At 38.8% G+C, this 52,969-nt stretch overlaps 1 long non-coding RNA gene across 1 annotated transcript; it reads right to left on the bottom strand.

Moving 5' to 3' along the window:
- Window positions 1-42,688: 42,688 nt before the first annotated feature.
- Window positions 42,689-46,895, bottom strand: LOC119473522. Its single transcript, XR_005202741.1, has 3 exons — window positions 46,694-46,895; window positions 43,192-43,360; window positions 42,689-43,100 (listed from the first exon to the last, which is right to left on the bottom strand). It is a non-coding gene; the product is annotated as an uncharacterized LOC119473522 (long non-coding RNA).
- Between the last annotated feature and the right edge of the window lie 6,074 nt (window positions 46,896-52,969).

The following is a 52,969-nucleotide window of genomic DNA, read 5'->3' on the forward strand; positions in this document are numbered from 1 at the left end:
TTAGAATTGACTTGGCTATGCGGGCTCTCTTTTGGTTCCATATGAAGTTTAAGGTGGTTTTTTCCAGTTCTGTGAAGAAGGTCATTGGTAGCTTGATGGGGATAGCATTGAATCTGTAAATTACTTTGGGCAGTATGGCCATTTTCACGATATTGATTCTTCCTAACGCAGCACAATGATTTATTGAGTGTTTACTGTGTGGCACAGACTCTGATAGGCACTTTAACCTACACTATTTAATTTAATCCTTACAATGACCCAGGAACATAGTATTATTCTCCCTGTTTTCTAGATCGAAAAAAATGTAAAAGACTCAAATGCTTAAGTAGCTCAAACAAGGTCTCATAAGAGTTAAGAAGGAAAATTTTCATCTTAATCGAGTTCTCATAAGTCTAAGTTCCATATTCAATATATTGTCTTCTACGTAAGAGTTGTTAGATATGATGTAACAGTCATGTATAGGCTTTTTTTCATTTATCTTTTAACAACATGATGCCTGTCAAAGAGCTCATAAGTGCTAGGTCAGTGAAACCTTTAAAGTTCATTTGGTCCATCTGTAAGAAATTGGCTCAGTAAATGTTCGTCAAATACATATCAGGGCAGTAATCACTTGAATTATTTTGTTTGTTTATTTTTGAGACAGAGCCTCGCTCTGTCACCCAGGCTGGAGTGCATTGGCGCAATCACGGCTGACTGCAACCTCTGCCTCCTGGGTTTAAGCAATTCTCCTGCCTCAGAACTCCCAACTAGCTGGGATTACAGGTGTCCACTACCATGCCCGGCTATTTTTTTTTTTTTTTTTTTTTTTTTTTTTCAGTAGAGACAGTGTTTTTCTGTGTTGGCCAGCCTGGTCTCCAACTCCCGACCTCAGATGGTCGACTCACCTCCCAAAGTTCTGGGATTACAGGCGTGAGCCACCATGCCGACTACTTCTTGAGCATTTATGATTACTTGTCCAGTAACTTAACCTCCAAAACTTGGGCATCTATCGTAGGTGGACGATAAGAGCAACACCCGCCTATGAGTGAGAACATGTGGTGTTTGATTTTCTGTTCTTGTGTCAGTTTGCTGAGAATGATGGTTTCCAGGTTCATGTCCCTACAAAGGACACGAACTCATCGTTTTTGATGGCTGCATAATATTCCATGGTGTATATGTGCCACATTTTCCCTGTCCAGTCTATCATCGATGGGCATTTGGGTTGGTTCCAGGTCTTTGCTATTGTGAACAGTGCTGCAATGAACATTCGTGTGCATGTGTTCTTATAGTAGAACGATTTATAATCCTTTGGATATATACCCTGTATTATATTTTTAATGGAATATCCTGTAGGTCTAGGAGGACAAGGGCCATGCTTGTCCAATCCCATTCTCAATACTAAGTACATGCCTACCACATAATAGGTGCTCGATAAATATTTGTTGAATAACTGAAACCTTAGATAATTGAAAGGAAGTTGAGAGAAGGAAATAAGAATGACCGAAAAATTATGCCAGTGAATAAAATGGTAGAAGAATTGTTTCTATTTACAAAACTCTGTAAAAGACCAAGTCAACAATGTCAGGTTTTTTTCATTGTAAATCTAATGACAGCAATGCTATCTCTACATCCACATAGCCTACTTATTTTGTCTTTTTTTGTTTTTGTTTTCACTTTAGCACAAGGAACTGCTTCTGCAATAACTAAAGTCAATGAAGAAAGTAAGAGGACTGCAAAGGTTTCCCTGCTGATTCTGCCAACAGAAATGTTTTTATTGTGCTGCTTTGGGTGAGTAGGATGAGTTAGGCTCAAAGCTAAAATCAGATGAATGAAATGTTTTGTGCATGCATATATTCACACACATGTGCACGCACATGCACACACACACACAGTGGCCCTCATTAGTAAATTATTTGAAAAACAAATGAAATAGAGGTAAAATTTGGAACATGAAATAGATAATATGCTCTTTGTGCTGAAGAATGCACCATGGTATATCAGAAAAGCAAACAGGCAAGTCCAGAAAAACTTGGAGCCCTCAGGAAGCCACCAAGATACACAGAGGACTGAAGTTGCATTTTTTCTTCTCTTCCCCAAACGTTCAGTCCAATAGCAACTAATCCTAGGGAACTAAAAATACACAAAGTGTACAGTAACTCCCTTCTTTGGCTCTTTCTATAATGTATACAAATCTGACTGATAAAAGGCCCAATTCACTCAGCAGAGAGCTGGCTTCTGTCTGATGGAATTTCACCGTGGAGTTTTCACAGTGAGAGCAGTTGGAGCCTTTGCATCTCCCATCCTTCTCTGTGGGAGACACAGCCTCATGGATCTGACTGATAGCAATGAGCAGTCTGGGACAAGCCGGTCGCTGTGTCTGTAGGCATCTGACAAGAGGAGGATATGATTGCGGCAATGTGTTAGGGAAGTCTGGCTTTCTTCCTCAAAGCCCTCTTTATTCTAAGGTTACCTGGCATTGCATGAGAGCCAAGCAGGCAAATTAAATTCCTTCTATTCAGCCTTGCAGAGAGGTGAAAAACTCATCTCCTGGCTGGCAGTATTTGTTGCCGGCTCTGCCCTATCTAGTGGCAGGCAGTTGTGCATCCGATAGCCAGATCGGTCAGGAGTACTGTTTTTCATATTTATTTATATCTGGACTTTCTCTAAGTCCTTCAAGATTTTCCAAATTTGTTTTAGGCCCTGTGTTTGTGTGATTAGACTAATTTCCACAGCTGCTTCTCCGTTTATGACCTTGTGTTTCTCTGTCTCCAAAACAACTTGTATCTAGGATGAGCACAGCATCAGGTATTTCTACAGTTTTTGTGCACTTCATTTTTCACTTTCTGCATTTGGAATTAATCAAATGATTGTCTTGTTACTTTTGAAACCATGGGCCTAGTAATCACTTGCGGTATGGGGTAGGTTGGGATTACATTTTCTATGTGCCAGTCTTGGTGGTCGGTATCATTGCCTTGTGTTTTGATTTGTTCTTACAATGGCTAGGCTGAGATTAAAATTTCTCAGAGTGAAATTGTGTTCACAGAAGGACGAAAGATTTTCGAAGTTAGTTCAACTCATTGGTTGACCTGGCAAGCCTATGTTGAACCAGTTATACAAATTTACAGATTCTGCTAATAGCTATAATTTCCTAGGTGAAGAAGCCACAGGATACCTTAAATCTCTAAGTAAATTCATATTCTGAGAGGACTTCCAGGGCAAGTGCTATGGGAACACATGGACACAGGGAGGGGAGCATCACACACTGGGGTCTTTTGGAGAGGGGCAAGGGAGGGACAGTGGGGAGGTGGAGAGGGTGGGAAGGGATAACATGGGGAGAAATGCCAGATGTAGGTGACGGGGGGATGAAGGCAGCAAACCACATTGTCATGTGTGTACCTATGCAACGATCCTGCATGATCGGCACATGTACCCCAGAACCTAAAGTACAGTAAGTAAATAAATAAATAACAGAGCATGGGAGAATAGAGGAGAGACAGGCAGTCAGGCAAATGTAACTCTTCTGAGAGACAGAGAAGAAAGAATAAAAAGGAGGGCAGGGGGAAGGATGAAAGGAAAGAAGGAAGAAGTGGGAAGGGAAGGAAGAAAGAAAAGAAGGTAGGAGAGAGAAAGGAAGAAAAAGTAAAGAGAAAGAAGAAAAGAGGACAGGGCAGGCAGACAGGCAGGAAGGGAGGGAGGGAGGAAAGAAAAAGAAAAAACGAAGAACAGGGAAGAGAAAGAAGGAAAGTGAAGGAGAAGGAAGAAAGGAGGGAAAGAAGGAAGAGAAAGGAAGAAAGAATACAAAGAACAACTATTCATTTGACATTAGCTCAAGAGAAGATTCTAGATTGGATTAATAAAATGATATTTTGTAAGCATTTAAAACATTTAGATGGAAGAGTGTTTCTTAGCTTCAGCAAGACATATGACATTGCCTTTTTCTTATGCTTATTATCATACGGTTATGTACAGTAGTAGATAATGAAACAAAACAAACTCCTCGAATGCTGTGTATTAACGGTGGGATGCCACAGCCTTTCTCCTTGACCTTGTCCTGTTCCACATCTTAATAATCAATTAACTGGATAGGAATAGCAAGGTGGTTAAGAAGACAGATTCTGGGGCAAGAGTGTGTGTACTGAAACCTGACTCAGCCATTTATTATCTCTGTGACCTTAGGCAATCTACTTAACCTTTCTGTATCTCAATTTCTTTATCTGCAAAATGAGAGTAGTCATAATATTCATCTCATAGTTTTATTGTGAATATTGAGTTAAAATGCTTAGAATAAGGACTGGCATATAAGAAGCACTAAGGATTGGCTAATATCAACATCAATAATAATAAAATATCAACATTAATAATACGGAGATGATATGCTTATTAAATTTAATCAAGAGCAGAGATTGGGAGAAACAGTGACATTGTGAGATAGAAACTCACACTAACAAGATGACATTTAAGACAGAGAGATGTGAAGTTCCATCCACAAAAGTTAACTGGATTATAGTTGACTTCCATCTCAAAATGAGCCCTTTGTTCATTGATCCTTTAATACCAACCATGTACTAGCCACAGTGTAAAGCGCTGTTAAGGAGAAAGAGTGAGAGCAAAAGGGAGATTCAATTTGAGGCTGCATCAGTGGGATTAATGGGAATATATGCTCCAAACCAACCACATCTTGAGTATTGGATTCAATTCTAGCTACCACATTGTAAGAGAGACACTGGCAAACTGCCAGGTGTCCACAGAATATCACTCAGCCTGGTGAGGGATTCCTAACCATGACTTGTAAGAAAGTGTCAAAAAGTCAGGGATGTGTGAACTGGAAAGAGTAGAGGTAGAAAGACTAACAAGTTTACTGGAATGGTCTAAGTTTATGGCTGTTGTCTCAGCATAATTACAATTTGTGTTGTATTTCACTCTCAAAAGTGCCCTAGTTTGACAGTAAAAATATGATCTCTCTAATGATGGCTTCCAGACATTCAGAGAGGATGAATTATACTTATTTCTCAGCCAAGTTTCATATTTTTATGTGGCGACAACGTAACTGGAAGTATCATAAGCAAACAAGATGGACTTTGTGGCTCACATAACCAAATAGTGGGAAAGTGAGAACAGGACCAGGGTGTTTCCTTCTCACTCTCTCTGTTTCTCTCTCTCTCTTTCTCCCCACCCCTCACTTTTGTAACAAACTTGATGTTCTCTTACTGCTCTATGTTTCTTTGGACTGCCATTCATCAGGCTTATCAACCAGAGAGAAAAGAAGGCTCTTTACTGTCAGCTAAGCCAAATACTTGCAAAGGACTTTATTTCCCAGGGCTTAGGTCACGCACAAGGTGAAGGGTAGGATGGGGAGGCATGCCAGGCAGACTAAAAGAATAACCACTATAAGCTACTATCCGCCAGGCAAAGGAACAGAAACACAGAGTTCCACCCTCACGCAAACACAGGGGCAGCCTTATGAAGATGAGTTGCTGACAATTAAAGGCATTTATTTAATTAGCCACCGGGTGACATGTAAAGGATTCATATTTTGAATTAAAGGGTTTTTTGAATTTTTAGGCAATACCAAGATGCTTTACTTCCACAAACTTCTCTTATACTTTTTGCATAATTAATTACAAAGAATTCAAGTTCCAAGTGTAAAAACATGAAATAATCACCACTTTAAGAATTGCACTGCATCCCAAGGGACCCAAGGATTGCTACAAAAGTATTCAAATTGGCCCAATTAAGCTGTGTAATGAATTTAGACAGTGTTCAAGAAGGCCACTTTGTGTTTTGCTGTACTGTGATTCTATAAAACCAATCATGGCAAAGGTGGGAGCATTTGCTTCTATGGTGCTGAGCGTAACTCGAACTGTTTGAAAATCACACTGAGTCTCTGAACACGGGAATCTTCTGGACCAGCAATGATAGGAGCTGTTGTCAAGGAGTAAAAATGTTAATTGAAGATTTAATGAGATCTCTCCCCAAAATTTGATTAGTCTGTTCTCAAAAATTGCGAAGCAGGGAGATGCTACAAGAATCTTTAGTTCTGTGGGCTCCAGAGTTGTCCTAACAAAGTGCCACAGAGCGTGTGGTTTAAACATCAGTAATTGATTTCCTCACAGTTCTGGAGGCTGAAAATCTAAGATCAAAGTGTCAGTCAGGCTGGTTTCCTCTGAGGTCTCCCTCTCTGGCTTGTAGATAGGCATCTTCTCTCTGTGTCCTCACTTGATCTTCTCTCTGTGCATGTTTTCGTCCTCATCTCCTCTCATTTATTTATTTTTTCAGATGGATTCTTGCACTGTCACCCAGGCTGAAGTGCAATGGCACAATCTCAGCTCACTGCAACCTCTGCCTCCGAGGTTCACATGATTCTCCTGCCTCAGCCTCCCCAGTAGCTGGGATTATAGGCAGGAGCCACCATGCTGGGCTAATTTTTTTGTATTTTTAGTAGAGACGGTGTTTCACTATGTTGGCCAGACTGGTCTTGAACTCCTGACCTTGTGATCCACCTGCCTTGGCCTCCCAAAGTGCTGAGATTACAGGCGTGAGCCACCGTGCCCAGCCTCATCTCCTCTTCTTAAAGGGACACCAGTCAGATTAAATTAAGGTCAACCCTCATGATCTCGTTTTAACATAATCACCCAATTAACCACTCAGTCTCCAGATACAGTCACATTCTGAGGTACTGGGGGTTAGGACTTCCACATGTCAGCATTGGGGGTGACATAATTCAGCCCAGAGGATATGCTCACCACTTTGTCAGAAGTTCTTCCTCAGCATTCATTTCTGTTTCTTCTACTTTGTTGTGAGTCCATTTTGTTTCTTCTCCCACCTTCAGTAGAGATGGAGAATTGATGACTATACCCCAAACAATAATCTTTCAGCAGTTTGTATGAGATGATTCCCTTCCTTAGCCATCTCTTTTATTCCTTTGCATTTTTTAAAAAATGCATCTCACCTTCCAGTTTAAATAATGATTTTACGGTTCTCAAGTGTTACATTTCTGTTGCCCGTGCCCAAGATCAGGCTTATTTCTAAACTACGTTACAGCCTCCATGCTCATCTCATGGTTCAGTGTGACTCTTATGTCTGTTCCGTTGTTCTCTGTCTCACTGATTTTTGAACTCTTCTGTCTAAAAGGACCTCACTACACTTTGAATGATATATTGTTCTTAAGCTTCTTCTGCAATCAGTCATGGTAATTTTGAATTTTATCTCAGTTGAATGAGGAGATATCCTTTCATCCATAAAACATGAACCACTCAGTGAGGTTGCTGCTGTCACCCAAACTTGACACAAGTGGACATTGAGATGCAGGAGGGCTTATTATTGGGAAGAAATGTGTTCCTGACATTTCCACAGTTTCTGAATATTAGGCACTGGGATAAATAAATTCTCTTTAGATGACAGCCCAAACTTTTTCTAAGAAGGCAGTGCTCACGTTGTTACCATTTAGGCCATAATACTTTAAAGCTATGAGTGCTGCAGAACAGCCAGAAGATTTCAATGAAAGAGAAATCACGACAATGCCGTGAATGACTGACTCAATCAGTAGACACTTGTTGGGCATCAGGGCAAGATATTGCACTAGGTCCCTCAAGGGATACTAATTCGAAGGCATAGTCCCCACAAAAGGTTTACATCCTAGTAAGGACACAGAGAAGACGGCCATCTACACGCCAAAGAGAGAGGCCTCAGAAGAAACCAGCCTGACTGACACTTTGATCTTAGATTTTCAGCCTCCAAAACTGTGAGGAAATCAATTACTGACGTTTAAGCCACACACTCTGTGGCACTTTGTTAGGACAACCCTGGAGCCCACAATACTAAAGATTCTTGCAGCATCTCCCTGCTTTGCAATTTTAAGGTCCCAACGTAGAAGACGACAAACCTTGGGCTTCTAACATAGCGTGTCTGAGCTTAAGTTGAAGACATCATAACCTTTCCACTCCTTCTTTCTGTATCAGTGCCTCCTCCTCACCATTTCTTCTTCTAGCCACTCCCCTAGGCTCTCAGAATTAATAACCTGAAGTCATCTTTCTTCTCTCTCGCTTGCCGTATCTGATGAGTCATCAAGTCTTACTGATTTTCTCTTAACACTTTTATTTTGCATCCTGTTCCATTTACTGCCAACATCAAGTTCAGGTCCTTTCTGTTTTACCTGTATTTGTCTTCCTTCCAATTCGTCTCTTAGTTTGCCCCTCTCTCCGCTAATTCACTTAGGCTTCTAAAACACCTTCTCATCCCGAGGGTCCCCCTCTCCCATCAGTCTCTGCATTCCTATTGCCTGATGAGGCATTAAAGACTGAATTGTGTCCCAACCCAAATTTATGTTGTAGCTGTAATCCCCAATGTGACTATATCTGGAAATATGACCTTTAATGAGGTAATTAAGACTAAATGATGTCATTAGGGTGAGGCCCTAATTTAATATGACTGGTGTCTTTATAAGAAGAAAGAGAAAGACTAGGAGTATGCATGCATAGAGATGTACTGTGAGGGTACAGAGAGAAAGTGGCCATCTTGCAAGCTAAGGAGAGAGGCCACAGGAGAAACCAAGCCTGCTGACACCTTGACTTTGGACTTACAGCCTCCAGAACTGTGAGAAATAAATTTCTATTGCTTAACCCAAGGGCTGTTGTGTTTTGTTATGGTAGTCAGAGCAGACTAATATAAGAAGGAAGTGTAAATTCCTCATCCGGAAAATCCAACCCCTCAGCAATTCCACCCAATTCATAAAAGTACTTCTCATTCCCATGAGACTGCTCAACACTTAGTTCTCTTTCTTTTCCAGGCTTTTGGTTCTTTCTGGGAGGGCCTTCACTCACCTTTTCACTTTTGTAGGTTCTACTTTAGGAATGAGGTCCAATCTCACTCCTGTTTCCTTACTAGGCCAAACCTTTTGTGGGGACTATGCCTTCGAATTTGTATCCCTTGAGGGACCTAGTGCAATATCTTGCCCTGATGCCCTACAAGTGTCTACTGATTGAGTCAGTCATTCACGGCATTGTCGTGATTTCGCTTTCATTGAAATCTTCTGGCTGTTCTGCAGCACTCATAGCTTTAAAGTATTATGGCCTAAATGGTAACAACGTGAGCACTGCCTTCTTAGAAAAAGTGTGGGCTGTCATCTAAAGAGAATTTATTTATCCCAGTGCCTAATATTCAGAAACTGTGGAATTGTCAACACATTTCTTCCCAATAATGAGCCTTTCTGCTATAATGCGTATACATAAGTGTCCGCATGTGCATACATGTTTGCATACACACACACACACACACACACACACACACACACACACACACACGGCTGCCTCTTGCAACACAATGACAGGAGACAATCAACCACAATCCCCTTAAATGACAATTCTAGGGTGGCCTGTGGTACTCTTGCCTCATTTTTTGCTCTCTTGGCACTTAAACATTTAGTTTGTGGAAGAATATTGTTTTGAAAAAGAGGAAAGAAATCTTTTTCTTTTTTTTTCCTTTTCAATTTTAGGGTTAAGGCCAGGCATGGTGGCTCAAGCCTGTAATCCCTAGCACTTTGGGAGGCTGAGGCCGGCGGATCACCTGAGGTCAGGAGTCCGAGACCAGCCTGACCAGCATAGAGAAACCCGTCTCTACTAAAAATACAAAATTAGCCGGGTGTAGTGGCACGTGCCTGTATCCCAGCTGCTTGGGAGGATGAGGCAGGAGAATCCCCTGAATTCGGGAGGAGGTTGCAGTGAGCCGAGGTTGTGTCATTGCACTTCAGCCTGGGCAATAAGAGCGAAACTGTTTCAAAAAAAAGGGGGGGGTGGTTAAATGGGTAAGAACTCTTGTCACTTTGTCTCTCCAGGTTCTTTGATGTTTAAAGGTTGGGAATGAAGGCCCACTTCCTCCTTTCTTTTTCCAGCTAAAACCCTGAAGGTGAACTCCTCAGTGGCTCTGAGGTCTGTGTAGTTAAGGAAGTTGTTTAGGAGCTCGTTAAGTCTTTCCTCAAAGGCAGTGAATAAAATGTACTTTCCACTTCTCAGCTGCAACAAAGAAACCTGCCATTAACATAGGAAAGCCTCTTGTTTGCATTTTTTAACAGCTGACATTTGTACCTTTTGGAGAAAAGTGAAGGGCATCTCATGGCTTCCTTGTTTAAATCAGCCTGGAAATAATCGGGATGATAGGGAAGCAGGACTAATTTCCTTTGTCTCTTATTCAACAGATAATGGTGGTCTGTGTGGGGTGTTAAAGGCCAGGCAACCGCGGTGACCCGGAGATGACTTCATTCTTTCGAGGTTTATCAAAGGCTCCTGTCAGTCAAACTCATGCTGGGAGGCTGGGGAATGGCCATCTGGCTTGCCGTTCTTCAGGAAAGAGAGAGGAGAGTGAGGAGATGAAAAATCTCACTGTCAGCTCTGAGCCAGGTGGAAGGGTGATGCGTTTGGGGTGGGTTTAGCCCCTCCTGTGCACATACGCATAAGACAAATAAACATGAGGCTCTCTGTGAGAGACAGAGACAGAGATACTGGGAAGAGCAGGAGAGGTGGGAAGAGTGAGATGGAGACTTTTGTTTAAGGCAGCGTGATCATCTTGAATCGATTTTAAGTGGAAAGACTGAAGGTCACTCATGCTGCTAACCATGCAGAGAAACCTCTGAATTGTTTCCCTGACTGTGGTGAAGAAGGGGAGTAAGTGGCTCCCAGTAGGGAGCTGATTTAATTTAAAGCACAATGTTTCTGTTCTGAAGCCAGAATTCTTTCATCCTAGCCATGTTGATTACCAGCACTAACAAGGTATTACAAGAGGCACTACCAGGAAATCTTCCCCTCTCCCTTCACTGCTAGTGAACTGGGGCTACACAGCAGGCAGGGTCTCCCCACAAGGCAGCTCAAAAAGCCATCCCTTCTGGGAGGCTGCCTCCTCAAGCCACCCTGATTTGAGTTCCCTTTTAATGTGGGAGTTCCTACCAGTCGTTGCAATTTACACAGCCCTGGGAAACACAACTTTTTTTTTTTTCTTCTTTTCTTACATTTGCCTTTCTTTTTCATTTTTGAAATTGATACATAATATTTGTACGTATTTATGGAGTGATATTTTGTTACATGAATTCAATGTGTAATGATCGAGTCAGGGTATTTGGGATATCTATTACCTTGAATGTTTATCATTGCTATGTGGTGGGTACATTTCGAATCCTCTCGTCGCTAACTGAAAATATGCAAGTTGTCAATGATCAAACATTATACTTATTTTTTCTGTCTAACAGAACATTTATGCCCATTAACCAACCTCTCTTCATCCCACCCCTGGCCTCCCCACACCCTTCCAGAACTAGCTCCATGATACCAACTTTTTAGGCCTCCACATATGAGTGAGAATATGTGACATTTGTCTTTCTGTGCCGGCTTATTTCACTTAACACATTTTTGCCCACTGGACATTGTAAGTATTGAAGCAAGGATGCTTCAACACTTTGAAGATCTGTAAGGACAGAGCCTTCTTTTTCTTCCTTTCTTCTTTTGATTTTGATAAAATATGTATCACATAAAATGTGCCATGTTATCCATTTTTAGGTATACAGTTTAGACCTTTTATTTTTTTTGGAGGAGGGGATGGAGTCTTGCTCTTGTTGCCCAGGCTGGATTGCAATGGCACGATCTTGGATCACTGCAACCTCCACCTCCCAAGTTCAAGCAATTCTCCTGCCTCAGCCTCCCTAGTAGCTGGGATTACAGGCATCCACCATGACGCCCGGCTAATTTTTTTATTTTTAGTAGAGATGGGGTTTTGCCATGCTGGCCAGGCTGGTCTCGAACTCCTGACCTCATGATATGCCCACTTCGGCCTCTCAAAGTGCTGGGATTACAGGCGTGAGCCATTGCGCCTGGCCTTAGTTTAGACCCTACTACATACATTCACATTTTGAGTAACCATTACTACCATTTTCAGAACATTTTTCATCATCCTAAGCTGAAACTCTGTTTCACTAAGTAATACCCACTGAACCCCCAACCCCCATCCTAGCCCGTGGCAATTACCCTTCTACTCTTTGCTTCTATGAATTGGACTCCTCTAGTACCTCATTTAGGAGGGATCATACAGTAACTGTCTTCCTGTGACTGGTTTATTTTACTGTGCATAATGCCCTCCAGGTTCATCTATGTTGTAGGTAGCATGTGCTGGAATTTCCTTCCGTTTTAAGACTGGACAATATTCCATTGCATGTATATGCATGTTTTTGATCCTCTCGTTGCTCAATGGGTGTCTGGGTTGATTCCACAGAAGTTTTCTTTTTAGTTATGCTGTTCTATCTTTTTCTTCCAGGGCCTAACATCAAATGAGGCCAATGCATTGGAAATACTGGTTTCCTGTAGACATTAATAAAGGGAGAAAAAAGGGAATCACTGGGCCAGTAATTTAGTTGCTGTTAACACAAGGTTCTCATCCCATTCTATAGTCCACTGCGCTGTGAGAAAAATAGGGGTATCATTCTGGTTGGTTTTCTGGCTAAAGTGGAGAGAGGCTTTCATTCAAAAAGAGCATGGGAAAAAACTAAGAGATAGGATAAAGAAGGATTATTCTCACTCTATTGAAAAAAAAAAAAAAAAAAAAAAAAAAAAAAAAAAAAAAAAAAAAAAAAAAAAAAAAAANAAAAAAAAAAAAAAAAAAAAAAAAAAAAAAAAAAAAAAAAACTTGTTTTAGTCCATTCTCACCTGGCTATAAAGAACTGCCTGAGACAGGGCAATTTATAATGAAAAGAAATTTAATTGACTCACAGTTCTCCAGGCTGTACAGGAAGCATGGCTGGAAGGCCTTGGGAAACTTATAATCATGGCAGAAGGACAAAGGGGAAGGAAGCTTGTTCTCACATGGCAGCAGGAGAGAGAGAGAGCAAAAGGGGAGGTGCCATATACTTGTGAACCATCTGATCTGGTGAGAACTCGCTCTCTATCATGAGAACAGCAAAAGGGAAATCTGCACCCATGATCCAATCTCCTCCCACCAGGTCCCTCCCCTGACATTGGGAATTACAACTGTAAATGAGATTTGGGTGAGGACACAGAGCAAAACAATACCATCCTTATGGAAGAAACTTCTAAAATGTACAACTATAGAAAGACTAGTTTGATGAACTTCCTATAAACCCCTCAGCCAGCATAATCAGTCATCAACACATGACTAATATTTTGTCATTTGTACCTTACATATATCTCTGCTCCCCTGGCTTATTTTTAATTTCATTTAGTTTTTTATTTTGAAAAGTGTAAACCTATGAAGAGATTGTCCCAAAAAAGTATGAAGAACAACCATATGTCATTCTCTCACCTAGAATATCAACTCTAACAATTTAACACCTTTGTTCTATGTCCATCACCTATCTATTATCTATTTATCTATCATTTATGTTTACATTTTTTTCTTGAACCATTTCAAAGTTGGTTGTCTACATGATGATACTTTATCTATTAAAACTTCAGCATCTAAGAACAAAGACATTCTCATACAACACCAAAATACAGTTATCATACCCAGGACATTCAAAATAGATACAACATCATAATATCTAATAAACAATCAGCTGGGTGTGGTGGCTCATGCCTTTAATCCCAGCACTTTGGGAGGCTGAGGTTGGCAGATCACCTAAGGTCAGAAGTTTGAGACTAGCCTGACCAACATGGCAAAACCCCATCTCCACTAAAAATACAAAAATTAGCTGGGCATGGTGGTGGGTGCCTATAATCCCAGCTACTCAGGAGGCTGAGGCAGGAGAATTGCTTGAACCCGGGAGTCGGAGGTTACAGTGAGCCAAAATGGTGCCATTGCATTCCAGCCTGGGCAACGAGAGTGAAATTCTGTTTCAAAAAACAAACAAAAAAAACAAACAAAAACTAAACAAAACTACATCAACACTCAGTTTTCCCCAGTTGTCCCTATGAAGGCCATTACAGCTTCCTTCTTTTCTTTTCCATCAGCAGACACTATCTGGGATTAAGCATAACATTTAGTGGTCATTTCTCTTTAGTCTCCGTTAGACTCCCAGGCCCTTTTTGTCTTTGAGGCCATCAGTGGTATTGGGATGGAGATTTGGGAAATATTTAGTTTAATTTTTCAGATGGTAAGGAAAAAGATTCTGTTTTTTTCTGAATCTGATGTTAGCATGGACTAATAAATGTTTATTAAATGACCATTCTATTAATGCTTATTAAATATTTGTTAAATGAGCATTCTATTAAAATGTTCATTGTTGTTAGAGAACTAGGAAGTTGAGAATGTCTAAAATGTTCCAACTATTTGACACCCAAAATCTCCTAAGGAATTTGGAAAGAGCAAGAATAAGACATTAACTAGTTCGAATAAATTAGTCATACATTAGAGAAGCATTACACTTCTGCCTTTTGAACTATTCCCAAAAGAAGGGCAGGGTTGCCTTCTGTCCCTGCCACTACATATAATTGGCTCATTCTTGTGTGAGTATAATATATTTATTAATATCCACTAGTTAAACCTTGCAAAACACCAAAAGTCAGAATATTTCTTATTTATATGTGAAGGAACTGAGCACAGGGACATCTAAGGTATAAGATACTCAGAACGTGAGCTGGGCACTGTGACTCATGCCTGTAATCCCAGCACTTTGGGAGGCTGAGGTGGGTGGATCACCTGAGGTCAGGAATTTGAGACCAGCCTGGCCAATGTGGTGAAACCCTGTCTCTACTAAAAATACAAAAATTAGCCAGTCATAGCGGCACATGCCTGTAGTCCCAGCTACTCAGGAGGCTGAGGCAGGAGATTCCCTTGAAACTGGGAAGTGGAGGTTGCAGTGAGCCAAGATGGCACCATTGCACTGGGCAACAAAAGTGAAACTGTGAAACTCTGTCTCAAAAAAAGCAAACAAAAAGATACTCAGATGGTGAAAGTGTCCCTGATTTATTGAAGACACCCCAGGGCCACACAATCTACTTGAGGGTACTTTGGTAGAAAGTATTTATCATTATGTTAATATGCCCAAACTCAAAACAATGAGAATGCAACATGGTTCCCGATTATTTATTCTGGATAGCTAAAGCTAGTTAGCTGTCTGAATGTAGTAGAATCATAGAAAAATGTATTATTTTTGTATATAACATTATATTTACAATTTTTAATAGACCTTATTTTTAGAGGAGTTTTAGGTTCCCAGCAAAATTGAGAGAAAAATGTAGAGATTTCCCTTATACCCCAGCCCCCACACATGCATGGCCTCCCCTGTTACCAGCATCCTTATCAGAGAGGTACATTTGTTACAACTGAGGAACCTACATTGACACATCATGATTACCTGAAGCCCATAGTTTACATAAGGTATGACTCTTGGTGTTGAACATTTTGTGTATGAATGTATGTACCAGTTTACAGTGACATGTATCTACCATGACAGTGTCATGTGGAGAAGTTTCACTTGTCTAAAAATCCTGTGTTCTGCCTATTCAGTATGTTATAATTTTTAAGGGTTAGAAATATCATTCTGTTAAAATGCTCACTTAGGCCTTCATAAAGTCCAAGTAAATTTTTTTTTTTTGAGATGGAGTCCTTGCTCTGTTGCCAGGCAGGAGTGCAGTGGTGTGATCTCGGCTCACTACAACCTCCGCCTCCCAGGATCAAGCGATTCTCCTGCCTCAGCCTCCCAAATAGCTGGGACTACTGGCGCATGCCACCACCCCCAGCTAATTTTTGTATTTTTAGTAGAGACAGGGTTTCACCGTGTTGGCCAGGATGGTTTCAATCTCCTGACCTCATGATCCGCCCGCCTCAGCCTCCCAAAGTGCTGGAATTACAGGTGTGAGTCACTGCGCCTGGCCAGAAATATCATTCTATTAAAACACTCACTTAGGCCTTCGTAGAATCAAGTAAACTTTTTACGAAACTATCTAGAAAGAGAATGAATGGAAGGAAAAATGTACATATCAGTTGGAGCAGAGACTTACCTTCTCTAATGTAATGGGCAATGCCATCTTGATCCTTCATCTTCACAGTTTAATTAATCGAATAATAAGATAAGCCTGTAACACTTTTAAGAAAAAGTCAGACATTTAAAAATTTTATCTGTCCCATTTATATTGATTAGCTTTCGGGGAACCAGAAAGAGAAAATATGTTTTGTTCAAATTGGGTTTTACTTAGTTGATCAGAAAGGTCTTGTTGGGTCTTGTCAGATGAAATATTAAAACAAAGCAAAAAAAAATCCTGTTTTAAAATTCCTTCTATCACATGTGAAGTGTTACCCTAAAGGACTCCTATATGTGGTAGCCAGTGTTTTAGAGAAGGACCTGTGGACTCTTGTCCCCATGACACCTGGACTCAGTGGCTTTAAAAGCAGACAATACATGGCCAGTCTGTGGAACACCAAGGTCACAGAGGCAACATCAGACAGCGCAGGCGAAGAAAACCAGGTGGCCAGAGGCAAGCGCAAGAGGCCACCTTCCCATGAGCCATCAGGATGCCCTGGCTTACAGAAGGGCAGACGCAGGAACGTGCTGGACCAGTGAGAGGATGAGATCAAGAGAGAATATGAACTGAGTTATTTATAAAGAGCATCTACTCGGACATCTTTCTGGGTTTAAAAAAATTATTTATTTTAACAAGATTTGCTTAAATAAGCCATGAATTTGTTTAAAAAAAATCCTTAAAGAAATTAAATTTAACAGAGTTTAATTGAGGAAAGGATGATTTGTGAATTGGGCAGCCCATGACCCCGGTTCGGACTCTGGGGCTGCCCCATGGTCAATGAGGATTTATGGACAGAAAAAGGAAAGTGATATACAGAAAACAGAAGTCAGATACAGAAACAGCTAGGTTGCGTCCAGCTTGGCCTTGGCCTTGGCCTTATTTGAACAGGGTTTGAAAAGTTGGCCACCTTTGGCCAAAACTTGGTGATTAGCACAAGAATAGATGACAGTCTGTTTATACATCCAGGTAGGTTACAGTTCACTGTGTATGAAGAAACCTTTATGCCAAATTTGAAATTTGTAAGGAGACAACTTTAGGCTAAACTTTATTTTATTTTATATGTGCTCTGACTGTACATTGTCAGTGTCTCTGTCCCTGTGCCTCTTAGAAAGCTCATAGAAAAGAGAATAGTTACCTTAGTTCTACTTGAAGTTCCCTGGAAAATCAAAATAGTTTTCCATACTGTTTTCTTTGACTTAACTACATTTTATAGGCTTCTAGGATTAATTTCAAATCACATGGAACAAAATGTCTTCTTGGTTTGGTTGACATATTTCCTAGTAGAAAGTGGGTTAGGATGAGCTGGGTATTTGGGAAATATAGGAAATAGTGGGGAAGGTCAGTTGCCCCAAAGAGCTGGGAGTCCAGTCTCTACATTGACCATTACCGGTTCTGGATTGTTTGGTGCCCAGCAATGCTACAGCTGAGTGAACCCCAGAGACACACCCATATTTCATTAGTCTGTGTAAGCATGTGTCTTCCACTCCCCACCCACAGAAAACCCAAAGGCAAATTTATTTCTTCATGGCTTATTTTTCTTCCACAATAAAAACCTATCTGTCCTGGTCTCATTCTTTCTTATCTAGATATTCCACTTATTACACTTGAAAACAGTAGCAGTAAATAATTATTGAATGACTGATTTCCAATAAGGTTCTGATAGTCTAGCAATGGATTGATGCTTATATCTTCATAAATTTTTAATTGCAATAGAACTGTAAGAGATAACACATCACAATCTAAAGACAGTGTGGTTCCACAATGGGAATAGAGAAGGAAAGTACTGTGTGAGGCAGTCACTTAGACACTGAGGAACTCAAAACATACTAAGTAGCTGCTATAGGGGTCCCAGTTACATGCTTTTCTGGTGCCAGGTTGGATCTTAGAGACTAAGGCCAAGTTCAGCAGAAGGAGGGATGTGTAGGTTGGAGCCATGAAAGTGGAATGTGATGTGAGGGTCATTACCATACTCTTCCCAGGCAGCAGCCACTTTCCAGCTTGTTCCTGAGCATCCTCTCCTTAACATTACTTTGAGGACCATGGCTCATTATCACTAATGGTGGGGATGAGAGGATAATCAGCCTCATTGACCCATTATGATCCTGAGATCATGTCCCAAGGGGGATCTAGGGCTCAATACTCTATTGTAACTGGGGTTTAGTTGTCATATGGATAGATAGCATGGAGCTAGGCAGAGGCTGAGGGTCTAAACATGGCAGCAAATGATGGTAAGAGCAGGCAGGCAGGAAGGTAAGCTTACACCTAAGTCTGAAACATCAAGGCATAGCAAGAAGGCAGGTATCATTGTCCAAGGTCCAATTCAAACCCAAGCTCTTAGAGAAGTCAATCATTCAGCCCTGAGGGAATATCTGGGAGGGCAGATTCCTAAAAGAAGTATCATAAATTCAGTTATTAGGAGACTGGATAAAAATCACTGTTTAAGACCTAGAAAAAAGGCTAGAAACCCAATTTTAGAAAATGTAACATTGGTCATCAGCTGCTCTCCAACACCTCACCCTTTGCTCTCTTTGAGAAAAGATTGGTCCTGTTATTTGGAAGAGGGAGACAAAGAGAGAAAGAGAGAGAGAGAGAGAGAGCATGCGTGCCTGTAACTAAACAATCTCAGTTATTGTGTTAGAAGGAAGGAGGATGGGTATGATAGGGATACAGGCATCTTTTACCAAACCCAGCGGAAATTGTGCCCTGTGTCCAGTTTCGGAGTTACCACCTCGCTTTGCAGTAACTCTGAAGTCATCCCTAATGCATGAGAAAGTCATTCTGTGTTACACTCCTTCTCTAATAAGCGAGGCCCCTGACCTCAGGTCCCCTGAGTCCCTCTTCTGTAATGGATGTTTAAGGGACTTTTTGGAGTCTAATAAAATGGCCTCATCAGATGAATCTGCCTTCTGTAATTCAGGGAAGAGGCTTTTCATTACCCATCTTTTCTGTGAGTTGGTCCTGCCAGCCTCATGAGAGGCAGATCCTGTGAGGCGGAAAGGATCTAGGGAATCAGCAGTTGCCTTGGTTCCCAAGAAATGCCTCCACCCTTCAGTTGGTTCTGAAAGTAACAGTCTGTTTCGCTTGAAAAGGGAATGCATGCTGAGTTCTCTTCTCAGCTTATAAATTATGCTGTATTAACACTGGCAACAGTTTCATTTTTGCTGTGTAAACATGAGGCAGCACAGAATGGAAAGAGAGTTGGAGGGACTGGCTGCCAGGCCACAGCAGAGACTCGTGAGCAGCTCTTTGAATGTCGGATGGTGTTCACGCTAGCTTTGAGGGGAGGGGGGCCTCCCCCAACACCTGTCTCCAGCAGTCAGGCTTTTTTGATTATGAATACCTCTACCGCTGGGGTTGGCTTTGCGTATTAACTACATGGTTAAATAAACGCTCTGATTCCAGTAATGCTGAGAAAGGTGCCTCTTCTCAGAACCAGTCCAAGGAGTGCTCACTGTGTCTGAGATTCTATTGTAGATTCATTTGTGGGTGTTATAATTTGATTTCGACAGTTCTATGATTAATCATAAATACTCTAGAGATAGGTTCATATATTCATTTCCCTAGCCTTTCCGTTGACCAAGCAAAAATAGATGTTCTGTTGTATACAAGGTGTGTTGGTTCCTGCCTAAGGTTTCCATTGCCATTATTGATCATAAAGAACTCAGCATGAACAAATTTATCAGCGATTCCCCCAAGCTTACTTAAGAAGAGCAACTCAGAGTAGCTACATTTCAAGTGAGAATTGGGGTGCAGGGAAGACCACACAGCAGAATATATATTTAGAGTGGACAGGCCCAATTAGGACCTAGACCAAAATGCTGAGCAGCCCAGGGACAGAGTGAGGGCAGTGATCACAGTGTGCGCTAAAGAGAAGGGTTGGAAGTGTCACAAATGAGGAAGGGGAAATAGAGGATGTAAACATGAAAAAAAAAATAACAACAACAGAAACCTTATTCAGCCACACAGATTTGTGTTCAAGCCCGTTTGTGCAGCCTTGTGCTTACAGAGGAAGAAGGCCCTTTGAAACAAAGGAAGGACTTCTAAACATGAACATTCACCATATTAAAATCCATTTTAAGGCTCAGAATAATTCTTTAGAGTTGGAAAAGTGACAAATACCAGTTAAAATGCCTACCTGAAATGTGAGGTTTTTAAGAAGCTCCCCTAGGGCAGTCTTTTTCATTCTTTTTTATAGGTGGGATATTGTATCAATTATGATAGTTCTTACTGCTGGTAACTGAAAATCCAACCGAGACAGGCTTATACAAAAGGGAAAGTATGATATAAGAAAACATCCAAATGTAGGGTGAGCTTCAGGGTTAACTAAGTCAACTATTTGATAAATTCTGCAAGGGACCAGTTCTTTCTCTCTCTCTCTATACTAACAATGCCAGTGTAATTTTATCCCAAGAATGATTTCCCAAGTAGTCATCAGATGGCTACAGGGGCATGCAGGGGTGCAACTCTTCCTTGTTTACGTGTGGCGAGAGAAAGAATTTCTCTCCTAACAGAACTAATTTCCGTTCTTGAGGTCTGAATGGGTCAACCAGGTTCAAATGTCTACAGGGGCATGGCATCTGCTGATTGGCTTCTGCCTGAGCTCCTGAACCAATCAGCAAAAGGAACAATGAGTTTACGTTACTGGCTTAAGGACTGAAATAACTCCTCATCATGCAGGATGAGAGATTAGTAAAGCATGGGATGGAATGGCTTAGGAAGTTAACCACCATGTCTGCACCCTCATTAGTGAAGCTACTATGATTGAGGTTGAAGTGGAGGGCACAGAACACCCCCCTTCCTCCACACACACCTCTGCCTTACATTTCTCTTCTCCCTTCAAATATTATACTTTTGGAGAACTTGTGGAATTATAATTTGAAAACCACTGTCAGAGCAGGGACAGCATTGACCCAAGAAATCATGTGGGTGTGAAGACTGAGTAACTCAGTCTTCTCCAAGGACGTAGCAATTCTGAGTTTAGGTCAAAGGCTTAGTTACCAGAAGCTCTTTCCCTTTTAGTCTGTCATATAAACTCTTTCTCAACTGCACAAGAAAAAGTAACCCAGCATAATTGGAAGAAGATTGGAAGATTGGAAGTTCCAACCGAAAACAAAAAAACAAAAACAACTTTGAATCCCCTCAATTATCTTTTCTTTTTTTAAAAAAAGTTGCATAATTATCCAAAATAAGATCAGGTGCAGTGGCTTAACGCCTGTAATCCCAGGATTTTGGGAGGGCAAGGCGGGCAGATCACCTGAGGTCAGGGGTTTGAGACCAGCCTGGCCAACATGGCAAAACCCCCTCTCTGCTAAAAATACAAAAATTAGCTGGGCATGATGGTGCATGCCTGTAGTCCCAGCTCCTCAGGAGGCTGAGGCACGAGAATCCCTTGAACCTGGGAGGTGGAGGTTGCAATGAGCTGACACTGTGCCACTGCACTCCAGCTTGGCAACAGAGTTAGGCTGTATCTCAAAAAACAACAACAAAAACAATAGTAATAATAATCCAAAATAAAATCTTATGTACATCCAAGAACATTCTATTTTTATCTGCAGTATTGGAAAGCTTTGTAGTTTGATATTTTAAAATATTTAAATTTGTCAAAGGGATTAAAGAAGAAGAAACAACTTGGGGTAAATGCTGACATACTTTTTAAAAGTAATTTTATTTTAAAAAGTAGTTGTATTTCTTTGAAATCATGTTTTAAACACAATGATCGTTCTCAGCATCTGAACACACAGATATGGGTGGCTGCAGTGAGCAACAACCAACCCAACAAGTATCATCAAATCCATCCCAGGAAATTGGGAACTAAATACTGATCTTGCCCTGCTGAGAGTCACAGCAGGGACTATACTTTTTGGTAAGTTCCATGTAATAAAAACATTGAAAATGATTAGGTTTGGTCATTTTGCTGGCAAAATGGATTTTCTTTATGGAGATTCCTTTTGCTTTACTTCTTGAGAAATCACTCACGAGTTGTTTTGGTTGGCTATGAAGATGAATTAAAGTGCTTACTGTCTATTTTAATGCCATGATATAATGCTGTTATTTTCCTGCCTATATATCCTATGGGTAGAACCCTACAATAGTGTTTGCCCTAGACTACCCATTGTGAGAATGCATAAAAATAAGCCAATGGTACCGCAGACCATTCTTCTCAGCTCTGAAATGCATTCCATGCCCTCATCCCTGTCCCATTAGGGGTTGAACCTACATCGCCCTTTTCCAGGCTTTCTTACCAGCTTGCTTCCAGGTAACAAGGGGAGGCTCAGGTGGGAGACTGAAGCACAAGAGGGAAGGAGTCATTAGATGCTTTTCCTATTTCTTTCTGCCTAACAGGGTGCCTGCTGTGTCTCCTCAGTGACTTCAGCTCCCACTAGCTGGTTCTTTTCTTCAATTTGCCAGGCAGGCTTACCACAGTTCCATCTTCTACCAACTGAACTGTTTGGAGGCAAATTCTAATGGACTTGGTGGAATCATTAGCTTGATTTCCTTGAAATCAATGTTTCATAAGTGTACGTGTGCATCTTGGCTGCAACATCCCAATGCACAGGTATTGGCAGCTGCAGTCATCATTGAGGCTTCAATAACACCACCTCTTCTCGCTGTCCCCACAACCCTCATGGTGGTCGTCAATTTCTGTAGTTGTTACTCACCTTCCCTGTTTGCTGTCTCAGCTTTTTCATGTCTTCAAAAACATTTCCCACTATTACCTTTTTTTCTGTTGAATTATCTGGTGTAAGTTTTATTTTCTTAGTTGGAACTACCTAATACAGTAGGGAATTTCTAGTTTTTCTGCTAGAAAGTTCTTTTGCTATTCCCACCTTGTGACCACATAGAACTACAGATGACAACATTCTTTGTGAAAAGAATGCTGCTAAAAATCTTCTGTTTTCTGTTTCTTTTATAAGAAATTTAAGTTTTCCATGTATAGATTATGTATTTTCCATCGATGCTCGTCCACGTTTGGGCAGTGAGAAAGTTCTTAAGGAATTGAAGCCCTAAGTATATCAAATAAACATAGATCATATCAATATATCAGAAACCATAGTACATTGTGTGTTCCTCATGTCTTTTTATTTCAGTCTTTGCACTAATGTCTTTCAGATTTCCTGTTAAGTAGTTTATATGCATTTCAATATCGGTAATGCCAGAAGAATCTTCTGAATCCAATTTAAAGTTGATAAAATTGAATAAAGAAACTATTTTCAAAATTGGCAGATATCTCCCATTTAAAATACAAGCACACATTTAAAGGCACACATAACTTGTAGTTTGGGACAAAAGATGGGTTGAACTAAAGGGGAGCTTGGAGTTAGTGCTGGTTGAGTGAGTCTAAATCTTTGGATGAAAATTTCCAGAGGGGTCTCAAGTCAAATTACGCAGAAGCACAAGCAGACATCCCTGCCAGGGCCTCGATTGCTCTGAGGTCAGCCATCTTGAACATGAAAGTGGGGATACTGAGTGCTTGTCTGTGTTAATTATTGCCTAAATCATAGGGTGGGATTATCAGAATATGCGTCACTCAGGTGGGTCTTTATTTGCACGTAATGACTTTGGTGTTTTCCATAGCAAGTACTGAAGTGTACTATAAAGGGAAAGAGTAACATTCATAATGTCTACTTTTTAAAACAGCAGATAGAATAGTGCTTTTTTTTTTTTTTAAGAAATGAAATTTAAGTTTTTCATTTTGCTTAAAGACTCAGGAAAAGCTTCCATGAGACAATTTTGCATAGTGCTGCTGACAAAAAACAAAACACAAAAAGCCAAGGTTGGTGGGCTGTGGAGACAATTCCCCTCCCTTGGCTCAAAAAAAAAAAAAAAAAATCCCTAAAACCCAAACAATAACAACAATAAAAAAACCCACACAAAAACATGTTAAACAAAAACACAAGCAATCACTCCCTTGCCTCATGCACAAAATAACAGAGAAAAATCTCCATTTTGTTCTTCAAGGTATAGTAGACAGAATTTTTTTTTTTTTTTTGAATATGCTTTCAAATCCTCCAGGACTTTACAATTTATCAAGAAAGGCACATTATTCCTAATGAAAGGTTACTGACCTTCATGAATGTGACAGTTCAATTACAGCCCATTCATATGCAGAGCAGCGTTGATAAAGGATTTGGGAAATGTGACTAGCATAGCAAGAAAAAGAAAAATGTTTAGGAAATTATTATTAGTTTTTAAAATTTTTAATTGTAAAGCAAGAATAATAAATAAGATTTGCTCAGGTAGTAGAACCTTTTTTTTTTTTTATTTATTCCTGTGGCCCAGCAGCTCATTAGATTTGCTTCAGTGAATATGCTGGCTCTTTCTTTTTTCTTTTTTCTTCCTAATATTTCTGCCTTTTTAATCCTCTAAACCGCTAAACCTAACAAATCAGAAAGCCCTTGGGGTTCTGAAATGCAGGGTTTCAATTTTTTTTTTTCCTTTTTCCTTTGACTGGCAGGGCAAGCTGGAACGTGTCTTAATGTTATTTTAAGTGCTTGATACTATTTAGACACTGAAATGGATGGATGGAGAGTTACAGGGGGGAAGGTACATACTCCAAACCACCCACATACATGTACTCACGCCCATGCTCACGGGAGGTAGGCCCCTCCAGGACAGGGAATCGCTAAGCCAGGTCCTGGCTAGACTCACTGGAGCCAGCCTTTAGCCAGACTTGAGTGACACCTGCAAGCTGCTGTTGGCTGAGCTGCTCCAGGTGTGGGAAAGATGATCTGATGCCACTTTGTAAATCAGCAGAGAATGTCACTCAGCCAGAGCTCTCTGAAATATCCCAGAACCAGGTTCTTTTTCAGCAAATGCTAGTGGAGATTCTCCAATAACAATACATTTTTCATTAAAAGTAAGACAAAATACATCCAACTATAAAATTCCTCTTGTGATATAACCAGTATAAATACTGTAAGCAACTCTGAAATATAATTAATATTTTTATTTTTAATACTTTACCTTGGAAGTTAATATCAGACATGTGTGGGTGGTAATATGCGAGTTGCCAAATGGTGAACTTGACTGAAAGCTCTGAGAAAAGATACATGCACCAAGCACCCGTCACACTGCCTAGCATGTAGTGACCATTCAGTATTCGTCGAACCAGTGAATCCGTTTTCCAACTGCATTTCTTTTCTACTCTTTCATTTTTTGGATAAGCTGTATTACTTATCAATTATTCCAAGCTTGTCCAACCCGTGGCCTGTGGGCTGCATGTGGCCCAGGGTGGCTTTGAATGTGGCCCAATATACAAATTTATAAACTTTCTTAAAACATTATGAGATTGCTTTGTGATTTTTTTTTTCTTAGCTCAACAGCCATTGTTAGTGTTAATGTATTTTAGGTATGGCCCAAGACAATTCTTCTTCCTATGTCACCCAAGGAAGTCAGAAGATTGGACACCCCTGAATTAATCCTTTAAGATATTTACCCTGTCTAATTCACTCTTATAAGCGGCCTTCTTTGTGCACTATCCCTGGACCAACTATTTGCCTTCACGTCACTTTCAATCAGGTTGTATCCTGAATGCAAGTCTACCACAGAATTAAGACTGCATAATTTATATGTACTTTAAAATATAGATAGATAAAATACTCTTTTTTTATTAAATTTTCTCAAACTTCACTTTTGCTTAGATATCTTATTCATTCTTGCATAACCTAAAGGGCATGACAATGTGTTAAAAGATGCTCAATAAAATCTTTCAGTTAATACTTGTCTGTGTTTCAACACTAGACCCAGTCAGAGCTTTGAAGTTTATTAGTTCTGATTTAATGCTCTGGGAAGATCAATTCTGGACTTAAAAAAAAAATCCAGCTCAGAGCTTCATGCTTTATGGCTTTGATATTGTCCCTGATGTTTCTTCTAAATATCCTTTTACCTTGTTAATTTTTGCTATTACCCACAGCCACTGTTTAATTATGAGCAAAGTTTTTTGAATGAATCCTATGTGTTATATTATGCATTTTCATATTTGATGAATAAATAACAGATATTGAGTGGTAGAGCAAGTTCTTAAACACTAGTTTGTCTCATTTCAAAATCTTTTCCCTTCCCCAGACCACTGCTCTATTACGAAATGCACCTAGCAACAAGTAAAATGAAATCTAAACAAAAGTCTTAAATAATAAGAACATTTTATTATCTTATATAACACATAATCCTGGGTAGGGTGGCTCAGTGTTGGGCAATTTAGTTATTCAAATATATAGAGGATCCAGCCGGGCTCAGTGGCTCATGCCTGTAATCCCAGCACTTTGGGAGGCCAAGGTGGGTAGACCATGAGTTCAGGGGTTCAAGACCAGCCTGGCCAAGATGGTGAAGCCCCACCTCCACTAAAATATGCAAAAATTAGCTGTGCATGGTGGCACATGCCTCTAATCCCAGCTTCTTGGGAGGCTGAGGCAGAGAATTGCTTGAACCTGGGAGGCAGAGGTTGCAGTGAGCTGAGTTCGTGCCATTGCACTCCAGCCTGGGCAACAGAGTGAGACTCCATCTCAAAAAAAAAAAAAAAAGAGGATCTAAATTTTTCCCATCTCTTGCATCTGCTGTGCTTACCTGCTATCCTGAAATAGGCTAATTTTCCTCATGGTCACAAGATGGCTGCTACAGCTTCCAGCATCACATTCTTATATTTTAATGTAAAGTCAATATATGGTGAAAAAAAATACTCCACATATTTTCCTTTGGACACATTTTAAGATCGAAGAAATCTTTGTGTGGAACTTTCTCAGTAGTCTTACCTTCATATCTCATTAGCCACAGCCAAGTCCTTTCTAAACAGATCATTGAAAAGAAAATGAAGTGACCACAATTAATTTAGACAAACCAAAATTTATTGGGGTTGGGGCTGTCCTTTCCTCAAAAATATGGCTGTAGAGAAAAAAAAAACTGTGGGTATATCCGAACAAAATTTGGTTTCTTTAGCAAAAATAGTGAGTAGCTATTGGCAGGCAACCAGTGAAGTCAGTTATAAGAGAGATAAGGTTATCACCAGAGATAAGAAAGAAGACAGGGAAATACTAAAAATGGAAACTTGGAGCTTAGTGGGAAAAGAAATTTAAAAAAAGAGTAATCTGGAGGAGAGCAAGTGTTCAGTAATTGCCAATGACTATATAGAAATGAAATGCAATTTACAACAAAGTTAATCTGACACATACTTAATATGAGTTGTTCCATGACAATTCAGGTCAACAGTTCAGCTGTCCACATAAATAACTGTAACTAGTATTGCTATCTACTTAGATCTTTATTTTTTTTCACTCATCTTACAGTCGAACCTGAATCACTCATTCACTGACAAGGATTGCAGTGATTCCCCAGCCCTTGGAATAGCCATGATTGCTATGGTGTTCCCTGCCTACCCGGCCGTGTCCAGAAATGAGCTTTTCTTTGTTTTCTCAGAGAAGTTTCCATTGACAGATAGAAGACATCAGCGTATCAAGATATATTGTTGTTTGACTATATCAGATTTGGAAGAAAGGCCTTCAGAAAACACAGCGGTGTATGCTTAGTATCAGGTCGCTTCCTAGGAAGGAAGAGACCAGAAAGCATAAAGTACAGAGGAGGCCTCCAACATGGATGACAAAAATAGTACTACATAATAATCGGGAAACTTGGTTTTTCTCTGGCTAAGTCATTTAGTGATTAAAGTGTTATTTCCTTAGATGTAAAATGAGTGTCTGGGAATAAGTGATATCTGAGTTCCCTTCCAGCTCTACCTTCAATGATTCTGCTTCACAGTTCTGCTTTAGGCCAAAACAGCTTAATTCAATTATGAGTAGAATATAGAAATTGTGTTTGAGGTGATTTCACATATTGCAGGGAACATTGATTTTAATTAAATAGCATCTTAGAAATATAGGTGGTTTCCTCCGTTTTGATGTTGCCAATAACTGGCTTTACTGTCGTTCACAGCCTCCACCAACTCTTATATAATGTGTGCTCGATGATTGAAAAAGAGGTAAATCACTTTAAATTATACATGTTGTTTCCTTTTTGGAAATGTGAGCCCAAAACTGAAGTATTTTAAGTGAGTCCAAAGAAAACGGAGATCAACTCTATTATTTGTTTCTGTTATTATTCTCTGTTAGTGGCATAAGAACCCCCTTCGATGCAATATCATTACAGTGGTCAAAAAAATGACAATTTCTGAAGAATCCTTTCCTTGCTTCTGTATCTTGCAGTCTGTGGCCAACTCCACAAGGTTAAAGTCTTGTTGATTAACCTTGAATTCCTTGATAGACTTTTTTGTGGCCACAGGAGATGGGACATCACTTGTCAGGGAGAGGCCTAGACTCCATCCCAAGTGGCTTTTCCACCCCCTTCCCCCTCCCGGTTTGTGTGCTGTCACCCTGTCACCCCCCTCTCCCACTCAGTATGCCCTGCTCTTTTCACTGTTTCCACTACTGATTTCCAATCCTCAACTACCCGGTAAGTATGCTTACCAAGAGCAAGGCTTGCTAAGGCCACTGGGCAGTACACCAACGCATCCTTCTGGCGATATGACTGCTGGTGCCATGCTTGTTGTGCAGCGGGTCTCTGCTACCTCCACTTTCACCAAGACCACTGCAATCACAGGGCTCTTTCCTAGATACATAAGAAGAGTTTTCCTGCCCTGGAAAGATGCAAAATCTGACCCCAAGACATAACCTGATTCTACCAGATCTCCACACCTTTGCTCTTCTCTCATCATTTTGGTGGGTGACCTGAGGAAAGTGGGAATTTTGGAGTCACTTTTTTATTTTTCTTTTATGCTACCTCTCTGTCATTCCGGCCGGAAGGGTTTAAGGTAAGAATTCTAGGATTACTCAAAGAAGAGCTCAAAACTGCCCATCTGTTTTCTGGAGTCCCATTAACCTATTCAGATGAGGGAATATAGTTGTCATTGAGCATACCTGGAATAATTACTCCAGAGACACAACTTCTAATACCAGAGCATGTGTGTCTCTATTATATGCCACCCCAAATGTTCAACTTTCTAGAAGGAGGAATATCTCCTTCCCGTTTATACTCATCCCTGATCTTTCAACATCTATGCAGATTGTGTAGCTCATTCAACCAAGGTGTCCCTTGTTCTGAGTGGTTCTCAAGTAGCGAATTTTACATTCATGTTTTACTAGTGTAATTTAAGCTAGGAAACGAATATGCCCATAAATTTCTCTGGGAAAATTGAGCCCAAGAACATAATTTCTTTCTTTATGCTTACCTATCTTTCAGGATATATTATTACTAAACACAGTATATGTTGGGGTGGAAAATCCAACAGGATGAAATAATCATAGCATTGTGGTCATAAAAACGTGTCTAAGAAAGAAAGGGGGGATATATTAGTAAATATTAATTTTTACACATTTATTTCATTATTGTTGACATCGTTTTTGACAAACCATAAACATTGTTTGAAATGTCTTGCTTAATCTTACTTCATTTTAATAAAATGTTTCTAATTGGAAGAAGTTACAGTTCCTGGACCCAACCTCAGTGTATGCTTTGCAAAATTAATTAGAAACTGGCTAGTGTGACTTGGTGAGACTAGGTTTTATTTGCTGAACTTAAGATGGGAAATTTTCTTTTGTTTCCTTCTAAGCAGGATTCAGGTGGTTCAGTAAGCCCTGCTTAACTGGGGCATACTTGATTAGGAAAGTTGCTGAATTGGGAAACCAATTAAGTCTAACGATAATTAGCACGCACTGCCACTTAATTGGGATAGGTGGTCCACTGAGTTGGTATCACTGTAGGTAATTAAATGATGCTCTTGGAGGATAAGAGATAGAGTCTTCTTGTTGCTTTCAAGACTGAAGGTAATTTATTTTCTCTCTTGATTATACTATTGCTGGTTGAGAAAAACTCAGTTTCTAAATGATGCCTTCAAAAGTACCACTTGCTTTGAGAAGATTGCTGTGTGTCATTTAATATGTATATACACCCCTATATCTTCTCCCTCTCAATGAACTGATGCGAACGAAGGGCCACACATTTTACGAATGGAAACAGTGAGACATAAAGAATTTTAGTGGTTTACTCAAAGTCGCCATCATTTTGTGATTAAACATGGATAAGAATGTGGGCTTGAGAATTCATTCCTTGTGATTCAGCACGAGAATGTCCGTCACTTGGCAGGCTCAGAGAGGCTGAGTGGAGCAGTGGCAAGAGCCTTGCCTGGGAGTCCAGGACTTGGCTCTGGGTCTGCTGTGGCTGCACAGAGATAAGACCCCGTCTTTCTGGGCCTCAGGTGTCTCTTTTATTAAATGAAGGTGTGGTACTAAGTCACAACTAAGATCCCTTCCACCTGTACAAACAAAAGTGTCTCAATTCAGTTTATTTCAAACTTGTTTTTAACTTACATACAGCCATTCTTTACTAGGCCAGGTCACAAGCAAACAGTAGTGACAATCTCTGCCTCCGTGTTTTAAGAAATCTGATTGCACATGTTGTAGCTGGCTGTTTTTGCGGGGAGAGAGTTGGGGAGGGTATTTATGGAACAATTTTTGTCTGTGCCATGGACATAGCAAAATTCACAGAAAATGGAAGAGACACCACTCATTTAGACAGCCTAAAAATATTTGAAAATATAATAATATAGTAGAGGAATGTAGAGAGAAAATGGGACATACTGGTCTTTATGAAAGAGAGGGAGCTGGGATGAGCCAATGATGAAGAACACTGGTTCTAAGGAGTCTTTCGGGACAAGAGTTGAGTAACCTTGGTTATCGCATTTGGGAAAGATCACAATGGAAAAATCAGGCTGGCAAAAAGATACTCATGGCTGAGACAAGTCATGAATCATAGTTGTTAGTGGGAACTACTCTTATTTTGACTTAGATATGAATTAAAGCATCAGATCAAAAACGATCTTCATCTGTATTTTTCGTGTAAGAATCAGCATAATACAGCAGGTCCTGGATTAACATAGTTTCATTCAACATCATTTCCTGATAATGCTGATGAGAAAAAATTGATTCCTGGCCAAGACCACTGTCTGTGTGGAGTTTGCACGCTCTTCTTATTTCTGCATGGGTCCTCTGGTTTCCTCCCACATCCCAAAGCTGTGCATGTTAGGTTAGCTGGTGTGTCTACATGGTCCCAATGTGAGTGTGGCAATGTGCAAATGTGCCCTGTGATGGGATGGACGTCTTCCCTGAGTTGTCAGGATAGGCTCTGGCCACCCACAAGCCTGAGCTGGAATCAGCAGATAAATAATTATCTTGTTTGTTTGTGTTCATTTTTCTTAAATGAATGTGTAACCCACATTTATTTCAATGTTTAATATTAGAAGTGTTTGGGTCTTTATATAGAAGTTTAGTAATGTTTGCATGACCAGAAAAACACCATAGGAACTTAACTTTTGTTTACATCTGTTAGCCTGTGGTCAAGTTGTTTTTATTATATGTCATTTTGCTTTAAATCAGTTTCCTAAAATCTATTAATGTCGTTAAGTGAGGACCTACTGTACCAAGCATTTGGACCAACACATTCAATCATAATCTGATAATGAAGTAATGTGTTGCATCCAGATTATTCTAGCTTGTTTTCTCTTTCTTAATTTATCTCTCCAGGCTCATCATTTGCACATTCCCTCAAAGTAACATCACCATTAATTCTAGGTCACTGATGACACATGACTATACTTGGAATACCAGCCGGATTTGCAGAGTCCTAAACTTTATCGGCTTTTGAACTTGTAGACTACTTTAAATGCCTCATTGACCTACTAACTCTAAATTCTGTCTATTTATTTTTAAGTCAACAGCATAGATTAAAATAATAAAAATATATGTAATACACATATAGAGATATAGATACATCTCATATTTTTGAATGAAATAATGTGCATTTGAAAATGGTATTTACTTTAAAAATGTTTTGCTTCATTTATTAATCACACCTCAGTTTAAAGCAAGTGAAGGGGCATATTTAGGTTACTTTACTCTTTATTCCCCTTTGTGTTATTATATATGCAGGCTTGAAATAAAAACAGTGAAACATTTCCAACTACAGTTGAAAGGAATACATATCATTTATTTAAAACATAAATCGGCAAACAGATAGACATAAAATTACCAGTGGAGTGCTTCAAGTTCAGAAGCCACTGCCCTTGTAGTGGCTTTTGAAGGGGGAGTTACCAATGATCACACACCCCATAGGAATCCAACTACAGTGGCCCTGTGCTGAAACTGCATGCTTTCCATGCTCCCTTGCATAATTTGCCTACTTCTTATATGTTGTAAATATAAAATCTACTTCTGGTGTTAACTAAGCTCCGTCTTATTGCTTAATTTTATTACTCATATGATTGTTGAATAATGTCTTTGAGGGATAGACTTTGTGAACTTTTCTTTCGTTAAGAAAAAAAGCTATCCATCTGGAATTAAGGGTCCTAGTATAAGAAAATCAACATGATCTCCTTTAAGTTTGCTCTTCTCTGCCACTTGGGAAGAGCAGTCAGGCGCACCAGGAAACAGAACTTTGGGGCAACTGCAATAAACTCTGCAGCCAAGCTCCTTCACCAGGGGGACAAAACAGTTCACTGCAGCTTCAGCTCTGATGAACTTTATACTCAGAATACTTTACTGCTTGATTAAAAATGTGCTCATGCTTAAAGGCAGATTACCGATGGGGTTTATAATCAGGCACAAATACACAAAGAGATTTATTAGAGGTATTTTATGTAACCATTTTTTGGGAATGTGATTTTGTTTGAGAAGTTACTAGAGGCTGGAATGACAACTTCTCTGTAATTCTGCTAAGTTTTCCAAGTCAGTTCATGTGGAAATCAAATTGCACCTGAGCAAATATTGAAGGGTGTAGCAAAAGGAAGGAATAGCTTTCATTTTGCAACCACGAATATTACAATAGCCTATACACATATTTTAGGAAAACATTTTTTCTTGTGTGAAGTCACTTTGCATGAAATTGCAGGACAAATTTTGGTGGTATGGTTCATCTGAGTTGTTCTTCCACAGCTATAGCCTCCAGGAGAATTATGATGTACTTCCAGAAAAACGAATGGGAAAAGGCACTCATCTGTCTTGCCACCTGATAGCTTTAGCAGTGTCATCTTATACCATGAGGGTAGATGGAAAAACACAATCTAGAAATTGATTAAAAAAACACTCCAAATCTTGCCATAAAATAGATGATAATTATAAAACAAGGCCACTATTTAAAATTCGATAATAACGCTCATAATAGCTATGTGTATTAAGCATTCAATATTCTGAGCACTGTTCTAAGAGCTGTACATGATGTTCATGCTAATCTTCACAACATTTTTATGAGTTAGGGACAATTATTATCTCGTGGTACCCCTAAGGAAAGTGAGGCACATAGAGATTCAGTATTTTGTCCAATAATATACAGATACTGTGATAGAATTAGCAACCAGACTGAGGTAGCCTGACTCTGACGACCATTCTCTAAAGCCATACATGACTCACCTCCGTAGATGTTCTTTAGTTATCCACGAATCAGGCTTTAGTGCTTAGATGATCAAGCCATTTGTACCGGGGATTCTACTTTGAAATTAGCTTCACAAAGTAGAAAATGATCCCAACGTGTTCTCCTTGATTGGTGATATGGTTTGGCTGTGTCCCCACTCCGATCTCATCTTGAATTGTAGTTCCCTTAATCCCCACGTGTTACGTGAGGGACCAGGTGGAGATAATTGAATCATAGGCGTGGTTTCCCCCACACTGTTCTCGTGATAGTAAGATCTCACAAGATCTGATGGTTTTATACGGAGCTTTTTCGACTTTGGCTCAGCACTTCCGCTTCCTGCCACCACGGGAAGAAAGACGTGTTTGCCTCCTCTGCCACCACCTGAAGAAGGAAGTGTTTCCTTCCTCTTTTGTCGTGACCGTAAGTTTCCTGAGGACCTTCTCAGCTGTGCTGAACTGTGAGTCGTTTAAACCTCTTTCCTTCATAAATTACTCAGTATTGGGTATGTCTTTGTTAGCAGCATGAGAATGAACTAATACGAGTGGTGAGATCACCTTAGTGAACTACTGTCCCTTCATTTTTGCAGAAAAGATTATAGTGGGCGAAAGCCTCAACTTTTAGATCCAGGCACACCAGCTATCTACATCTGACAAGTTACCTAACTTTATGCCTATTTCCACATCTATAAAATGGTGATAAAAATAGCCGCCCCAGATGTTTTTCTTGGCAGGACTAAAACAGATAGTATTTTTAAGCTATTTACTCGGCAGAGTTTGGCACCTAATATGCACCCAATCAATGGTAGCTGTTGCTATTATTAAACACATTTGAACAAAGAATATCAACTAGTTGGGAATTCCAACTAACTTGCTATTCCCTATTTTTCTTGACATATGTTCTCTTTTTATCTTTTTCTTTGATCTTTTCCCCCCTTTTCTGTAGATATTACTAAGGGGAAAGTCCTTCTTTGCCCAGTATTTTTATAACATAATGTTTGAACTGTTTGGGCAAAAAAAAGAAGTTGTTTAAATCTGTTTGTGAATAGAAATAGGAATTAAAGAGGGGAGTGAGACAAAAACCAACCTGGGGGCATGGAAAATGTTCTGCTTGGGGATAGTGGTAAGTTTAATAAGTTAGAAAAATATATAGAAAGAGAGAGAAGACATTTCTAACACCAAAGAGGGAGCATGCCTGAAGAGAATTTGACAGAAGTAGGGTACTGCTGTCTAAGTTGCTAACACATGAAATACACTACTAGATTCAAATGGCATGTCATTGAATATGGGCACGTGATGACATTTGCAAATACCACCTTGGACTATTACTAAGTCTGTAAAAGACTGTCTCTTGCACTGACTTCAAGATTTTTAGAAAATATATTTGTAAGCAAATTTTAGTTTTCCATTGAAGTCTGCTAAGAGCCTACTCAAGATATTTATCCATTTAAGGACAGAGCACAGTGAGATGGCAATGGTTGGAGGGAAGGGGGAGTCAGAGAGTCCTGGGATTTAATCCCAGCTCTGATACTTCCTGGCTTGTGATGCTGCATAAATCATTTAATATGCTGACGCCTCAACCTCCCTCTGATACCTGCCCCATAGATTGTCATATTATATAACATGTTGTTATAATATGAAAAGTGCTGCAAAGTAGTGCTCAACCTGTGGTCCCCAGACCAACATCATTAGGGAATTATTAGAAATGCAGTACCTATACCTAACTCTTCGGGTCAAGTTTTATCAAGCCATCCAGGTAATTCTGATGCAATCTTATCTTTGAGAACTGGCCTTGCACAATTTCTGACACGTAATTGGGACCACTACTAAAAAGCAGATAGGATTGTTATAATTTGTGACAAGCTCTGTGTTAGGAGCAGGGAACCATGTCGAGCAAAATTGTGTTTCCATCTAGAAGAACTCAACTCTCAAATGGTCAAGGCTTTCTCGAGACGATCATTTGGTACAGCTCCATGGTTCTCAAACTTGGATGTATGAAAACACCTGGGAAGTTTGGTTTTTTTTTAAATTTAATGTTTAATTATAGCAAATATACATAATAATATTTGCCATTTTAACTATTTTCAGATGCATAATTCACTGGCATAAGTATCATCACATTCTCTGTTATCATCTCCACCGTTCATCTCCAGAACTTTTTCATTTTCCGAAATGGAAACTCTGTACTCATTAAACGACTCCATATTTTCCCCTCCCCCGGCCCATCACCAGCATTCTGCTTTCTGTCTGTATGAATCTGACTACTCTAGGTATCTCATATAGGTGGAACCACCTAGTATTAGTCGTTTATATTGGGCTATTCACTTAGCATAATGTCCTTAAGTTTCATTTATCTTAGAGCATGTGTCAAATTTTCCTTAATTTCTTTTTTTAAAGGCTGAATAATATTTCATTGTATGTATATTCTACATTTTGTAGAAACGTACACTTGTTTCCATCTTTTGGTTATTGTGAATACTGTTGCTATGAACATGGGCATACAAATGCCTGTTTAAGTTACTGCTTTCAATTGTTTTGTATATATGCCCAGAAATGGAATTGCTGGATCTACATTTAGCTTTTTAAGGAAGCATCATACCATTTTCCATAACAGCTGCACCATTTTTTATTCCCACCAGCAATAAATAAGGGTTTTAATTTTTCCACATCTTCACTAACACCTATTATTTTCCATTTTTAAATTAAAAAAGAAGCCATCCTATGAATGTGAAGCATTATCTCATTATGATTTTGATTTCTGTTTCCCTAGTGATTAGTGATGTGGAGCATCTTCATATGCTTATTGGCCATTGTATATATTTTTTGGAGAAATATCCATTCAAGTCCTTTGCTCAATTTTTAATCAGATTGGCTTTTTTGGTTGTTTCTGCTGAGGAGAGAAGTTTTTTAAAAAAACATATATTTTGTTGGGAGGCGGAGGTGGGTGGATCACGAGGTCAAGAGATTGAGACCATCCTGGTCAACATGGTGAAACCCTGTCTCTACTAAAAATATAAAAAATTAGCTGGGCATGGTGGCGCATGCCTGTAATCCCAGCTACTCAGGAGGCTGAGGCAGGAGAATTGCCTGAACCCAGGAGGCGGAGGTTGCGGTGAGCCGAGATCGCGCCATTGCACCCCAGCCTGGGTAATAAGAGCGAAACTGTGTCTCAAAAAAAAAAAAAAACCCAAAAAACAAAAAACATATTTTGAATATCAACCCTTCATCGTATACATGATTTGCAAGTATTCGCTTCCATTCTTTAGGTTGCATTTTCACTCTATTGTTAAGACACATATACTTTTTGTGTCAGGGTATCACTGCATCACCTAGGCTGGAGTGCAGTGGCATAATCATAGCACATCTCACTATGTCTGGCTAAATTTTTATTAGTAGAGATGGGGTCTTGCCATGTTGCCCAGGTTGGTCTTGAACTCTTGAGCTCAAGCAGTCTGCCTTCTTTGTCTTCCCAAAGTGCTGAAATTATAGGCATGAGTCATTGCACCCTGCCACTCTGTCAGTGTCCTTTGAAACACACAAGTTGTTCATTTTAACAAAGTCCAATTTATCTGTTTTTTCTTTTGTTGTTGTTGCTAGAGGTTTTGGTTTTATATTTAATAAATCATTGCCAAATCCAATGTCATGAAGCTTTTTCCTTGTGTTTTCTTCTCAGAGTTATGTAGTTTTAGTTTGTACATTAGGGTCTTTGATTAATTTTGAGTTTATTTTTGTATATGGTGTTAAGGGTCCAGTTTCACTCTTTGGAATGTGGATATCCAGTTTACCCAGCACCATCCACTGATAAGACTTTTTAGTTTAGAATAGTTTTGGTACCCTTGTTGAAATCATTTGACCACATGTTGTGAGAGTTTGTTTCTGGGCTCTATTCTATTCCATTGATTTATATGTCTGTTTTTATGCCAGTACTGCACTGTTTTGATTAGCATAGGTATTTAGTGAGTTTTGAAATCAGAAGGTATAATTTCAAGATGGTTTTGGTTATGTGAGGTCCCTTGAAATTCCATGTAAATTTTAAAACGGCTTATTTTTATTTCTGTAATGAAACAATTTTGGGATTCTGGGATTTTGATATGGATTGAATTGAATCTATAGATTGCCTTGGGTATTGCTTTTCCTTTCCAACTTTTACTTTAGGTTCAAGTGGTAAACATGCGGGTTTGTTACATGGGTAAATTGCATGTCATGGGGGTTTGGTGTACTGATAATTTTGTCACAGAGTAACCAGGATAATACCTGATAGGTTGTTTTCCAGTCCTTCCCATCTTCCCATCCTCCACTCTCAGGTAGGCCCCGGTGTCTGTAGTTTACTTCTTTGTCTCCATGTGTACTCAGTGTTTAGCTCTCACTTATAAGTGAGAACATGCAGCATTTGGTATTGGTTTTCTGTGTTAATTTGCTTAGGATAATGGCCTGCAGCTCCACCTATGTTGCTACAAAGAGTATGATTTTATTCTTTTTTATGGCTGCATAGTGTTCCATGGTATATATGTACCACATTTTCTTTATTGCCTTGAGTGTTATTGATATCTTAAAAATACTAATTTTTCAAATTCATGAACATGGAATATCTTTCTACTTGTTTCTTCAATTTCCTTCAGCAACATTTTGTAATTTTCACTGTAAAAGTCTTTCACCTCTTTGGTTAAGTGTATTCATAAGTGTTTTACTGTTTTTGGTGTTATTATAAGTAAAATTTTCTTAATTTCTTTTTTGGATTGTATATTGTTACAGTACAGAAATGCCACTGATTTTTGAGTATTAATTTTGGATTTCGAAATTGCTTAATTCATTTTTTAGTTCTAACTATTGTATGTGTCTGTTTGTAATCTTTAGGGTTTCCTATATATGAGATTATGTTGCCTGTGACTGATATAATTGTGTTGTTTCTATCCAATTTAAATTCCATTTTTTTCTTAGCTAATTGCTCTGGCTAGGACAGCCAGTACTGTGTTAAAGACAAATGGTGAAAGCAGGCTTGCTTGTTCCTCATCTTAAAGGAAAAGATTTCAGTCTTTCATGATTGAGCATAACGTCAGCTGTGTGTTTCTCAGGTAGGACTTTACTATGTTTAGATAGATTCTTTCCATTCTTAATATTGAGCATATTATTAGGAAAGGTTTTGAATTTTGTCAAAGGCCTTTTTTTGTATTAATTGAAATGGTCATTTTTTTTCCCTTTAATTCTGTTGATGTAATGTGTTATATTGATTAATTTTCAAATATTGAACCACTCTTACATTTCAGGATGAAATCCCTCTTGATCATGGTGTACAATCCTTTTAATATGCAGTTGAATTTTGTTTACTAGTATTTTATTGAGGATTTTTATTTCATTACTCATCAAAGATATTGGTCTGTAGTTTTCTTATAGTGTCTCTGGCTTTGCTAACAGTGTAATTTTGGCCTCTTAGAATAAATTAGGAAATGTTCTCTTCAATGTATTTGAAGAAAAACATGATCAGGATTTATGTTAATTCTTCTTTACATGGTTGAAGGAACTCACCAATGAAGCCAATTTGTCCTGGAAAGGTTTCCTTTGCTGGAAGGTTTTTTATTACTGCTTCAGTTTCCTTGCTAGTTATGGGTCTATTGGGATTTTCTATTTCTTCAGGATTTGGTATTGATAGGTTGTGTGTTTCCAGGAATTTGTCTATTTCATCTAGGTTATCCAATTTGTTCACATACAACTGTTCATTTTCTCTGTTGTTAGAGAAGCATATTTTAAAAATGCCAAGACCCTACTCCCAGAATCTCTGCTTTAATTTAGTGTGTGATGAAGTCCAGACTTCACAGGTATTTTCTAAAATCTTCATAGTGATTTTCATGTGCAATCAAGTTTGAAAATCACTGGCGTAAGAGGTTCTTGATTACACATATACTTAATGAATTTTCCTAATTTAATATTTTGGTTTATCATAGAAAAATTCCTGTATAAGGTAATGCGAAAGATTGCTGTTATATAAATTTGGTCAGTACGGATAGTAAGTTGGAAATTTAATGGTATTTCTTTTCTTTACAGTGATTTTTGTCTTCTCACAACGAATGACTACTTGTGTTATGACAATGTAGATAAAAGTACTCATAATGAATGAGGTCCTATATTGAAAAAGTAAAATATACAGTTGACTTCTGCACTCAAAAAGCTGACCAAAGGCAAGACAGGGCAAACACATACCATTTAATTTAAATGGTAATTTAATTTCTAATTTTCAAGTTTACTTCCTAAGTTCACTTTCTATTGCCTCCTCAACACCATTACTATCAAGACAAAAAGTTTCCAAGAAATTACAACTTCTGTATTCAATATAATCTAAGACACTTTCAACTTTAAGATGTAATAATTTTTAATATTTTAATAACATTACCTCTAAGGTTCAGCTAATACAAATTATGACAAAACATCAATTGTGAAATACATTTTAATTTAACATATTAAAATATGAAAAAGTAGTTATCTTTGGGTGAAATATGCAAATTTTCTCTTTTCCTGAACAGAAGTTTAAGGTGACGAGGAAAGAATAACATAATACATCTCAAGGTCTAATATACTGAACTAATGGGTTAATTGCTGATATGGGTCATCTATGTCAAAGGTTGCTTGCATTATAATGGCTAATCAAAGGTGGATGGATGGTTTACCAAAATTTATCTGGGAAAATACAATTTTTATATAACACTCAAAGGACCACAAGAGGTGAATTCTTACTGTCTCTTCCAGTGCTCTGATTATGAATTAAATATAGCTTTAAGGCTGAAGAGGTTACCAGCTAAAGCTAGACATGTGCTTTCAATAGAAGGGACAGTCAAACTGTGTCTCTTCCTCCAGGTATTTGTTTTTGCCAGGTAATATCTTTCTTCTCCAGTTTGGGATGAAGCCAGTTCATCTCAGTCCAAGTCTGTACCTCACTTAAGCTGAGAAAGCAGAAGAAATGTAGCATCTGGGTTAAATGAAATAGTAAGATCATAGATTTGAATCCACCCACGTGCTGGTGATCCTACAGAACTAAATGCAGTATGACAGTCTCTCCCGTGTTATTTGTGAACTTGGCAGGTCACAAGAGGAAATTCAGAGTGGAAGATGTACACATTTAAAGCCCCAGGAAGAATTCCAGAAGATCAGAAAAGTACCTGGGGTCCAAATAAATGATGTGACCTGCCAAGGTCGTGTGGTAGTGATTCAAGATTAGAACTCGGGTCAAGAGACTGCAGAAACAAGGAAACATTGAACTCGTTTGGTTCTCCCCTGATACTTTTCTCCTGAAACATATATATTTTGTGAAGAGTTTTTAAAGTTTCCTCATATAATATGCCACCCCCACCCCATTTTTTCTCCTTTGAAAATGTAAAAGGCTCCTTTAAATAGAACCTGCTTTGTCAACTCTAAGATAGACAAAGGATTAAATTAAAGAAACAGCCAGCTGCTTTTCAATAGTTATGAGTGGGGAAGAAATGAGCTAGAAATATATTTCTACTTTAGGCATGCTTAGCTGCTCTTAGGTTCCTCCTTCATTATTTTATTGTCTTCTTCCCTTGGGCTAGGGCACCACATTATCAAACCCCATCCGTGATCTTCAAATCTGAAGAAGGCAGCAGTGAACAGAGTGCATCCTATTGAAGTCCTTACACACTTTTCACCTCCCACTTTCTTCCAAACACAGACATAGAACCTCATAGTTTCATTTGCAGCCTTTTGGCTTTGCTTTTCAATTTTGGGATGTGACCCTTTCCAACTTCCTATTGATAGAAGCATAAAAATGCACAAAAATGAGACAAACGAAAGCTAAGGACTGCCAGCTCTCTACAGAGGTTTTTCTGGACGGAAATAATTCCCTGTCACAATCCACATGGATCAGAATAAGAAATCAACTCATGTGCAAAATTCTGGAAAGGAAACTTTGTCAGACCCTTCCCAGCTCTCGGATCCCCCCAGCCTTCCTCGCTCTCCCTTTGATTCCTCCCCATACTCACACATAACAACTTTTTTTTTTTCCCCCAGACATGTTACAGATTAAAACTGCAAGTCCTTTGAGGTATAACATGGTAGAGAGTGGGGAATAATAGTGATGTTCTCTATCTTGTGATAACAGCACTAAGCAAGAGGGAGGGCAAGAGACAGGAAAAGCCTGTGGGCTTTCATATCACTTAGGATAAAAACACCTCCTCACTGTTAGAAAGCAGGCAAGGAGAGCCAGAGCAGCTCTTTCCTCAGCCTGGGATAGCAGTCTAAAAAGTATAAGTTAATGATTAAAGACTATAAATTTTACTTGGACCTATAAAAACTATTTGCCCTTGAGCTGCGGGTTTGAGAAGGGAACCTCATGAAGTTCAGAGTAGAGCAGCACTTGCTCGTTTGCATTCTGTTGATCTGAATGAAGCTACTTTTGCTTAAAGAAGAATGAAAATAAAAATGACAGTATAGGGCCTGTATATCAATTCTGAAGCAAAGAAAACTATAGTTCTAATAATTGAGCAGAGTATACCTACAGAGGTTTTGCTCTGCAAAATGGAAGTTTTTAGAATGAATTTCTTTTATGTTTTAAACAAAATATGATAAATTAGGATTACATGAAAGAAACAGTGAAATATAAGAAATGTCTAACAGAAGAGAAATAAATGTAGTCAAACCAAAACTACTATGCTGTGCTTAAAATTCATGTTAGAAGCAATTCAGAGTAGAATCACTGTGGCAGAAAATGAAGACAAGAATTATACTGGGCAAAACTTAAAGATTAAGTTTATTTATAATTCTTTCTCTGTAAAATAATTTTTTAGAAACTGTAAAAGCAATGGTCAACAACATATAAGAAAACCTTTTCAGGCCAAAATACATTTCAAATAAATTCATAAGAGGCCATTATTTTGGACTAAGCTTCTGAATGAAGCCCCACCAGTACACCAGACCAAACCAGAATTGAATACGTGTGTGTGTGTGTGTGTGTGTGTGTGTGTGTGTGTGTATAAATTGTATTTTATTGCACTTTAGGTTCTGGAATACATGTGCAGAACATGCAGGATTGTTGCATAGGCACATACATGGCAATGTGGTTTGCTGTCAACACCCCCCCGTCACCTATATCTGGCATTTCTCCCTATGTTATCCCTCCCCAACCTCCCCATCCCCTGCTGTCCCTCCTCTATTCCACCCCAAGAGACCCCAGTGTGTGACGCTCCCCTCCCTGTGTCCATGTGTTCTCATTGTTCAACACCCACCTGTGAGTGAGAATGTGCAGTGTATGATTTTCTGTTCTTGTGTCAGTTTGCTGAGAATGACAGTTTCCAGATTCATCCATGTCCCTACAAAGGACACACAAGAATTGAATTCTTACTGCTAGTTGCTACTTAAAGTGAACTCTGAAATGGGCCAGAATTCCAGAAAATCAGGAGAGTCACAATAACCAATCAGAAGGACCCAGTTTACCTGAGCCGTCATGATAAGAAAGTTCCCTTTGTTTTAACTCTATAAGGAAAGTAACTTTGAAATGACCAAATCTATTTTTCAGTCCTTATCTCTGCGTTCTTCAGTCTTTTTCTATAAAATCAACGTCTTCTGAGATTACCTACATTAGAATACCTATTCTGTTTTATAGATTGAGATGTTACTCAATTCTAGAATTGCAAATAAAAACCAGTTAGATCTTTAAACCAAATTTGTTGTAATCTTGCTTTTTGGCATATCAAAGTTTAGAAGAAAAAGGTAGTGCCACAATCTAGAAAAAAATAATAAAGAGAAATCCCACTTAATATGAATATACAGCTTCGTTTTTTGGTTTATGGATTTTTAAAGGAGGCTTAAAATACCTGCATAGAGAAAAGATCGCATCATTCTTCTTTACAATGCAGAGTGCCCAAAGAAAATGATGAAATTTCAGTGGGGTTTTGAGAAAAAGATGTCAAGCCCCAATCCTGGTTGTCTTAGTTCATCTGCTTCTAGGATCAGATCTTGAGCCAGCGCACTTCAGTGCAAGCTCTTTATTTTGGAGGTATAGAGAAAATCAGGAGGTGAGTGGGAAGTGGAACAGAGAGACAAGGAATGTAGTCATTAAAATGTTAAATATTAAGGCAGCTACCACTGGAGTTAATCTAATTTGGAAACATTGAGAAACAGTATAAGAACACATGCTTCAAAATCTTGATGACCTTAGATTTGGCAATAGATTCTTAAGGTGTAACAAAAACACAAGAAACAAAAGAAAAAATACATAAATTGGACTTAATAAAAATTAAAAGCTTTTGTGCAACAAAGGACACTATTAAGAACATAAAAACAACCTACGGAATTAGAGAAATCATATCTGATAAATGTCTAGTACTCAGAATATGTAAATAACTCTTGTAAGTAACAAAAAGACAATCCAATTTAAAATGGGCGAGAGACTTGAATAGACCTTTCTTCAAAGAGGATATACAATGGTCATTAACCACATTAAAAGATGCTCAACATCATTAACTATTAGGGGAAATTTAAATGAAAACCACAATGAGATACCAATTTACACTTATAAGGATGGCTAGACTTTTTTTAAAAAAAGCAGAAAGTAGTAAGTGTTGGCAAAGATGTGAAAGATGTGGAACTCTCATACTTTGCTGGTAGGAATGTAAAATGGTGCGGCTGTTGTGGCAAACAGTTTGGAAATTATTCATAAACTTAAATGTAGGATTTCCGTATGACCTAGCAGTTCTACAACTAAGTCACAAATAATCAAAAATAAGTGAACATAATATAATACTATATCCTAAATGAGTATTGCCATGATTGTCCACAGATGTTCCTCATCGTGCTGAAAGATGGAAACAGCCCAAATTTCCATCAACTAATCAATGGATAAACAAGAATGGTATAACCATACAATAGAATACTACTCTGCCATAAAAAATGTACTGATAAATTTTGCAACACAGATGAACCTCAAAAACATGCTGGCCGGGTGCAGTGGCTCACACCTGGTAATCCCAGCACTTTAGGAGGCCAAGGCAGGTGGGTCACAAGGTAAAGAGATTAAAACCATCCTGGCCAGCATGGTGAAATCCTTCTCTACTAAAAATACACAAATTAGCTTGGCATGGCGGTACGTGCCTGTAGTCCCAGCTACTCTGGAGACTTGAGGCAGGAGAATCGCTTGAAACTGGGAGGTGGAGGTTGCAGTGAGCCAAGATCATGCCACGGCACTCCAGCCTGGTGATAGGGCAAGACTCTGTCTCAAAAAAAAATTAGTGAAAGAAACCTGACACAAAAGGTCATGAATTATATTATTTCACTTGTAAGAAATATTCAGACTAAGTAAATGCATAGAAATAGAAAGCAAATTACTTGTTGCCAATGGGGAATGGCTGCTTTATGGTATAGTGTGTCCTTTCCTAGAGATGAAAATATTTTGGACCTAGATAGAGGTGTTGGTCATACACCACTGTGAATGGACAGAATGCCACTGTATTATAAATTTAAATAGTTAATTCTATGTTATGTGTGTTTTAACTGTAAACATTTTTTTAAAAACCACGTTTCAGAATTATTCCATTTGAAAGGTGGAGAAGCTAGAGTAGTTATGTCATCTCACGTCAATCATTTGTCATTGCTTGAGAGCCTCTCTGTCAAACTGTTAATTCTTTGGTACTTTTAGGCTACTGCACAGGCAAGGAAGATTAGCTTTGTATTGGAAAAAATTCTCTGAGCACAGAGATATAAATTCTGGCATTAGGAGGTGTCTGTTGTTAGAATTACACAGTCTGAGGAATAGGGCTAGGCACTGATAGCAAACACTACACTCTTATGGTATCATTCTTATATTGTTTCAAGCCATTGAAAGATTCAAGACTGGGCGTGGTGGCTCCCGCCTGTAATCCCACCACTTTGGGAGGCAGAGGTTGCAATGAGCCGAGATTGTGCTAATGCCCTCCATTCTGGGTAACAGAGCGAGACTCCATCTCAAAANAAAAAAAAAAAAAAAAAAAAAAAAAAAAAAAAAAAAAAAAAAAAAAAAAAAAAAAAAAAAAAAAAAAAGAAAGAAAGAAAAAGGAAAAATTCAGATTACCTACTACAATGTAAAATTCTTGAAACACTTTACCAAAACATAGTCTAGCTACTGATGCCATGAAGTATAAGTTAAAATGTAAGAAAGGTGAAAGAGCAGTAAACACATACAAATGTATCCAAATTCTGACAACTTGGATGACAAATTTAAATGTTTTTAAATCAAGTTTTTCTGTGGAGAATATTTAAGTATTAAGAACCCAATTAATTCAGTAGTGTCAGCATTCTTGGTTGTCACATGCAGGTTATATTGACCGTTATTAGAAAAGTGGAGAGAGGGCCTTGTGGTGAGACCAGAACTTTGGAAGGCTGAGGCAAGCAGATCACTTGAGCCCAGGAGTTTGAGATGAGGCTGGGCGACATGGCGAAACCCTGTCTCTACTACAAGTAGAAAACTGAGCCAGCCTGGTGGTGCATGCCTGTAGTCTCAACTATTAGAAGGCTGAGGCTGGAGGACCACTTGAGCTCAGGAGGTGAAGGTTGCAGTAAGCTGAGATCCTACCACTACACTCCAGCCTGTAGAGTGAGACCTTATCTCAAGAAAATTAAGTAAGAAAGTGGAGAGAAGAGGTGAATCAAAGTAAATTTATATTATAGTAAATTTCTATTTTCACATAAAGTGGAATTTATTAGTTACAACATATTTCAAATGTACATGCAAAGAAAATTGTGAATATAAAAGTAAAAATCCTATACTATATTTAAATAAAAACAAATAAAAGCATCCTCTTCTGGTCACAAGTGACAGAAGCCAATTTCAGATAGCCTTCTTATTGAAATGATAGTGGAAAGTCTTACAGAACCCAAGGACAGGAGTACAGAAGGATGCCCGGAACAGATTAGAACTGAACTGTTAGATACTCGCAGGACCTCACCTCTCCATGGTGGCTTCATCTCTATTTGGGTAGACTGATGTTCTCTTCAACACTGGCCCCGTTCCAGGAAACATGGCCACTTCAATCTCCTGATTTCAAGGTCAAATATCCAAACTCTAGGTGAGCGATTTATCTTTTTACTTTTTCTTCTAAATTTTCCAGAAAAAGGATTATGTGGATAAACGTAAGTTGGTTACCTACCTTCTGACCCAATCAGAACTGTGGTAGGCAGCACTACCCACAATGCCGCTGTGTGCACTGTGGTGGGTCCCAGGGCACAATGATGATCATTTCCTGTAGCAGACAACGGATCACTTCTCCCCATTGAGCCAAGAATCGGAAATCACCACTTAATCCTTCTCAGAAATCATCACTGTTGTAAGATATTTTTATCTACCTCAGTATTGTCTAAGTAGGCCTTACTTTTATTGCTCAGGGCTTTTCAAACTTAATGCACAAACTGTTTCAGCTTGCTTTGTTCCTAGTACTAAACAAAGCAAAATAAAGGTCAAGCCAGCCTGTTCTTAATCAACTTAGCCCTGCTAGGTGACTCTGCTTCTAGGCATATGAACCCATTAGAGGTCTGTCTGTGATGTTTTCAAGAGCTTAGCAACAATCAACTGGATAAATTTTTAAAATTTAATTTTTTAATTGGCACATGCTAATTGTACATATTTATGGGATACATAGTGATGATTTCATACACAGTGATCAGATCATGGTAATTAGCATATCATCTCAAACATTTATATACATTTTTTGTGTCGGGAACATTCAATATACTCCTAGCTATTTGAAACTATATAACATATTATTGTTAACTATAGTCATCCTACAGTGGTATAAAACACTAGAATTTATTCCTCCAATTGAACTGTAATTTTGTATCCTTTAGCAAATATCTTCCTATTTCTCCCTTACGCTACCTTTCCTATCCTCAAGTATCCTCTGTTGTACTTTTTACTTTTATGAGATCAACTATTTTTAGCTTTCACATGAGTGAGAACTTTGCATTTAACTTTAACTTCCTGGTTTATTTCACTTAGTACCCTCCAGTTCCATTCATGCTGTCACAAATGACAGGATTTCCTCCTCCTCTATTATGGCCTAATAATATTCCATTGTGTATATATCCCCTCTTTTCTTTATCCATTGATCTGTTGTTGAATACCTAGGTTGATTTCCTGTCTTGGTTACCGTGAAAAGTGCTGCAATAAACATGGGAGTGCAGATGTCTCTTCAATATATTGATTTTTTTTCCTTTAGATAAATGTTCAGTAGTGGGGTTGCTAGATCATGTGGTAATTAATTCTACTTACAGTTTTTTGAGGACCCTTCATACTGTCTACCATAGTGGCTATACTGTTTTACATTTCCATCAACAGTGTGTAAGAGCTCCCCTTTCCCCACATTCTTGCTAGCATTTTGTTATTTTTTATCTTTTTGATGATAGCCATCCTAACTGGGGTGAGATGATACCCTATTGTGTTTTTGATTTGCATTTCACTGATTATTGGTGATACTGAGCATTTTTTCATATTTATTAGCCGTTTGTATGTTTCCTTTTGAAAAGTATGTTTTTAGATCATTTTCTCCTTTTGTAATCAGATTGTTCATTTTATGCCATTGGGATGTTTGAATTCTTTGTATGTTCTGTAATATTGATTCTCTGTGAAATGAATGGTTTTCAGATATTTTATCCTATTTTGTAATTTGTCTTTTCAATCTATTGTTTGTTGCTATTGCTGTGTGGCAGCTTTTTAGTGTGATATATTTCCATTTGTTTATTTTTGCTTTTGTTGTCTGTACTTTTGAGTTCTTATTCACAAAATATTTACCAAGAACAATGCCCTGAAGCATTTTTCCTGTTTTCTTTTAGGGGTGTTTAGAGGTTCAGGTATCACATTTAGGTCCTTGATCCATTTTGAGTTGATTTTTATATAGAGTGAGTGGTGAGGTTATCATTTCATGCTTCTGCATATGGATAGTCAGTATTTCCAGCATCATTTATTGAAGAGACTGTCCTTTTTATAATGAGTGTTGGCACTTTTGTCAAAAATCAGTTTGCTGTAGATGTGTGAATTAATTTCTGAGTTATCTATTCTGTTGCATTGGTCTATGTCTCTGTTTTAATGACAGTACCATGCTGTTTTACTTACGACAACTGTGTTAAATATTTTCAAGTCTGTTGATGTCTCTTGCTTTATTCTTTTATCTCAGGATTGCTTTGTCTATATGGGATCTTTTGTGGTTCCATGTGCATTTTACAATTTTTCTTCTGTTTAAGTAAAGAATGTTATTAGTATTTTGATAGAAATTGCATTGAATCTGTAGATAACTTTGAGCAGTATGTTAGTATGAGTAATATTGTTAAACATGTGCATGGGATGTATTCTCATTTGTTTGTGTTCTCTTCAATATATTTCAGCTGTGTTTTCTAATTTTTTTTGTGAAGGTTTTATACCCCTTTAGTTAAATTCATTCCTAGGTATTTTATTTTTCTGTAGCAATTATAAATGAGTTTGCCTCTAAATTTCTGTATCAACTTGTTTGTTGTTTATGTAAAAATACGGTACTGATTTTTTGTATATTGGTTTTGTATCCTGCAACTTTACTGAATTGATATATCAGCTCTCAGAGTTATTTGGTAGAGTCCTCAAGATTTTTCAATATATAGGATAATGTTATCTACAAACAGTGACAATTTGACTTCCTCTTCTCTAATCTAAATGACTTTTATTTTTTTCTCTTGCCTAATTGCTCTGGCTAGGACTTTTAATACTATGTTGAATAAGAGTTGTGAGAATAGGCATCCTTGTCTTATTCTAGTTCTTAGAGGAAAATCTTTCAGTTTTTTCCTGTTCAGTATATTAGTTGTGGTGTGTTTTGTCATATGTTTTCTTATGTTAGGGTACTTTTTTCTATACCTAATTTATTGAGATTTTTAAAAATCAGCCAGGGGCAATGGCTCATGCCTGTGATCTCAGCACTTTGGGAGGCTGAGGTGGGCAGATTATGAGGTCAAGAGATTGAGACCATTCTGGCCAACATGGTAAAGCCCCGACTCTACTAAGAATACAAAAATTAGTTGGGTGTGGTGGCACACATCTGTAGTCCTGGCTACTCACAAGGCTGAGGCAGGAAAATCATTTGAACCTGGGAAGTGGAGTTTGAAGTGAGTCAAGATTGTGCCACTGTGCTCCAGCCTGGCAAGAAGGTGAGATTCTGTCTCAAAAAAAAAAAAAAAATGAAGTGATGTTAAATTTAATAAAAATCATTTTTCTGCATCTATTTAAATGATTACATGGTTTCTGTTCTTCATTCTATTTATGTGGTGTATGATGTTCACTGATTTGTATATATTGAGCCATCCTTGTATTCCTGGTAAGTTCCACTTGATCATGGTTTATTATTTTTTTTGACGTGTTGTTGGTTTCTGTTTGATATTATTTTGTGGAGGATTTTTGTATCTATGTTCATAGGGATATTGGCCTGTACTTTTCTTTCTTTCTTGTGTGTGTCTGTTTTTTTTTTTTTTTCCAGTTTTGGCATCAGGGTTATGCTGGCCTCATAGAATGAATTAGGAAGAATTCACTCTGCTTCAATTTTTTGGTATAGTTTGAGAAGAATTGGCATTAACTGTGCTTTAATGATTTGGTAGAATTCACTGGTGAATCCATCAGTCTTTGGCTTTTCTTAGTTGGAAGGCTTTTTATTACTGACCCAACATTATTACTTGTTATTGGTCTGTTCCATTTTCTACTACTTCTTGTCTTGATCTTGATAGGTTATATGTATCCAGGAATGTATCCATTTTTCTCTAAGTTTTTAAATTGATTGATATATAGTTAGTTGTTCACAGTAATCTCTAATGATCCTTGGTATTTCTGTGGTATAAGTTGTGACACCTCCTTTTCTATTTCCAATTTTACTTATTTGGGTCTTCTCTCTTTTTTCTTAGTCTCTCTAGCTAATGGTTTGTAGATTTATCTTTTCAAAAAATCAACTTTTTGTTTCATTGATCTTTTGTGTGTATATAAATATATTTTTGTTTATTTTGTGTATATATGTGTCTCTATTTTGTTTATTTCTGCTCTGATCTTTATTCTTTCTCATAATTTTGAGTTTGGTTTATTTTTGCTTTGGTGCAATGTTTTTCAATGTTTCTCTTATTATCAGTGTCTAGGTTTTTTTATCCATTGTGATCAGAGAAGATACTTGATATAATTTCTATTTTTAAAACATTTTTGAGACTTGTTTTATGTCCTAACAGATGGTTTGTCTTGGAGAATATTACTTGTGCTAATAGAAATAATGTATATTCTGCAGCTGTTGGGTTAAATGTTTTGCGAATGACTATTAGGTCCTTTTGGTCTATGGTACAGTTTAAATCAGACGTGCTTTATTAATTTTCAGTCTAGATGATCTGTCCAATGCTGAGAGTGCGGTGTTGAAGTCTCCAACTATTGTTGTATTGGAGTCTATCTCTCCCTTTAGATCTAATGATATTTGCTTTATATATCTGGGTGCTTCAGTGTTGGGTGCATATATATTTTTTAATTGTTATTTTCTCTTGCTGAATTGATCACTGTGTTATACATTATTTTTCTTTTTCTCTTTGTATGTTTGACTTGAAGTCTGTTTTGTCTGATATAAGTTTAGCTACTCTTGCTTGCTTTTGGCTTTCTTTTGTATAGAATGTCCTTTTCTGTCTCTTCACTCTCAGTCTGTATATGTCTTTGCAGGTAAGACGAGTTTCTCATAGGCAACATATTGTTGGGTCTTGTTTTTCATCCATTCAACCAGTCTATAGCTTTTAAATGGGGAATTTAATCTGTTTACATTCATGGTTATAATTGATAGGTCAGGACTTAGACCTGTCATTTTAAAAATTGATTTCTGGTTGTTTCGTATATTCTTTCTTCCTTACTTTCTTATTGTTTATTTTTGTGGTGGGGTGTTTCATAAGGTTTGATTTCTTTCCCTTTCTCCTTTATTATCAGCTCTGCCAGTAAGTTTTATAGTTTCACATGTTCTTATGATGGTGGTTATTATCGTTTCACTTCCAGTTATAACCCTTTCTTGAGGATTTCTTGTAAGCTGATATAGTGGTGATGAATTCCCTTCGTTATAGCCTGTCTGTGAAAGATGTCATTTCTCCTTCATTTCTTAAGCTTATCTTGGCTGGGTATACTATTCTTGGATGGCATACTCTCAGTGTTTTCAAAATATCCTATTTTCTCCAGGCCTGTAACGTTTATTCTGAAAAATTCATTGCTATTCTAACGGGGATTTCCTTATATGTGACTTGACATTTTTCTCTTGCATCTTTTAGAATTCTTTCTTTGCTTTGACTTTCAACAATTTGACTGTAATGTGTCTTGAAGAGGATCTGTTTGGGTTGAATCTGTGTGGGATTCTTTGAGCTTCCTGGACCCAGATGTCTACCTCTCTCCAAGACTTGACAAGTTTTCAGTCTTACAGCTTCTTGGCTAGCCTGCGTGCATGTCTGCTGGGGTAGCCCACAGGGCTGTTTCTTAGGCATGGGATGTAGGCTCAAGGCTGCTGGCTTGGGAATGTGTCTGCTGGGTGGGGTAGTGGGCCCATGATGCTGTTTCTCAGATTTGGAATTTGGGTGCAAGGCTGCTCAACTGGTTTAGGGGTATACCCATCAAGGGTAACCTGTGGGACTAATTCTCAGGCTTGGTATGCAGGTGCACAGCTGCTCAGCCGACCTGGGGACATGTCTGCCATTGGCTGCATAGCTGGCGTGAGGGTGCTTCTGCTGGGGTGGCCTACAGGGCTGTTTCTCAGGCCTGGGTTGTAGGCACACGGCTACTCAGGTGGCCTGGGGGTGTGTCTGCCAGAGGCAACCTGCAGGGCTGTTTCTCCTGCCCAGGATGTGGATGGAAGGCTGCTTTGTTGGTTTGGCACATGCCCACCAAATGTGGCACATGAGGCTATTTCTCAGGTTTGGCCCATGAGCTAACAGCTCCTGGCCAGCCCGAGGGAATGCCTTCCAGGGATGCCCTGTGGGACTATTTCTGTGGTACTTATTGGGGTCACAGGACCATTGGGCCAGCTAGAGGCATGTTTGCAGGGATAAGAAGAGTGATGTGGGACTGTTTCTTAGTCCCAAGCATGGGTGGGCAGCCACTCCACCACCCTGGGGGTGTATCAGCTGCTCAGAGGCTCAGGGCCTCTCCCTGTGAGGGTATGCAGCAGTTTGGCCAGCTCCAGGGTAAGTTTAATCTGTGGAGGACTGACAGATGGTTTCTCTGCCTGAAAATATAGAAGCAGGGGTTGATATCCCTGCTGTACTGAAACAAAATCATAGGTGATCCTTAGCCTAGGCTCCTTGCAGCTGGGGTTGTGGCATTCAGTCACCCATGTGGGCTTGATACAGTGGAGTCCCAGTGCTGGAGAGGGTGCAGGGTGAACTCCAGAGATGGCCGACTTCTCAAGATGGTGTCATGCTGCAGCAGCTTGGCTCCCAGCAGGTAGGTGGGGAGTGTGGAGTGCATACCTTATGCTCCTAGTCTGGGGCAGTGCATCTGTACAAATTCCTGGAAGCTCTCCAAAGTGGATTCAGGGCTTGTGAGGATTATGGGATTCTTTTGTAGTAAGGACTATAAATGTTTGTGGTGGCAATGGGGCCTGGCGTGTTTTTTTT

The sequence above is a fragment of the Cebus imitator genome, unplaced genomic scaffold, assembly GCF_001604975.1.
Source record: "Cebus imitator isolate Cc_AM_T3 unplaced genomic scaffold, Cebus_imitator-1.0 Scaffold165, whole genome shotgun sequence".
In the NCBI taxonomy this organism is placed as follows: Eukaryota; Metazoa; Chordata; class Mammalia; order Primates; family Cebidae; genus Cebus; species Cebus imitator.